At 32.7% G+C, this 68,276-nt stretch overlaps 1 protein-coding gene, 1 long non-coding RNA gene and 1 pseudogene across 6 annotated transcripts; 1 reads left to right on the top strand and 2 right to left on the bottom strand.

The window, feature by feature from the left end:
• Positions 1 to 4,115: 4,115 nt before the first annotated feature.
• LOC18042896 lies at positions 4,116 to 10,180 on the bottom strand (annotated as a pseudogene).
• Positions 10,181 to 37,379: 27,199 nt separating this feature from the next.
• LOC18042897 lies at positions 37,380 to 42,153 on the top strand. 5 transcript variants are annotated; one of them, XR_002905148.1, is made up of 9 exons: positions 37,380 to 37,632; positions 38,355 to 38,448; positions 39,328 to 39,412; positions 39,987 to 40,069; positions 40,389 to 40,448; positions 40,612 to 40,712; positions 40,821 to 40,897; positions 41,443 to 41,570; positions 41,913 to 42,153. It is a non-coding gene; the product is annotated as an uncharacterized LOC18042897 (long non-coding RNA). The 5 variants fall into 5 exon arrangements; XR_002905150.1 differs by lacking the exon at positions 40,612 to 40,712; XR_002905147.1 differs by lacking the exons at positions 40,612 to 40,712; positions 40,821 to 40,897.
• Positions 42,154 to 49,524: 7,371 nt separating this feature from the next.
• Positions 49,525 to 50,895, bottom strand: LOC18041651 (BAHD acyltransferase BIA1). Its single transcript, XM_006431873.2, has one exon. It carries the CDS (start codon positions 50,860 to 50,862, stop codon positions 49,525 to 49,527), a length of 1,338 nt encoding a protein of 445 aa, XP_006431936.1. The 5' UTR covers positions 50,863 to 50,895.
• Positions 50,896 to 68,276: the final 17,381 nt, after the last annotated feature.

Genomic DNA, 68,276 nt, shown 5'->3' on the forward strand with positions numbered 1-68,276 from the left:
TATACTCAGTTTCATCAACTTTCACTCCATTCTCATCCTTAGTCAACTTGCATCCAGGAATAATAGGATTTTTAGAAGGATTGCTCTCTCTCATTCCAAACCTGTCCAATACCTCCTTTGCATATTTTTTCTGACTAAGATAAATCCCATTTTCATTTTGAACTACCTCAACTCCAATAAAATAACGCATCTTGCCCAAGTCAGACATATCAAACTCCTTTTCCATAGATTTTTTAAATTCTTCAAACATACTCTCATTATTACCAGTAAATATGAGATCATCAACATATAAACTAATAATGAGAATATTACCTCCTTCACTTTGTTTCACAAACAAAGTATGTTCATGTGGACACCTTTCAAAGCCTTGTTTGAATAAATAAGCTTCAATTCGACTATACCATGCTCGGGGAGCCTGTTTGAGCCCGTACAATGTTTTCTTCAACTTATAAACCTTCAGTTCATCTCCTTTCTTCACATACCCTTGTGGTTGATCAACATAGACTGCTTCATTGAGTTCCCCGTGCAGAAATGCACTCTTCACATCTAATTGATACACATTCCAGCCTTTTTGAGCAGTAAGAGCAATCACCATTCGAATGGTGTCCCAACGGGCCACTGGAGCAAAAACTTCCTTGTAATCAATCCCATATTGTTGAGCATAGCCTTTAGCCACAAGTCTGGCTTTGTACTTCTCAACATCTCCATTTTCATTCAACTTTGTCTTGAAAATCCATTTGACTCCAATGGTTTTTGCCCCAACAGGTAAGGTGGTCAATTCCCAAGTGTTATTTTTCTCAATTGCTGCCATTTCTTGATCCATTGCTTTTCTCCATCGAGCACTTTTGTTTGCTTCTTCAAATGTGGTTGGATCGGCTACAGATGTAAAAAGCACAAAATTGGTTAGTTCTTCCTCTTCAGACAAACCTTCTCCACTTACAAAATCTTCCATCCAAGTGGGTTGGTTCCGTGTCCTCCCTACTTCCTGATCTTCCCCCAAAGATTGGCTTAAACTTGATGAATCATTTCAGGCAGCTTCATCACCTTCTTCTTCTTCAATTTCAAAGGTATCATCATTGCTTTCTTCTTCACTTTCTCCCCAATCTAACACATCCAGCTTTGCTGCTTTAGTACTTCTTCCCTAATCCCAGCATTTGTCTTCTTCAAATTCAACATCTCTACTAATCACAACTCAGTTTGTTGAAGGATCATAGAGACGATATGCTTTGGATTTTGCACTCATTCCTAGCATGACACATTTGATGCTTTTATAGTCAAGTTTCTTCCTCTTTGCTTCAGGTACCAAGACATGAGCAACACAGCCGAATACTCTGAAATAGTGAACTGTTGGTTTGTGATTGCTCCATGCTTCTTCCGGCGTCTTGTCTTTAACTACTAATGTTGGACTTCGATTAAGAACATGAACAGTCCAATTAATTGCTTCAGGCCAAAAACATTTTGGAACACTCTTCTCGGACAGCATGCTTTGAACCATATTCATAATGGTTCGATTTTTCCTCTCTGCCACTCCATTTTGTTAAGGGATATAGGCTGCTATTAATTGTCTGTTTATGCCATGTTCACTACAAAATGCAGTAAACTCATGCGAGGTGAATTCTCCTCCCCTATCTGTTGAAGTCCTTTAATGGAGCAACCTGTTTCTTTTTCAACAGAACTTTTAAAGATTTTAAAAGCTTCAAGTGCGTGAGATTTCTCAGATAGAAAAGAAACCCACACCTTTCTACTATAATCATCAATGAAAGTGATTAGATACCTTTTTCCACTACTTGAAGCAGGTGTGATAGGTCTACAAAGGTCAGAATGCACCAATTGTAACTTGTGTGTAGCTCTCCACAAGCTTTTCTTTGGTATTGATTTCCTGTGTTGCTTCCCTATCATGCAATCTATGCATAGCTTACTCAACATCTTCATTACAAGTAACCCCTTCACCATCTCTTTATGCTGCAAGGTTTTCAATCCTTTGAAACTGAGATGCCCATAGCGACAATGCCACAAATGTGTGTTATCCTCAGAAATAGCTTGAAAGCAGGTTGAGTTTGTAGGCAACTTGGTCACTAGGATGACAAACATTCTGTTGGTGGACATTGTAGTTTGCATGATCAACCCTTTCCTAGGATGATAAACTCCACACACCCCATCTTTAATTAATATTGTAACCCCTTTTTCTTGTAGTTGTCCGATGCTTAGGAGGTTATTTTTTAATTCTGGCACATAATACACATTTGTGATGACTTGCGTAATTCCATTGACTTGAAATTTGACATTACCTCTTCCTTTTACTGCCATCTTTGTGTCATTGCCCAACTTCACTGATTGACGAAATTGTTCATCAATATCAGTGAACCATTCCTTGCTTCCGCTCATGTGATTACTGCATCCCAAGTCAAGAAACCAAGCCTCTTTATTCTTGTCATCATTGGAGTCAGCATATGCCATCAAAAGCATTTCTTCACTTTCATCTAATTCTGTATAATTGGCACCTCCTTCCCATTGAGGACATTCATATTGAAAATGTCCTAATTTGTGACAATTGTAGCATTCCACCAAAGATTTGTTGAATGGCTGTCTACCTCTTCCTCTTCCTCTACCTTGAAAGCCTCATCTTCCCCTGCCCCTTGCTCCACTTATGTCTTCATGTGTCACCTTAAGAGCTTGCTCTTCTACTGAAGGAGTTTGCATCCTTTGCTCATGAACAAGTAAACTACTCTGAAGCTCATCGATGCTCATTGTGGTGAGGTCGTGAGATTCTTCAATAGAGCAGACTACATAGTTGAATTTTGAAGTCATTGATCTCAAAATCTTCTCGATAATAACAATTGGCTTCATATCTTCACCCTAAGCTTTCATTTTATTAACAATGGTTAATGTCCAACCAAAGTATTGATCTACAGTTTCTCCTTCCTTCATCTAAAGTATCTCAAATTCTCTGCGAAGTGCTTGCAACTGAGCTCGTTTCACCCGTGTAGTTCCTTGATACTTCTGCTTCATTGACTCCCAAATGCTCTTGGATGTCTCCTTATTGAGGATGGTTTCAATGATGGTTCTGTCAATGGCTTGAAACAGGTAATTCTTCACTTTCAGATCCTTGAGTTTTGCCTCATCAATGGCTTTGCGCTCTGCTATTGTAGGTTGAGCACCATCTGCAACTGTGGGAATCCCAATTTCTATCAAGCTCCAGTATTCCTTCGATCTCAGAAAATTCTCCATCAACATTGACCAACGGTCATAAAAACCATCAAAGCGAGGTATGGAAGGTTGAACAAAGCTATTCTCTGTTGCCATAACAAAAGAACTTCTTTCAGAATATTGTCTTGACACTCAAACTCGTGTTTTACTCTTCTGCAATATCAATCTCACTAAGAAAGCTGCAGTTCCTTAGGCTCTGATACCAGTTTTGTTGGGTATAAGAGGCTTAGCACACAACTTTGTAGAATTGCAGAATAATTCTCATATTATTCAAATGCTAAACGATTGGCTTATAGCCATACAAAAGCAAGGGAAGAAAACTGAAAAACAAACTACCCATTTTCCACTCTAACAGATCGTGAATCATGGAGAAGAAATATTTAAACTAACAGTTACTTTCCTAATAAATAGGATTTATTTAAGGCAATAAAATAACTAAATCTGATGACTCAACAAATTCAACTTAAAATTTTAATATAAATTTTGAACTATTGAAATCAAGCAATTTAATGGTGAATGAATAACCATCAGTAAAATGCTACTTTGAATTTCAATATCTTTCATTGGATTACTTGAAATTAATGATTAAAAATTTATGTCAAAATTTCAATATCTTTCTTCTTATATCTTATATGATTGGCACCCGAAGCACCCAATAACAATACAGATTTTCCAGATAAAATACTCGCAAAACCCTAATTTTTCAAAACAAGTTAAAGTAGTAAGCATTATCTGTAGAGAAGAAGCAATAAATTGGGGCTCAACAGGACCAATGCTACCAGCGTCTGGAATAAAATGGGATCTTCGTAAAGTTGATCAATACCAAGGGAGTTTTGTAGCGCCTTAGACTCCGCAAAAATAATCATAGAAATAATCTTCTCTGCCAGTTAGTGTCTCAACGGGGAAGACAATTAAACAAGATCTCCAGATGCATTTTTGGCATTAAAAAAAAATTGGGGATAGAAAAGAAAATAAATACAACATTTCAAAAAATGTCAACAAAACAAGAACCAACCAAAATCATGCCGTTGGTTTCTTGCGTGCAAATCTCCGCAAAGATGCCGGTAGTTCAACTTCCTCGAATAATTTTTGCTTTTTTTTAGACAAGGATTGTTCTTCCTTTAATTGTTGATCCAAGAAAGGTCTCCTGGCATGTGCAATCAGTTCTTGTTTCTTCTTGGCTTTCTTACTCGGTTTATTCCTACCCTTTGTTTTATTCTTCCAAACGAACCCCTTAATGGCCTCAACAGCAGCTTCCATTGCAGCTTCTCTCCCCTGCTTAGTTGGTTTCTCTTTCTTCTTTGCTTCCCTCACCGTACCAATCTTAGATGGATTCAGCATGATTGTTTCAGGTAGGAGCTTGTCAAGAAGAGAGTGCACTTCCTTCTCTCTCCTCTGTTTAGATGTTTCAAATGGGTTTGCCACCCAGGAATCGAAGTTGGGTTCACTTGATCTGGGAACAAGAATACCAGACCAACCCATGGAGTGTCCGATGCCTAACACATCTTCATATGGGCGAAATGAAACTTTTCCTATTTGGTAGCCTTTCACCATAGAATTACCCATGTACCTGCTATAGTTATGAGATCCAGAAAAATCTCCCAGAATCTGTGCAAATGATCCAGTCCCGACAGCAAGCAAACCTTTCTGACTGAAGTCTAAAGTCTTTGCATGGCCAGTTAATGTCTGAAGAACCTCATATTTCCTCAAGTCCCAAATCTTAATTTTACATTCTTTGCCAGTTGTGGCCATGAGATGACCATTAGGATGAAATGCCAACGCTGAAACAGGCCCCTGATGATATAGCATCTTGATAAGCAGAGCAGAGGTGGTGGGTTTCCACATGGTTACCGTACCACCAGAATGACCCAAAGAAACAACCCCATTGAAGGGATTCACCCACATTAGATCAGTACGACCTAGACCAGTCCAAAAATTACCCACAATCTCACCCATTGTAATATTTTGATATCAAAGCTGCCCAAGTTTGTTTATGGACGCCAAGAGAAACTGAAGTTTCAGAACTGCACCATGTTCTTGCAAGATTGAAAGAGCATAAATTATTAGTCTTGTTGGGTTGGACTACATCACCTTGGGCATTCTCAAATTTGAACGACCTACAGCTAAAAAGATCGAAATCCTACAAGTAAAGTGAACTCGCCTTTGAACAATGAAGTTCAGTGCCATCTCGGTTGTAAAAATAAGGGTACCTGTCAAAATTTAGAATTTTTAGCTGTCATTCAAACAAAGCTACAGAATTATCTGAGTCCATTACATCATTGTTCATATTGATATCTAACCATGAAAAATATAACTTTGAGACTGTCATCAAAAGATGGCAAAACATAAAAACAATAATAAAAATGAAAGCTCATTTAAAGAAGAGTAATGATACAGCCACAAACTCTTGTACAAACTTATTTTGTACAAACTGATGTGGCATGATAAGATTGGTTGCATTAAATATCACTTGGCCCACATGATTTATTTTTATTAATTTATATTTTCATTCAACCAATAAATTAATGCCACGTCAGTTTGTACAAGAGTTTGTGGCTGTATCATTACTCTTTAAAGAACTACAAAACTGCAAGGAATTACACTGTGTGTGTGTGTTGTCATCAGTAACAAAGAAATTTACTTACATGAATAAAACCAAATGTCCAAAACAGAGTATGTTGGGAATTTGAGAAAAAAAAAAAGAACTGGAGCACCTGAAATAGAGCTTCATAATGAGTTTGGGTTGAAAAATAAACTCCAAAAAAACCAAAAACAATGAAGGAATGGTAACCTAGGCCAACTCAAACAAGTTATGCCTTCACGGGGTTCAAATTTAAGCCATATAAAAGATTTGGGATGACCAGTTTCCTATTACAACCGACCATAACAAGAAAGGAATGCCAATAATTTTCCAATGTTGTACAGAAATATGCAGCATGCTGCAGAGGAATAAGGATTCCTTTAAACAAGTATTGATAATTGAAAGTCTCCAATTTTGTTGAAAAGGAGATTGTCACTGACTGGTTAAAATAAAGCTAAATCAGGAAAATAACTAATCAGTTCTGCACATGATTTGTTTTTCCCTTGAATGACCTCATGCAGAACGATCAATTAGATTGATCAAGTTCCAGCAATATCCAATATAGCCAGCAGTGAAAATTCAAGTAAGACTCAGACCAAAATAGACCTCTGGTCCCAGAGACAAAAAAATTCAATTAATTCAAAGTGTCTAATTCTTATGAAGGTACCAAAAGATATCAAGCATCAAATATAGTTAATAATGCATTCTCTATATGAACGAACACCAATACGTTTAGAGCATACGAATTTACTATTCATTGAAACATTAAAAAATAAAATAAAACAGGTATACTTTTTCTGGGCAGCAGCAAAAAACAGCTCATTGTGCAAGAAGACCACATCGCGTACTATTTCTCTAACCTGAACAAACCAACAAACAATCAGTATATCCATTTAATCTTCCCAGATAGAACCTGGAGGTACAAACAAAGAAAATTACTCCATTAGAGTACGCAAAGTAATACTGAGAAATCTAACAAACAGTAAGATAAATAAAATATCAAATTTGAGTCATTTGTCCCAGCATAACCTATTTTTTAAAATTCTAAATAACTTCTTGTTTGTCAACACATACTAGGTTTCCTAGATAAACACAAGTAACATTGCAATCAGTTTGTCAAGAGATATAAGAGGTCTCATCAAAAGAACAGCATACCTGTATTTCTTTAACTAAGTTCATATTGTTCATGTCCACAACAGCTATGTGCCCCTTGCGTCCAGCAACTGCCATATATCGACCACTTGACGGTAAAATCCAGAGTATATGGACCAAGTTCTGCACAGGTAGGACGAAAACAAAAGTTATCATTAGCAATATGACACTAGTCAGGCAATAGACAAAGAAGTAAGTTTTGTTTAAGATAGTTGCCCAACATAGCAGTATGAACATCAGTGAATGAACCATTGATCAAGCAATATCACCAAAAGACCAAATGTACTTTTAAGTCGTTCAGAGGAACCGCAGCAACAATTTTATAAGGTCGTGGGCAATGAAAATACATAGCATAACTATCTCAAATTGGAGAGACCAGAAAACCAAAGAAGAATCCAAAGATTAAGACATGGCCCAAAACAGAAAATTAAAAGGTTGTACCCAAGTGTTGTTGATCGTATTACAACCTAACAAAAAGTCCAAGATTCTACTTTACTAGACTACGGCCATAGTTGATATTGAGGTTGGGCAACTGTAGCTTTTAAGTTATAACATTACAATGTTTGTCAAATATTAACTATTGTGGATTGAAAGCTAAGTTGATTTAATCCACCACTTATATAGTGGAAAACCTATAATACCCTTATTTTTTTTCAAAATTATTATTTAAAAGTCATATTTTCTACACTATTAAACTACAGCATCTAAACAACAAATAGGGCCTATATTTTATTAAGAAAAGCATGCAATGGGAGCCAACTTTTAACTCTAAAGATAACTCTAGCAAATTTAATTAAACATTGAAGCAAAATTTCCCTTTTTATTTTCATAAAAATTCCTTCTTTTACCAATCCCTTCAAAGTTGAATAACAAAAGCCAAATTACGGATTTCACTCCTCAAACAGAAATTCTAGAGCAAGTGTATGGTTAAGAACTCTGATCCCATTCTACTCATTTTACAAAATAAAACTCTTTATTACTTTTCAATTCCTTATCCACCTTCCCTTTTCAGCCAAGATCTTTCCATAGATAACAACATATTTTCAGCAAACCTTAAAAGAGTTGCAATGATTTCAGTATTTTTCTTTCATAGTTTCTACAATTCTCCTAATTTTTTGCATTTTTAACTAATTTAAACAAAGATAATAGGTATGCAACTGCATAAGACATGCCACAATTTCACTACGGGAACAAGAAATTTGAATTTAAAATTGTCCTTAAACAGACAATGAGTCAAACAAAACCTTAACCAATGGAAATTGGTAGAAAAATAGTCAGAGAGCAGGCATCAACCTGGTAACATGATATCATATTAATTTCTGGAGCTTAGGATATCTACTTCACAAGCAATTGCTTCTACCAACCGCCCCCTTCAATATGTTATCTTTATCTAAGAAGCAAGCTCAATATGATTCTTTAACAAAAATGTATATCATAAACATACAATCCTGTAAAATTTTTCACCTTATCTTCTCAAAATAGAATTTGAGAAAATTTAATGACAGATGACAAGTTAAATAGGAAACTAAATTACCTTTTCAACTTTGGCAGCAGCTTTCGCAGATTTTCCATATAATTCTTCTCTGAGAGGAAGTTGACCCTTCAATTTTTGTCTTTTAAAATCTGCAGAAATGAAAAGCTTAGAACTGAATAAATATCATAAAAAATCAACTCTGACAAGAAATCTCAATCAACAATACCATACCTCCAAATTAGCACCCTCTCCTCTGAGATATTTCTTGACCTTTGTATCTAATTCATAGGAGATCTCCTGCAGATTAAACATATATCACGTCACTTCCTAACTTCGAAATAGAAACAATGCACATCCAATATAATAAAAATATATTGTCGAACATCAAATAATAATGAGTTTATTGAAAAGCATTAATGTGCTTTCTGGAAAAGCATTAATGTGCTTTCTGGAAAAGCATTTTGTTAACTATTTCCAAAAACAAATCCACTTCTCGAAATACTTAATTCGATTTTTAAATAAATCAATCAATCAATTAACCAACTGCTTATGTCATTCAGATTAAAGCTTCAAAGAGCGCCGAGAGAAGCAAACCTCGTGAGCGGAATGAGTTATTAAACCTTGTGAGCGGAATGACTTATTAGAAACACATCGTATTGCCTTTAATCGGAAAAAAAAAAATTGCAGGAAGTTTCCAATTTCCAAAGTTAATTAACTTAATTAGTAATCTGACTATACGCAGATCTAAGTAAAAGAAACTGCCACGTAATTGCACACTGAGAGATATCATTGACATCTCATGTTTGGTTCCACCACTCTCCTCCTATGCGTAGAAAAAATGCACCCATTATCGCTTCTTTATTGAACATCTACTAACCAACCAAAAGCACAATTAACTAATAGGTTGAACCGGGCTTAGACTTCTGGGTTACACAACTAATTCCTTTTGCTTTGCATAAAGTCCCACGAGATACAAACTCTGCTAATAATAATTTGAGAACTAAAGAGTTGAATAGATTCCCATAATCCACAGTGCATCTCACCTAGTACATTCTCAGAGATGTTCGTATTATATTGCTGGAGAAAAATCAGTTTTTTTTATTAAAAAAAAATTTAGGATCGATCTCATACAATATATAAGAATTCGTAATCTAGAAATCGTACTTTGAAACTCGTAGAAGATGAACAATCTTTGCTTTTTCCGCTGAAGTGATTTAGACTCCCAGATCACGATCCGTCACCACCACTCCTGTTAGATCACGATCCGCCACCAAATAATCTTCCAGGCTATGACTCAAGTTTGATCTACACTTGACGTTTGGGCGCCTTTATCACCACTAAAGCAATTAGTAAGTTAGAGAGAAAATTTCTTTTTCTCTGATCTGTATATTGCGGCTCTTTCTTTTTCTTTAGAGAAAATAAGTCTTTTTATATCTCCCTTTAGTGAAAACCCTAGGCTCCAAATAATAAAAACCAAAAGTCATGTTGCTTTTTCTATAAGGGCCCACCTTGCAAAATAACATAAGGCCCCTTACACACAAGCATATTAAATGTAGCCTCCCACTAAATGATATATTTAGACTTTTGACCTAAATAGCTAGTTATCTTTCTTATTAATTCAGTAGTGGTGTAGTCAATTAAATGAGCTAACCCGATAATCATATGAGTAAATACAATATTAGCTACAATAATTAGGTCTGTAATTAAACTAGCCCAATTATTTAATTCCAAATCTACTCCACTAAAATATTGGAACTGACCTCCATAATTGTATGCTATCCAGGATAGTGTTCTCGAATAATAATTTGACCCATACCACATTGATTTCTTTACTGCACAATCCTTTGTACCACATCGTTAATTAAATTGATATCTCAACTATCCAATCAATTTAATAACATCTTGTTCCTTGATACTTACTAGTTTTCTCTAATGATCATTTTCAACACACTAAATAAGTTGACACACTCTGGCTAGAGAATTCTATGATCAAGTACCGAAAACCCATCAAGAGATGTGTTGTACAAATTCTATATTGTTAATATATAATTTCAATACTTATAATTGCTCCCACCAAGATACCGGGTAATCTTGACCACAAGTGTGTGTCGTGCCCATTGATAAATCAAATGAAATAACAATTACAATCATGAAATCATAACTAACTCAAGATCAAGATTACAATAAAATCAATGCCTATGAGATTTAATAAGTCTGACAGTCATTTCAAGGTTAATTAAATCTCATATGTGATCATGTTCAATGTAGTTGTACTATATCAATAAATTCTTACATGATTAAGAAAAATCATTCAATAAATTTATTACAGTTTATACCTAAATAAAGTGCCCAACTTTATTTATCAACTGCGAATATAATTTATTTAATCATAAGATAACTTGTATTTATGTCTTCTATGAATCGACATAGTGATCACATAAATACATATAATATGATCAAATGGACTTTACTTAAAATATTAATATAATTCATATACTTGAATAAAATACCTCATTTATTTTATTAATCAGAAAAATTATTTATTACAATTAAATAAACACATATGCTTTTAAAGAGCATATTTTCCCAACACAAATAACTAAGATTAGATCAATTTAGTTCAATATATTTGGGAACAAAATAATTGACATTTGACAATTATTCCATCAGTAGAAACCATAAGATGAAAATAAAGTTGGTCAAATTGCACATAGGGACAATAAGAACACAAGCCAAACCTGTATCAAGACAAAGGCTTCATCCGATAGACCTTCCTGCAATAAACAATAGCATGTTAAAGACTAGTAAAGGCCAGCTCGGAGCGATACAAAGCAGGAGGATATGGTGCAGTAAGATTTATGTAAATCTGGAATATGAATAAAAATATAACTCAAGAAAGAACCTACCTGGGTTGCCTCCAGATGAGAGGCATTATGATTTTCTTTGATATATTCATGCAACAGTCCACGAATTTTCCAACTCTGGTCTTGAGAACCAGAGCTTTATTCTGTTGAAAAATCATGCACGTGGCATCTAAATTCAAGAAAGCATGCAAATTTTCAAAGAGCTGCCAAACAATTGAAGAAAAAATGAAAAGTTGGCAAATTTGTCAAATTTGCCAAATGGACACCATTGACAATTTGCTTAGGTTAGGTGGAATAGTAAAGGGGTTGGTGCAATAGTGCCATTGTTTTCCCTATAAATAGATGGCACTTCTTCCATTCTAAAGCATCCCAAAACATTTGTTAAACTTATTAGTTTTTAAGCTTTTGAGAGTTCTGAGAGTGTGAGCAATTGGAGAGTGTGTGTGAGAGTACTGGGTGTATTTGGGTTCTGAGAAAGTGAGATTTCTTTACTCAAATTTGTACTCAAATAATTGTTAATAATACAATTATTTTTCTCTTGCTCCCGTGGACGTAGGCATATTGCCGAACCACGTAATTCTTGTGTTCTTTATTTTTTTATAATTATTTGGTGCGCTTGATTCCGCATTCCGTGCACAACAAGTGGCATCAGAGCCGACGGTTTGTACTTGGGGGATACGGTACTGTTCACGTATACGGTATTGTTCACATACGATACTGTTCACGAATACGGTGGAGACAACCATTTGTACTTGGGAGACAGTCTATTGTAAGTAGTATGTATTTTTGCATGTCTAGGAAAGTTCTGTCAACAAAGGCAATAAGAGTCTAAGGATTCTGGTTTTTAATTGGGACCGAGTTCCCGTCCAGTCTCCTAGGAACTTTTCTGGTGCATTTATTCACGCGAAATTAACATCATAGAGGCTGTTTTTCAAGTGGAAATAGTTCGTTAAGAAAATGATAGAAGGTGAAACTTCTAGAATTAGGGAGAGAACTACCGAGACTATTTTAGGAGACACTTCAGGTGGGAGGCGAGATTTGTCAAATCGCTATTCAGCACCTGTTATAGGAGGCCAGAAGATCGATGTTGAAAAGTTTGATGGGAAAATCAACTTCGGCATGTGGAGGCGCGAAGTTGTAGATGCCCTTATTCAAATCGATCTCGATGTTGTTCTGAAAAATAAAAGACACTTGTATGATGAAGAAATTTGGGATCGTATGAACGAGAAAGCTTGTGGTCAGATCAGATCTTGTTTGACCAAGGAGGTGAAATACTTAGTGAAAGATGAGGAGTGTGCGGTGACTTTGTAGTGTACATTGGAGGAGAAGTACATGCTGAAAAGTCCTGAAAATCATCTTCATACAATGAGCCAAGTATATGGCTTTCGAATGAAGCATGGAGTGTCAATGCACGATCATGTCTCAAGATTTGAAAAGTTACTTGCTGATTTGAAGAATCTTGATGAAGATATTAAGGATGAAGTCAAGGCTATGATTATGTTACACTTACTACTAGAGGAATATAGTCATTTTGAGACTACCTTGATATATGGGAAGAGTGTGATCGTCTTCAAAGATGTTTGCACATCTTTGACTAACTTGGAGATTCGGAATAATAATAAAAATTTTGAACGAGTATCGTCTGAAGCTTTGGTGAGTAGAGATTGGGCGATGGAGAAAAATAAAAAGTGTGGTGGAAAGAATTCTCGATCCAAATCGAGAAGCAGAAATATAGCTCGAGATGAGTGTGCCTTTTGTCATGAAAAAGGCCATTAGAAGAAAGATTGTCCAAAGGCTCAAAAGAGAGATGGGAAGAAACCAGCAGCAGCAAACATGGCATGGAAAGATGAAGACTCTGATTATTCACTAAGTATTACTCCTGCAGCATACGTGGCTAGTACGAGCGAGTGGATACTTGATGCTGGAGCAACCTATCATTTGTGTCCTATTAAGGAATGGTTTACGGATTTTCATAATCTGGAATCCGGTGCAGTTGTGATGGGAAATGATCAACCTTGTCGCACAATGGGGATAGGAACAATTCAGCTCAAAATGTTTGATGGAATGGTCAGAGAACTCAAAGAGGTTAGATTTGTTCCAGCTTTAAAGAAAAATCTAATTTATGTGGGTGCTTTGGAAGCTAAAGGCTACAAGATTACTATTGAAGATGGTATAATGAAGTTTACACATGGGGCTATGGTGATTCTGCAAGGGGTTCGGCGTCACAATCTGTACTATTTGAAGGGAGGTACAACTGATGAAGTAAATATTGTTGAGGCGAATAGTGACACCACCAAGCTATGGCATGTACGATTGGGACATGTTGGAGAGAAGTCTTTGCAAACTCTGATGAGGCATGGACTCTTAAAAGGTACCAAAACCTGTAAATTAAATTTCTGTGAGCATTGTGTAATAAGTAAGAAAACAAGGGTCAAGTTTGGTACAGCTAATCACGATACTTGTGAGATCCTTGAATATGTTCATAGTGATGTATGGGGACCAACCAAGACTGCATCAATTGGTGGAAGCCATTATTTTGTTACATTTGTTGATGATTTCTCTATACATGTGTGGGTGTACACCATGCGAGCAAAGGACGAGGTTCTAGAGATTTTTGTGAAATGAAAGAAATTGGTAGAGACTTAAACTGGCAGAAAGATCAAAGTATTACGATCTGATAATGGGGGTGAATATACTTCTCATCCATTCTTGCAAGTATACCAAAACGAGGGTATTAAAAGACATTTCACGGTGAGACATACTCCGCAACAGAACGGTGTGGCTGAGCGTATGAATCGTACTTTACTGGAGAAGGTACGTTGTATATTATCTAATGCTGGTTTAGAAAAAAAGTTTTAGGCTGAAGCTGTGAGCTACGCAAGTCACTTGGTAAACCGGTTGTCTTCTGCTGCAATTGAAGGTAAAACTCCTATGGAAATGTGGTCTGGAAAGCATGCACAAGACTATGATTCCCTTCGTATATTCAAGTGTCCAGCTTATTATCATGTCAAATATGGTAAACTGTATCCTCGTGCTAAAAAAGCTATCTTTGTGGGATTCAAAGGTGGAGTAAAGGGTTTCAAGCTTTGGGATCTCGAAGATAAAAAATTTGTGTGTAGCAGAGATGTCACATTTGATGAAGCTTCAATGATGAAAGCTTCAAGTTCTCAGCAGGTGGAGGACAAGACCAAAGAGGCATTGCAGCGGGTGGAGTTTGATGCAACTCCATATGTACCAGTTAGTTCTACATCAAATAAGGGTTCAACTATGGAGGTGACGCCTAGAGTTGAAGAAGAGGTTGTTTCTTCTGATGTCCCACAAAATGAAGAAATAATTGATGATGTAGATAATGATGATTTTATAGCAACAAGGAGGCCAAAAAGAGAGATAAAGAAACCCGGATGGCTTACTAAAGATATGGTGGTAGCCTATGCACTTCCAGTTATTGATGATGACATCCCCAACACTTTCGGTGAAGCATTACGCAACAGTGAAAGTTATCGGTAGAAGTTAGCCATGGAAGAAAAGATGAAATCTCTCCATCAAAACCATACTTAGGAACTTGTAAAGTTACCAAAGGGGAAAAGGGCTATTGTCAATAAATGGGTCTACACCAAAATGCAAGGATCTCCGAATCAAACAAATTCTCGATACAAGGCAAGACTCATGGCAAAAGGTTTTGCTCAAAAGGAAGGTATTGACTACAATGAAGTTTTCTCTCCAGTAAATATACTTCGATTGTTAAGTTATGTCCTCCGGGAATTTTGAACTACGGTTGGCTTGATCCCAAATTTTGGATACGTAGGCAGTCACAGAGATGCAGCCACTTTTGGGAACGATGGTTCATTGGTAGTTGGCTCAGATTTGGACAAATTTTTGCCGAGGTGGAGAATTGTTAAAAAACCATGCACGTGGCATCCAAATTCAAGAAAGCATGCAAATTTTCAAAGAGCTACCAAACAATTGAAAAAAAAAATGAAAAGTTGGCAAATTTGTCAAATTTGCCAAATGGACACCATTGACAATTTGCTTAGGTTAGGTGGAATAGTAAAGGGGTTGGTGCAATAATGCCATTGTTTTCCCTATAAATAGATGGTACTTCTTCCATTCTAAAGCATCCCAAAACATTTGTTAAGCTTATTATTTTTTAAGATTTTGAGAGTTCTGAGAGTGTGAGCAATTAGAGAGTGTGTGTGAGAGTACTAGGTATATTTGGGTTCTGGGAAAGTGAGATTTCTTTACTCAAATAATTGTTAATAATACAATTATTTTTCTCTTGCTCACGTGGACGTAGGCATATTAACAAACCATGTAATTCTTGTGTCCTTTATTTTTCTATAATTATTTAGTATGTTTGATTCCGCATTCCGCGCACAACATATTCGCTAGCCGATAATATCAAATGCTTGAAAGGGAGGGAGCCAACCGATCTCAAAGCAAAGTATTCACAAGCAGTAGTTGATAAACTGGAAATCTGCATTAAATATTACATCCATTACATGCCAGCATTTGCTTTTAATAAAAAGAACAAATAAAATCAATAAAGATATTGTTGAAAGCCAAAGCGTGAACCAGTGGTTGCGCGGCTGTGTCTGGCTGACGAGGAGGCGATAATGAATGGCGTGAGCTCGACGGCTTGATGATCGGTGGTCGCCATCGGCAGCGGGATGAATGCGGAAAGCATGGGAACGCAAATTTGGAGCACGGGGTTTCAGTTCTCATTCGTTTTTGAGCTACTAAGCCTCTTCGCTGGTAGGCTTTTGTTTTAAAAGATGGTCCTGACCCAGAGAAGCAACAAAGAAAGTGCTGTGAGTTAAAGAGATTTTTCCAATGACGATTGTACCCTTAAATAAATAGTTAAATGTTGAAGAAAAGAACAATAATGGGCGATTAAATAATTCCCAAAAATAAGGACCAAAATAATTTTTCAAATTTATAATACACTTTAAAATAGTGGTTGGAAAAAGCGTTGGAGCTGGTACCCATTACGAGTTGGGAAATTTGCATTCCAGTGAATTTGATTGTGTTATGAATTTTTCGGATTGGGATATAATTCATTAAAAAAAATTAGAAACGAATAAAAAATTAAAAGTAGTAAGCATTTTATTAAACAAAATTGCAAATGCATATGTATTGAATACAAATAAACTTAAAACAATCACTAGAAGCATATTGAAATTAAGAGAACAATATAAGACAGCCCTGACGGCTAGGTGCGATGTAGATGGAATATCTGTTCGTGCCTGGGTGGGTTGGCACGATGGAACTATTGACAACTGTCAGTGGCTTAGCGTGGTTAGTGGTATTTGTTATCATTATTATGGTGTGTTTACTTGAGGGTTTGGGGAATGAGAATTAAGAAATGAGAATGAAACCTATGTTTACTTGACAAAATGTAATTTGAGAATGAGAATAAAATTTATGGGTCCCACACAATTTGGGAATAAGGAATGAGAATCTCATTCCCATGGGGGGTTGGGAATGAGAATGAAATTTATGTTTACTTTTGTATTTCTCTAATTTTTTTTATATTTTCCGAATTATCCTCATTCAAATCACAATTAATTTTATTATTTTAAATGTCATTATTATTATTATTATTATTACATTTTATTAGCTTTATTATTAATTATTGTTATTATTATTTTTATTAATATTATCATTATTAACATTCATTATCATTATTAATTTTATTTTTTTAATTAATATCATTTTATAATAATATTTATACATGTATCTAGTTAATGAAAATTACATTATTTAATACTATAGGTATTTTGATAAATTGATTCTCATTCCTCATTCCCATTTATTTTGCCAAGTAAACACATCAATTACATTCCAGCACATTCTCATTTCCATTTATTTTTGCTAAGTAAATATCGGAATCTCATTCTCATTCCTCATTTCCATTCCAGCTCATTCTCATTCCCAGCACATTCACATTCCATCTCATTCTCATTTCATGAAGTAAACGCACCATTATTCTTTTCATCTCGAAAGGGTTTGTTAGAATTAGAAATTAGGCTTTAGTTTTGTCTTAGTTTTAGGATCCATTATTTTTTATTTAACTTTTTTTAATTTTGAGATCTAATCCAATCTAATTTAACTCGATCTGAACATAAAACAGTAAAAATTATCTAAACAGTTCTCAATTAAAATAAGTTCAATTAAAATCTGAATTTGTATGAATTAGAATAATGGCAAGAAAACAGAGTTTGGATATGTTTTGAGTAACTTTGAATAGGTCCAAATCTGATAAGATCAGTAAAAATTATCTAAACTCAATCGAATAGATTTGAACCGTTCAGGTTCGAATCAGATATGGTTCTACGTACGTTGTGTAAAACATCAAATTTCACAACGAAAACTCTTTTCTTGTTCAAAGAAACAAAGAAAAAGGATAGTGTTGACACCATAAGTTTGGCCTAACAATAAGATCGGAATTAATTTGGGAATGGGCCCATAATTCCTCGAGATGATTACTCAAGAGGTCGGAGATTGAGATGCTTTGATCTACAAGAGGAAAAAAAAAACAGTGAGGGGTGTGTTGGAGTTACTATCAATCAAGACATTCCAATGCTTAAGTCAGAAATTGGGAGCCTCGACAATAACAATTGTAAATGTTTGAGGAAAATGTGTATGCTAACATGGAGTAATGAGTTGATTATACATGGCGAAAGAAAGTCAACCAAATTAGAGTCAGCTCATTTGAGTGGTATAGTTTACAAAGGTTAAAAGATAAGCTCCATGGGAAAAAGGACAGTTTCGATAAATATATTTCCAAGTGGTATTATCAGAACTCAAATTTTGTTGGTTGGAGCTAACAAGTAAATAGTGCACTCCATCATGAGAAAAAATAAAATATCTTCTTTTTAACTAAGAATAAGGAGACAATATGAATAAAGATTCTTTGAGCAAAGCAATAAGAGGGGACCATGTCAACTATCCTTTACTAACCCCTGATAAATAGAATACCCTTAGGAACAAGGTTGAGAGGCTGCCATGTGCCCAGCTACGGAGGCAAAAATGTAACTGAAGGTTTTCTTACATCCCAAGCTTATGGAAGTCACCATTAAAGAACAAATCATTGAATTAATAAAATAACCTCACTTAAGAGCAAAAAAGCTATTGTCAAATATTCAAGCTTCCTTGAACCTTCAGGCCACTGTTTCATTGTCCAAAACCTTACTTGAGAGGAGGATATCTCTCTCTTTTTCCTCTATGCACCTCTTGGGAGCTTCTTTCCAAATCTGATTTCTTGAAAAGTTACTTCATCTTTTTCTTCCTCTACTTCTAGGGTTTTTCCTTCCATGTGTTTATATCTTCATGGAAGATCTTGACTACCTCACCTCTCAAAAGAGTTTTTTCCTTTATTATTCTACTAGAAAACTCTCTAATTTTCATAAGACTGACATCTTCCTCATACTAGTATTCACCATAAACGACCTTTAAAGAGGTTTTGTTGATATTAAGAGTTGGCCTGCCTAAGGCCACGTTTCAAGAACTTAAGAGATGTTTCAAGCTCCAGACTAATCCAAAGGAGCATGAGGGCTGGTATTATCCATCATCATGGCCCAAAACGAAAAGGTTAGTTCAAAATCTACTGATCATAAATAAAAATTTAAAGATCGATGGCTTTGGGCCTTAGGAGATTGCAACCAATTCGTTATAGAGAAAAAGACAAACAAAGTACCAAGTGTATTTAGACAACTAGGCCTGGTTTTAGTTAGTACTTAAAACATACATAGAGGTATGAGCGTTCATAAAAAACATAAGTACATGTCATGCAGTTTTGTGAGGTGATCAACCAAAGGTATCACTGCAAATTCCAACAAATATTAGAAAAGCACTGCAATACTGCAATTCGTACATAGTAGAGAACTTTCAAGTGAATGGACTTGTGGATTTGCAAGAGGCTAAGCCAACACGATATGTGAAGAAAAAGAGAAAGGAACTGACCTGATCATATGAGCTATGCTCACATAAGATGTAAAATAAAATATGTAATTACTAACTGGGATAGTGGGATAGCAATGGCCACCACCTATAGCGGGTTTGTCATTATCGAACCTACACCATCAAAAAAATTTAAATTACCAAATTCATTTGCAATCTACTGTGGGTTTTAACAATTACCAAATACATCTAAAACCTAGAATGAATTTTGCTTGTAACCCATAGTGGCTATAATAGCAATGAATTTATTTTAAATTAGCATGTTCTGCCCATAACCTGCAATGGCAGCATAAGCAATAGATTTATTTTAAATCATAACACATCTAGAATTATAGTGCCATATTACTATTGCATACAAAATATACTATTACATTCAAGAATAATATACTTTTACTATTACATTATTACTATTGCATTAAAAAAATTAGATTTATCTAAACATTTCTATAAAAATATACTTTTACTATTTGCATACAAATATGCAATTAACTCTGCAGTAAAAGTTATGCTTATACTTGAGCTTTTGATTAGATTAGTAGTAGCCAAGTTTAGGTTGATTTTTAACCCAAACCAACTAATTTAAGACAAACCAATTTCAACTAATATAGTTGTCTTTTTATTGATATCTCCACAAGTGTATTTAAAAAAAATATATGCATATGTTCTATGAAAATTGAAAAGAACGACATGAATCAATCTAGCGATAGCAATTATTTATCTTTATAATTAAATATTTTTATAATTAAGAAGATTATGTCAGGTTTTAAACAACAAAGGGCCACTGATAACTTAGTTTATGTATTTTTATAAATAAATATTTTTAGTGAAATTTTAATAATTAAAATTTATAAAAAATAATTAAAATAAAATTATGGATTGGCAGAAACCCATGAATATCCGCTGAATTTTTTATTAATACCAAACTCACCCACAACTCGCACCGAATTTAAATTTGTAATAGCAATCTCATCTGCAGCCCACAAAATTACCAGTAACAAATGGTTTTTTAGTTGGTAGGTTCACACAGATTTAGGGATTTGTGGGTACCATTGTCATCCCTATCATTGACCCCATGCTGTCAACAAGAACCGTATAATCAAGTATTTGGGGAAAACTAAAGAAAAGGACCCACAAGGAGATGGATCCAAAAGATGGAGGTTCAAAGCAAACATCCAATATAGTTGGGGCATAAACACGAAGACAACCCCTCGCAGCATGCCCGACAATAATGGTACCAATTTTAGCATCAACTGTGCATAATGGAGATTCAGCAATCATTGTTAAACAAAATCTGACCGAGACAAAGAAAAAAGAAATTGCTTTGAGCACACCCGACATGTGGTGTATTTTACTAAAGCATACGTGTACAGAGAAAGAGCTCGTATGAAATCCTTTAATGGAGTGTGATCAAGAGGTAATACATAAAATTTAAAATGTATTAAAGATTCAAAGTATATGAAAATATTATAATAGAAGTATAATAAATCTAACCTTTTCTTATGGCCAGGCAAATTATCGTAGATGTAGGCTTAGGCAATACCATGACCATCTGATCAAACAAGGAATAAAGGGAATTGCTATCCTAAATAAATTGAAGAGCAACATTGCAGAGATGAAAGCAAAGACCGAGAAAAAATTTAAAGCAAATGAGAGCCAAAAAAAAATAAAAAATAAATAAATAAATAAACTAAGGCAACGACAGAAAAAGCTAGAGGAAAAGGCTCTTCGTTGGGTAGAATTAATCACAAAATTGAAGAGAACGAACAGTTAATTCGAAAAAGAAAAGCAGATCGAATGTGACGAAGGTACTTTGCTGGTGGAGGAAAAACACCCTGGCATAGATTTAAAGAGCATCAAGGAAGAGATCGGAGTCTCCAAGACTAAAATACAAAAGCAGCTAAGGCAAGTGACCAGAGAAAGAATGAAGAGAATAGATGCGGAAACAATGGTTCTCCAGAATGAGGATGCCCCATCAACCTAAATTGATATTAAGGAAAAGCAATCAGCATGTAATAGCTATATAATTTTGAATTAATAGTGATGTATGATTTGAACTACCAGCAAGTTATTTGTGAAACTTGTGGCATTGCATATATTTCATATCTTATTTCACATTGATTAAATGTATTGTATGGAAAATATATTTTATAGGCCAGAATTAAAATTTTAAAAATTATGCCGCGAAAGCACTACAAGAAATAAGATTATGTAGCGAAAGGGCTACAAGAAATAAGAATTAAAATAAGAACAAAATTAAGAACTGGATCATAAATAATGCTCGAAGTTTAATTTCGTTAGGGATAATACTTGTGAGGCATTGCAGCATTATATTTCTTATAATTCTTCCAGACGTTTTTGCCATCAGGTCCCTCAAGTTGATAAGTCCCAGAGGAAAACCATTTTCAGCACATTGCAAGGTCCTTCCCACTTAACCATGAGGCTTCCCTTCTCAGTAATGTAACCTCGTTAGAAGATTCAAAACCAATGGAAACTAATTTAGCCATATGCATGGCTCTTGCCAAAGGAATTCCAATGCCGAGATTGTGTCAATCCATATCCAATGAAAACAGCATCATCAAGGCAGACAAACCCCTCAATCAAAGTAAATCTCCATCATCTAGAATCAAGGAAATCTCTAATGGCTAGTTAATTGAAATTCCTGACTGTATGAAATTTATTTTTTCATTTTTTATCTCTTTGTATTTTTGTGTAAATATCGTACATACTCTTGTATATAGTACAATAAGTGAAATACAACTTTTATTTAGAATAACATTGTTTCTTTCATGGTATCTGAGCCTTATGGCCTCAACAGCTCCATCCTCGCGAAAAGAAACCAAACTTACTCTCCAAACCTTTCATCAATGCTCAAGCTTAATATCATCAAGTTTTCATCTAAGAATTATCTCTTGTGGAGGTCTCAAGTGCTGCTGATGATCCAAAGCGTCAGCTTAGAACATCACATAACTAATTCTGAGCTTCGACCAAAGACTATCAAAGAAAGAGAAAAAGAAACTGCCAATCCCGAGTTTACAACATGGCTTAACAATGACGTATTTGCTGAAAACATGGCTGAGGGAGATGATGATGGAAGATACGCTAGCCTTAGTTGTTGGATGAGAAGCTGCAAATGAAGTTTGGTTCACCATTAAAGAGCAAATGCTTCCCGTCACAACAAAAAAGAAAAAAAGAAAAAAAAAAGAAACTTGACTGAAAGACAACCTTTATTGACTGAAGAAAGAGTCTTCACGGCTAGAAGAATTTCTCCGAAAACTCAAAAGGGATTTGCGACAACTTAGCAACTATTGGAAACCATTTGCAAATGAGGACAAAGTTTTACGATTGCCCCATTCACTTAGTCCAAAGTATGCCAACTTCAAGACAGCCATGCTCACGAAGCCTCCGTATCCAAGACTGAAACAATTCCTCCTTGCCCTAAATAACCATGAACACTCATGGCCTAAAAGAAAAGAATACATCAGACATAAACGAAGCCTTTTTTGGGCAACGGGCAAAAGAAGAAATCAGCATGGCGGTAGGTTCAATGGTCGTGGCAAAAGACAAAATCAAGGAGGAAGAAACATATCACACTTACTGATGTGCTAGTAATTTATATATTATTTATATATTTTCTTTAAATTAATTTTAGGTTAAATTATATTTATTATGTTAATTTTATCTTAATTTTTATATTTTAGGTGCATTTTGGGAATAAAGAGGAATTAAATCAGAATATTCAAGTAAGGAGAGCTTAAAAAAGAAATTAATTGGAGATTTAAGAAAAGTAATGGGAGTTAAAATGAAAAACAAATCGAAGTAGCCAAAGCCTAATTGAAGTTCACGTGAAGATGAGAAGACTTAGCATTGGAAATATGTTAATTAATAAGGTAAATCAAATGAAGAACGAATTAAAAGAAGAAAGCATTCTTGTGATAGGCTTTGGCCAAATCTTTATTAGCTTATTAATTGAATAAGTCACGTGCATGCATGAAAGAATAAGGCGGCTTGACTTTTGTTTTTAATTATTTCCATATAAGGATTTAAAGGCCACAATTGAAGCAATATAAAAGGGCCAAGCGGAAGCAACGGAGGACGGAATTAAGAGAGGAGGGCAGCCGCACGAAATTGGAGCCAAGAAGAAAAAAAAAAATAGAACAGCAGCCGAAAGTCTTAAGCCAAAACCGAGAGCAGCAGGAGCAATTTGGAGGAGGAAGAAGACGCTAAGCTTAATTCTTGAGTTTTTCTTTCCCTTGTCTCTATTATCTTACTTGAATGTTCCTAATTAAATTTATGAATTCTCTTTATATTTTCATGAACTAATTTATTTTGATAGGGCTATGATGTAGCCTAACTATGAAGATTTAATTCCATAAATTTATGTTATTTTTAATTTTTTATTCCATGGTTGAGTGTTTATTATTGTGCTTAATGCTTTTAAATATCTTGCCAATATTTGAATGATTTGAGGATACATAATGAGACCGAGAGGAGATTTATGTGTTTTTACTTTGTGTAATGGATGTCATGAATTGAACGAAAGACAGAGATGTACCAATATGATTCGTATAGTTTTATCTAAGAATTTTTATAAAACTTAATGACTCTTTGCATATTTAAATTCACATAGAGATATAGTGGGTTAATATGTGAAGGTATTTTTGATATTACTCGAGAGAGGATATTGAATAGACTAAGGAAATTCACTGTCAACATGGGTAGTAAACTTTAATAGTATAGATGGAGGATTAAATTGGATTGGTTATGGTGAAATTGGATGTTCTAGTGTTTTAATCTCTTTGTTTTTTGTTACTGCATGCATCTTTATTTAATTTTTAGTTATTTTATTTTAATTTAAATTCGCTTATTCAATTGTTTGAATAAATTAGGGTTAGAATAATTTTGGTAGCTAATAGGATATACAATCTCTGTGGGACGATACTCTACTGTTCATTATATTACTTGTGCTGACTAGTACACTTGCTAATTTACGCATCAAGTTTTTGGCGCCGTTGCCGGGGATTGTTTGGATTAGTATCGATACCAAATAACCTTAGTTTAATTTGAATTTTATTTTTATTGTTATATTTTAATTTTCATTTTCTTGTCTAATTTTATGAGACGTTCAAGAAGTTTTGATTTATTGCCTTTTGATCCAAAGATTGAACGTACTTGTAGAAGGCTTTATAGAGAAAGGAGAGAAGCTTTACAGGAGCAACAACTAATTATGGCTAACGAACCATTACACGAAAATGAGGATGCGAGACCTTTAAGAGACTATGTTGTTCCTACAGTTAATGGTGCTCACTCAAGCATTGCACGCCCTGCTGTTCAAGCCAATAATTTTGAAATCAAGCCAGCCATAATCCAGATGATTCAGATGTCAGTACAATTTGCTGGGATGCCAAATGATGATCCAAATGCTCATATTGCAAATTTCTTGGAAATTTGTGACACATTTAAGCAAAATGGTGTTTCAGACAATACTATCAGGCTAAGGCTTTTCCCGTTCTCACTAAGGGATAAAGCAAAAGAGTGGTTGAACTCACTCCCTACTGGAACAATCAGTACATAGGATGGTTTAGCACAGAAGTTTTAACAAAGTACTTTTCTCCAAGAAAAACAGCCAAGTTGAGGAATAACATCACAACCTTTGCTCATTCACCTATTTCTTTTTTACAGGAACATAATGAAGTGACTTTGTTGATAAGTGGATTTCAAAATTAGTTAAAGCTAAAATTGCTAAAATTCCCAATGCAGCAATTGAAGGTCCACAAGAGCTGCATGCAAATCAAAATACTGTTATGGGTCCTTAAAAGTCACATTTAAATCAAAATATCGTTATTCCTTATGCGCATCCGAATGTCCATAAGAATCCTTTCGAAGCATGGAATTATCCATCAAAATAATGGCGTGATTAATAGAAAGCCTTTGACCGACCACAAGAGTCCTATTTCAAGCGAAATAAATGAATCAAATCGGCCTGGTGATAGTAGTGCGGTAATCAATGAAGAAATTAACTCACAAGACAATGATGCTATTGAAGACACTGACACTGACAAATCCACTTCGTTCGAGACGCAGAGACATGATTTTGATGTACAGGGTAGCAAAGATAAACTACCAGACATCTCAGACAAATTGTTTATTGACTTAATCATTCCCGAATTACGGCAAGCCGAACCAACAGCGACATCAAATATTCATCCAATGTTGACACGACTCAAGCTGAAACATACCCCTCACCTAGCCTTAGGTGCAGATCAAGAGATATACTGAGCAGCTTTAGAAAATACTATTTGAGTTTATGCGGTAAACAGAGAAATCAAAGCTCTAAATCAGAATAATACTCGGACTTTTGTTCCACGTCCTACAGATACCAATGCTATAGGTTCCAAATGAGTCTATACAATCAAGTACAAGGACTATGGCACAATTGATTGATTTAAGGCTGGACTTGTTGCCAAAGGTATAATCAAGTTCTGGTTTTGACTTTGAAGAAACTTTTAGCCCTATAATAAAGCCAACAACTACAAGACTTGTCTTATCTTTTGGTGTAAGCTCCAAATGGCTCATTTAAAAATTTGATGTCAATAATGCATTTTTGCATCAACAACTCAAAGTGGTAGATAAAGGGCAGCTTCGAAGTTTCGAAAATTATTTATTGCCATCTCACATTTGTAAACTCCACAACTGTCTATATGGTCTTAATTAAGCCCCTATGTCCTGGTTTTTTTTTTTTTTAAATTTCCTATGTCCTGGTTTAAATGCCTCTCCCATGCTTTTTTAGGCTAGATTTCATAACAGCGAAGCAGACACTTCACTTTTTAGTTATAATCATAATAATGTTCTTCTTCTAATACTTATATATGTTGACGATGAAATTATCACATGCGATAGTGAGGACGAGAAACAAACTAAAATCAACCAACTTAGCAGCCAATTTGTGCTAAAATGCCTTCGTATTCTTAGCTATTTTTTAGGAATAGAAGTCAAAAATTTTAATCATGGATTTTCCTATCTCATGCAAAATATACAAGGGAGTTATTGCATTCAGTTTGGTTCGATTCAGAGAAAAAAAAACCAAATAGTTCACAAAATAAAGAATTGATTGGTTTTTTTTTGGGTTGGTTCAAAATCGAACCACACGGAGAACCGACTAGTTCACTGTTTAAAAATTTTAGCTAGTATAAAGAAAAATTATTAAAATTCTTAAACCAAACCAAGCCAAACTGGAACAAACCAAAATAATTTAACTCCGTTTGATTCGGTTGTTCAATTAGGTTCGTATATTTATAAACCAATGGATTTTGATTCGATTTGGTTCAAGGGTGAAACCGAATCGAACCGAAGCTGTTAACGCCCACCCCTTGGCTAAACTGTACACCTATTACAACACCTACAACGGTGAAAACAACATTAGCTTTGGACAATCAAGAACCTATGATTGCTACATAATATCAAGGCCTAGTAGGCAGATTGCAGTACCTTACCAATACGAGACCTAGTATATCACATTCAATCAATCGCATTTGCCAACACTTCCAAATTTGACAAAGGCGGATGTTGATGCCAAAATCTGGTCGAGCTTATGATAGTAACTAGGTTACCTTGTCAACACTTGAATTTGTTTTGATAGGGAATCGGGGAACTGTTAACTTATGGTAGGCGATCATAAGATCTATTCCTGGCATGTCATCATGCGACCAGGCAAATACATCTGCATATGCTTGTAAACAGTATACCAGCTTTTTCTTTAACCCCTCTTCCAACTTCGACCCAATCTTGACAATTTTTTATGGATCTTCTTGCTTTATGCTTACTATGTCGATCTCTTCAACCGACTCTTACTTGCCCTTTTTGGCGTCTCCTTGAGCGTCCAATGAGGTGATTTTCATTGTTTCCTTTGCTTCTACTACATAGCAGCCCCAAACAATCCTTTGATCCCCCTTTACAGCAATTATGACACCATTCACCTGATATTTATGAGCCGGGAGAGGCTATATGCACTCTAAAAATTACTTTGAACATTCTATTACTATGTGCACTCATCTATTAATTTTAAAAAAGTGAATTATATTTTGTACACTCTTTAAAATACCAAAAACGTCCTCACTTAATTCTTTTTTAAATTAATCATCTTAATTACTCTACACACATGAAAATGCTATATACACTCAAACAAAATAAATCAATTAAACAATATATCATTTGGCCAAATCAAGGACTCTGTTTGCTCTTGCTTCAAAAATTCGAAATTTAAAATCATGAAGAGAAGTGAAGATGAAATTTTTAATCGTAATAGTTGATTAACCACACTCAGCAATCATGGGCAAAACACGTGGTATGGGAGCTGGCCGCAAACTGAAGTCAAACCGTCAAACTCAAAGGTGGGCTAATAAATCATACAAGTGTCACCTCGGCGACAAATGGAATAAACCATTTGTTGGTTCTTCCCATGGAAAAAATATTTTAAAAATATTTTAAAGTAAATTGTAAAAGAATACAGACGCAGACATAAGATATTTTAAAACAAATTGTAAATACTATGCCCGTTCATCATAACAAATTGTAGAGTAATTTAAAGCAATGATCGCTGCCTGTTCATCAAAAGAATACAGATGCCACATACACATGAGAACACACTCCTCAATTAGAAATTAAAAATCTATTCTATGTAGTTTCAAGACCCACAAATGAGACACATGCTAGCCATTATGTTATGCTTCAAAATTGAAATTCAATACTTGAATTCAGGACCCTTCAAACGAGAGACATGCTAGCCATAATGTTGTACTTCAAAACTAAATTTCAATACTTGAGTACAAAGACACATGCTAGCCATAACATTATGCTTAAAACTGAATTTCAATACTTGAACATCCTGTTATCTTCAACTCCACCAAATTTAGAGGGCAATCAATTCAACTACCTAACCATCTGGAAGGGAAAAAACAAGAAAGATTATTTGTGTTGTAAATTAGAAAATTAGGATCACACATGCCTCATTAAAGTTAAAATCTTCACATATTGAGTTTCCTTTGTAACTATTTATTCGAGATATTTGAAAGAAAAAAATTAAGATTTAAAATAGTAAGGAAATTAAACATTAATTGCAGTGCCTTAAATGAGCATTCAAAGTAATAATATTATATATACTCATAATAAAGTGTCCTTAATAGTATTTTATATTATGGGTATTTTTGTAATGAAAATATTTATAAAAATATGAGTGTTTAGAGAAATTTTTAGAGTGCGTATAGCCCCACCCTTAAGAGCCATGTAATAATTGGATATTACTGCTTTACTAATTCTCAAGAAAGGTCTGCCCAAGATTATTTGATATGAGCTGTCTTCATCAACTACCACGAAATCTAATATCATGGTCTTCTAGAATGAAATGGAGTTTATTGTTACAGGCAATTTGAACACACCAAGAGGAGTCAACTTTCCCCCATCAAACCCCTTCAATGTGCTAGTATTCTTCAGTTTTAAATTCGTAATTCCCATTTCATCCAAGATCGATTTAAATAAGATGTCTACTAAGCTCTCAGTATCCACAAGTATCTGGTCGAACGTTTTGCTCGCACTGGACGAGCACCATCAATGAAACTATCCAAATAATGATTCCTTACTAAGTCCTCAACCTAGTTCTTGAGGTCTCGACAACACATTGTTACATGACCATAGGTGTTATGAAATTCATAGAATTTGCTCATGTCTCGCTTATTGGCCGCTTTTGCTATTGGGGATGGGGGATATAACAAGCCATGGTCTTTAATCGTGTGATATAGTTCTTCCAAAGGGATTGTCAAAAGAGTATATTGTTTGTACGTCGGGCTTTGGTCGATTATCTACATAGCCTTGTCCCTAGGGAACCCTCTATGCATGTGGCTAGGTGGTGGGGTGATGGTTGTCAAAGTCAGCAAAAATAAATACATACTCTAAATAAATTGTGTATAATGATTGAGAAGGGTCATGTCCACAGAGATCGGTAATTATTTAAATCCTTTTAAAACGTAAAACATAAAATGGGGGTTTTGTTGACAATAATAAAAATCAAATTAAAATAACAAGAATGCAAATTAAAGTTGTAATTCAAATTGGAGAAAGCTCTGGTTGAAGGAATTAACTCAGCTTGATTTAACTACTGATCATTGATTCAAATATAAATTATTACTACTTATGAATAGACCGGTTATAGCTACTGAGACCCTCTAATAGCCAATCTCTCCTTAACTAGTCGATAACCAAGGTACGACCGTTGGTTATTTCCCTAATCAATAGACAACCCTGGATACGATCATATGATTTAATCAATTGACAGCCTGAAAAACCAGAGAGACCCAAATCCTAATCAACAAACGCATACGATGGTTCATTTAAATTAGATTGTTTATTCTCATAACATAACTCACTGCTATGTTATTTGTCACAAACATTAAAATCTTCATACGATGAATCCTTTAATTGACAATAGATTAAATTGATAATTAAATAGTGGCCAGTTATCTAATTAACAAACATAATTATGAAAATAATTCAGAGAATAAACAAATACCCAAAAAGTAATAAAACAATTAAAGCATAAGAAAGATCTCACAGTAGTGATGAATCAAAGCTTCATTAACCTTCAACCAGAAAAATAGGTTTAGTTCTTCATAGAGAGAAGAGAAAAGTTTAGATCCAGGGTTTCTTTCTTTTTCCAATCTCCCCTTTTTCACAATAGATTCCTCCCTTAAATACTCTCTCTCTCTTCTCCTCTAGAGTTCTTTTTAAAATGAAATTCTAATATCTGAAATATTAAATTCGTAATTACAAAAATAACCAAAAATACAAAACACGTTAAACTAAAAACTGCAGGTCCGTAGTTGATAGCACGCGCCCACGCCTTATCAACAAAGTTCTTCTGACGCTCATAATTTCTCCAAGAGAACAATCATCCTTAAACATCATCTTGTAGCTCAATTTTATCACCAATCAATAGAATTGCACCTACAAAAGTAAAACACAAGTAAATCACTATTATTAAGTGCAAAACATCGATATTAAGGGAAGTAAACAATGCAAAACTAGTGTATAAATTGCACTCTAATATGGGGAGTCTGGTTTGTTGAATATGGTATCTAGTAGGTAACAGGCTATCGGAGCATTATACCGAGGGTGCTTATGCGGTTGGTTGGGTTCCCCTAAGTGATTGCTACCGGAAGAGCGAAGAGTTGGCCGTGCTAGAATTGAGTTGGCCTCGGACGAGGCTGGTAAGGGAGTGCTTAACCACTTACTCCTCCACTTAAGGATGGTTTGTTGCTTTGGTTAATAGGCCTGCCCACTTTTTGGACTTTTTTCTTCAAATTCCCGAGCTGTTCAACCCTTAATCTCACTGCCTTTTGTTCCTCGATTTCAATGTCTCTTTTTGCCTGCTCGTATGCTGCAGAGTATGATTGTATGGCTAGATTTCTTAAGTTATACTAGAGCCACTCTATCTTTACCCCTTCTTTAAGCCCTTTCAAAGCCTGTGGATGGTTAAAGGACCTAAGGTCAAGAACAATATAATGATACTTGTTCAAGAACTTCTTGAGGGTATCATTTTCTCTCTGTTTGATTCCTAAAAACTTTATCATATCGTCTTCTGGAGCTACTGCCTTGTGAAATTGTTCTGGAAATTCTCGGCACATCTACTCAAAGCTTCTAATACTACCTCGAGGTAATTTTCGGTACCACCCGTGCACACGCCCTTCCAAAGTTATTGGAAATACTCTACACCTCTAGGCCTGTGTTAAACCTTGTACCCCCGTCATATCATTAAAACACTCAATATAAACTAAAGGATCACTCTTCTCAAAATACTTGAGGTCAGGGAACCAGAAATCTCGTGGAATTATTGTGCTCATGATTTCTTTTGAAATAAGTGATTTACTATCTAGCATAATTCTCCAACTTAGTGTCTTCCATCGCCCTTGCAGCTCTTCATTCACCTGAGCTAATCTGGGCACCTCACCCTCCAGCTCCATAACACGTTCTGGGTTTCGTGTTGCGACTTAATCACGTTCTCACCCTATATCATTTAGGTGTTGTCTCAATTCTCTTTCTCGAGCACTTGTTCCTCCTCTGTGTTTAATTGGCCCTGATTCTCTCTTAGCTAATCTTTCACTCGAATACTCTGATCATTACAGAGCCGAACCCCTTCGTAACGGCTCTGTTCACCTTGGGTAACTCCATTACTAGGGCCAGAGACATTGGGGTTTTCCACCTGGGATTTCTCCCATGTGCCCTTCTCTTAATTCTTGAAGGACAGCAGTGAAGGCCTCCATCTGTTTCTCCATTTGCTCCACTTGCTCGTACATCAACCTCTCTCTTTCTTCATTTGCCGTCTCTCGAGAAACAACAGGATCAATTACTCTAGAATCAGTTCCACGGGCTCTATTTCCTCTTGGATTTGTTTTGCTTGTCGTGTTGTCAATTTATTTGGCTGGTAGCAGCTTTTGGTAAGCTCCCCACTGTTGATGTTGAAATTTGGTCGAGCTTATGACAGCGACTAGGTTCCCTCGTCAACACTTGAAAATTTTTTTTTATGAGGAACTGTTAACTGCTATTCTGATGGGATTGGAATTGTCACCTTGCTTCGTTATTCCCTGCGACAATAGAGAACTGTCATGGGGCGTCAGATATTTTTTGGAAAAAACCCTCCGACGCTCAAGTCAGTAATCGATTTTCTTGTAAGGAACTAATGTCACTTCTCTTGTGATCTTAATTACTTTTTTTTTTTTTTTATCTTTTTCTGGTTTAGAATAGATCCTTTTTTCTTTTTTCTTTTTCTACAAAACTTTTCTCTCCTCCCAAAAAAGTCCCCTTTTTGGATTTTTCAAGATTCTTATAGGCACCCGAGATTATCGTGCCATCTTCAATGCACGCTGTTACTGAATTGAATGCACTGCTTGAATCATGAGTTAATGTACCATTTACTATGTAGTTATTGAGCTACAATTATAACGCCTGGGCATGCATAGGTGTTATGGCCGGATTTTCGGGAGGAGCTCAACAATCTGAAGTTAACCAAGGTAACCAAGGTCTCGGGAACAAACGACCTGATTCTGGTCTCCTCTTAGAATCCCTGGTCGTCCTCGCACACGTGACCAATCATATTCCTTACATCACTTTTACAATATTAATATCAGTAGCAGTACTCCTATACCCCAAACAGTAGATATGCAAGTAGTGAAGCGGATCCTTCGTTACCTCAAAGGCAACCTTCATTTTGGCTTACGTCTTTTCTCACAAAGCTCCCGTAGTCTTTATGGACACTCAGATTCAAATCGGCTGGCTGCCATAACACCTTCGAATTGTGCTTATACCTTGACACTAATTGTATCTTTTGGAGCTCGCAGAAGCAAACAACAATTGCTCGCTCAATTGTAGAAGTCGAATATTAATCAATGGCTATTGCCACAATTGAATTGAGATGGCTACATTCGCTTGTGAGAGACATTGTTGTCCAATGCAATAACATTCCAATCCTATATTGTAATAATAATAGTGCCTTACACATGATAGGAAATCCTATTTTTCATGCTCGCAGCAAGCTCTTTGAGTTTGGTGTCCATTTTATTTAGGAAAAAAGCGAGTCAAGGTATCATTCCACAATATACATTCCATCTTAAATGCAAATTACTGATGTCTTAATGAAGCCATTAGGACATGCTTTGTTTCGCACATTTCGATTCAAACTGGGAGTCCATTATATGAATTTGCCTAGTTTGAGAGGGGATGACAGAATCTCTTTACAAGATTCAAAGATATTAGGTACTAATTTCGCCATATGCATGGCTGTTGCCAAAGGAATCCGATGTCAAAATTTTGTCAATTTGAGATTGAAGTATCTGAGGCTACATTAATCGGGAATACATGACAGAATGAATGGTTTTATCTATAAACTTCACCTTCAACAAGCGTAGATTTTTCAATAATCTTTTTTTGTGTTTTTGTTCTTTTCTATCTCGAATCCAGTGAAAACGACATCATCAAGCCAGAAAAATCCGTCAATCAAAGCAAATCCTCATCATATAGAATCAAGGAAATCTCTAATGGCTAGTTAATTAATTGAAATTATTGATATGTAATTTATTAATCTTTTTTTTTTATCTATTTGTATTTTTGTATAAATATCGTACATACTCTTATATACAGTAAAGCAAGTGAAATAAAAATTTTGTTTACGATATCCATGTTTCTTTTACTCAAGTCTTTCTTATACTGAGAGTGATTCTTTATAGCACAAGGTCTCCTTCAAAAAATGTGCAGGCCATAACTATTTTGAACTGCTCATTACCGCTCGAATCTAACCTTTTCCTGCTTTTCTTCTACGAGTTCAAGACTTGCACATAAGAGCTGATGAATTTCGTCCTTAGGGTAATGTTGTGTTCGATGGTAGGAAGTCCATTCTCCACACATGATTGCCTCATGACCAAAAGCTAAAGGAAAGGGAGTTTTGGTTGTAGCTGTCTTGATAGTTATACAATATGCCCAAGCCCCTTTTTTAGCTCATCGTCCCGAGCCCCTTTTTGGCTCCTAGATGGGCTTTGAAGTGTCTTCTTGATTGCTTTATTGGCTATTTCAACTTGTCGATTAGCTTTTGGATGTGCAGAAGATGCAAATTGTAAATCATTATAGAACTCATTACAAAGTGCTTTAAAGTTATCAATATTAAACTATGTACTGTTACTAGTGATAATGACCTGAGGTATAATATAACGAGACGTTGCGTTTTCCAAACTTAGTCATATGTTTTCAGTGATCGTTGCTAAAGGCCCAGCCTTGACCCACTTCATGAAATAATCGATGGCAACATTTGCATACTTTGCCTAAAAACGATTTGTTGGCATTGCTCCAATAAAATCAAACCCCATTGAGATAAACGCCAGAGACTAACCAAGTGGTTGTAAGGGAATATCAGTAAGTATCTTACAGCTACGACAAGAATAAACGAGTTGCGTAGAATCTTGATGTGTAGGGTATCACTAATAACTTGTCATAAGGATTTAAAGGCCAGTGCTCGTGCATCCTTTCATGAGTCTCTGAAATCACAAAATTACCATCCTTAGGCGTGAAAAATCAAAGGCAAGGTGACATATCCCATCAATGAGACAAGGGACATGCAGTGAGGGGTGCCAGAGTTGTTAACAACAAAGAACTGTCGATGCTTAAGTTAAAAAATCTGAAGCCTCGATTACAATAAATGTAAATAAAAAGTGTAAAGAGAATGGTGAGGAGTTCCGCTGTTCTTAACACTCACCAAACCAGAATAGCCTCACATTGTGAGCAGGAGCCCGTAAGTAGAGATGATATCAATAGTTTTGAGTGGACAATAATATGAGGGTAAGGAGAAGTACTCCTCGGAGTCGAGCTTCACAATTGTTATCCTATTAGATTTTGTTCTAACATGTAGTAGGTTGACCCGATTTGGACGTTTGCTCACTTATCAGGTCGGGTTTAATTGGGAAACAACAGATAGTAATGGGCATGTATTCCATAAACAAAAAATAAAGCTCATCGGAATTGAATGGGACTCTGAACCCGATTCGATTTGAATTCAAATTGGATCGAGTTGAGATTCATAATTCGAATTGGATAGTGATTTTTTTTTTTTAATTTTCGATCAAAAGTGAGTGGAGGATAAATAAATTCCCTATATCCAGAGTCTTAAAAAAATCAAATAATTTAAATTCACAGCCATAAAAAAAATAAAGAAGATGAGTAATTACTCCAGCACAACTCTAATATCTTGGGCTTAATGTAGTGTTTTGTTCTTACATTATGCATGGACAGTTAATGTAGTGTTTTGTTCTTACATTATGCATGGACAGATAATGGAAAGGGTGAAAATTGATTTCGATATTACACTGTAAGCTACTTATTCACCGTAATATACAATAAATTTTATTTCAAACTTTAAATCTTCATTCAGGATAATTCAATATTCCTAAAAATTACCCAAACATCTCCGTTGTATATTCTTTTTTCAATAAAATATATTAAATTATTCTTTTACTTTGCATATGTTGTATATTATTAAATTTATTTGAATTTAAGTTTCGTATACAAAAATATTATTTTCTTTTTAAAAGTTAAATTCATTAATGGCTGGGTAACTTTTTAAAATATAAATACTAGCTAGATAATTGGTTTAAACCTTATGAACTATAGATTAATGTTCTTAATTTTAGTACTGGATAAATTTGTTATTCATGGTGCTGTTTGGTTTATGGTTTTGAACTATTTTTTTTACTTTAAAACTAATCTCTTTTTATATTATTCTTTTCTTATCTTTCTATATGATTTTGTTGGGTTACATTTAGATATTCAAAATCGTTCCATTACATTTAAAGAGCAGCATTGGTATTTTATAATAAATCAAGATGTTGTATTTACAGAATATAAATAAGCTAACATATTGACTAATATTGGAAATGGAAATGTAATAAAATAAAATATTGTAATGATAAAATAATATAGTGTTATAGCCTGATACTTTTTACAATTTTTTTATTTCGTATTTCATCCTTTTTAATTTCACAATTTACTGAAGTATTGAAACATCAAAAACTCATATTTTTAATGCATATTCAATTTATTTATTCTATATTAATTGTATAATATACAACAAAAAAATATTGTTTAAACATGTCAATTTTTCATGTGTTTAAAAAATTTTATTTGAGATTACATTGTCACCGTTATACCATCAGTTATTTTTATTCTCAAACTAGACCAATAGATCAACGTTCAAAAAATTTATAACAATATCAACTTAGATGTATAAATATTTTAAAACTTTTGACTTTTATAATTTTACAATAAACAATGGGGATTGTAGTGTTAATAACCAACAAAACATGTACCTATTGGTTAAGTTAGAGGAGGACAAAGTTGGGGTATCTTGCAACTGTTGCACATCTAAGTTTATATTGTTTTAAATTTTTAAACTTTGATAATTTTATGTTGTTACTAATATTTAACAGTCAAAAGATGTAAATTTAGTAATTTTCAAATGACTAATGTGATTGATAGCTTTGGTGAATGTTAAATAAGGATATTTGACACATCCATACTTGGTATTTTTTAACTGCCAAATATACTTATACTTATTTCATAGTTTTCCTAGTTTTTAACTGTCCAATATACTTACCTTATTTGATAGTTTTTAACTATGAATTATTCCATTGTTTCTTCTAGTGACACTTTTGTATAGTGAAATTATGGCTGCCTTCCCAGTGGCACAATTCATCCTATTCTTCTTCAATCATTTGCGCTTTGCATAGTTTTGGTGTGACTAAGGCTCCTTGGGAAAAGTCTTCATATTTGGACACTGTGTCACAAAAACTCCTTCCAAGAATGGGAATTCAAGACTGTCATTCTCCAAACAAAAGCTTCTAAGACTTGGTAAATCATCAAGTTCCAAAAGTTCCAATAATGAACAAGTTATTTGAATCTCTTGCAAAAAGTGCAATTGAGATTTTTTGCTCTACAAGCTCCAGTTTATATTGTTCATGGGTCACATGTTGCATTGGCCCATATGATACTACGATTGTGGCTTTATGCCCAAAAGTCCTACTCTCATTGCTCTGGTTACTCAATCATCCCATCACGTGCGAGTGGGAGATGTTAGATTTAACGCCCATGATGTGATGAATTAATTTAACGTAAATGATAAACTTAGAGTTTTTCTAGGATTCTTGTAAGATAAAATTAGTATTTTATCTTAATCTAATCACACACTACAAGAAATCTAGCAATAGATGACAATCACTTTATGAAAAAAAATCATTTTATCATATAACTATGATAGAGACGTGACAGAATTTTGGTCTATCAAACTATTAATGATGTAATTGTGATAGAATATTTATCTATCAATAATTTATGATATGCATGTGATAGAAATAAACTCAATCACAAACATTGTGATAGAAATTTAATATTGACCGTGTTTGACTAAATTCAAAAGTAATATTTTATTTTTTTATAATCTAAAACGCAACATTTAGATTATTAAAATGATTTTAAAAAATAAATAAAACGAAACGCTGCGTTTAAGAGAGTGTGTAAACTAAAACAAAAATTTTCTAAGTCCTTCAATACTATATACTTATCAACATCGTCATTCTCACTTGCAGACAACACTCAACCCTAGCCTAAATACTCATCGTCACTATCAATCAATCAACCACTACGTACACTACCTAAACTCTAGATGGCGGACCGTTCCCCACCTGTGTTCAAACTCCCAGCGTTGAAGCCATTGTTTGAACTGCTAACTAAATCCTAGAAACCAAGATTTGTCCCTACTGTATCTAGTCTCTCGCTGTGGAAGATTTTAGTCCTTTCAGCAAAGTATCTTCAAGGTAAATGCTTAGTTTCTGTATTTGATTCTAGGATGCATGCTTCAGGGGAAAAATTTGTTTGTTTGTGAGAAGAGCTTGATTCTATCTACCCTAGAAATTGATGGGGTCTTCCTCGTGAGCTTTGATTTTCATTATATTGCCATTTTCGGTTAGTAATTGGTCATCACAGTTATGAAATTGTTTGATTTTCTTTGCCATATAGCCTATTGTTTGAATTTGGAGAAGATGTTATATTGTTAATTTTGGTTAAGTGGTGTGTCTTCACTGATTTGGGAAGTGTTGTTGGGACGTTATGTGGGCAAGCATATAGTGCAAGCAAATATGAAATGCTAGGGATATATAATTAAAGGAAGACTAGAACTGAGAGGTTGTGTTAGTTTGTTTCTTTTGTGTGTGTTAATTTGTTTATTCACCTTCTGCAATCAATCTCTATGCATTTAAAGTTAGTTTTTTTTTTTTTTTTTTGGTGTGTATGTTAGTTAGTTTGTTTGCTTTAGGGTCCTTTCTCAGAAAAGCAGCAAAGTAAAGGAGGAATGGAGCTGAGAGGGCTTTATATATATATCCACATCCATCCATTATTGTTTCTTTTCTGATCTTAGTTACACAAGGTTCTGTAATTTGCTTTTCTTATAGGATGATTATCTATGGTTAGCGAAAGACTGTATATTTTGTAATATTACATTCTACACTGCATGAACAATTAATTATTTGTTCTCTTGTAGAAAAAAATCCAACTGGGACAATGTTTTGTTGGCTTATGAGCCAGTTTGGGCCATTGGTATTGGGAAGGTTGCAAACCATGCTCAGGTTCAGGAAGTAAGTTTGGGTTTATGTCTTATTTAATTTAATGTTTTAATGACAATGATCTTCATGCTTGTAAGAATAATATGACTACCCTTATTGGCTTGCTATCAGGGGTGGAGCTAGCATAAGGCTAGAGGGTACCATGGCCCCTGTAGAATTTTGAAAAATTTTAGGGTTTCTAAAGAAAATGTGAAAAATTAGTGTAAAATATCTATATCGGCCCCGTAGAATTAGAATTTTACATATGTAATAACGTAAAAATTACAATTTTAAATTTGGCCCCTGTAGAATTTTTTCCCTAGCTCCGCCCCTGCTTGCTATCAATATAAATATTGTTTGATTGATTATAAGCCTTTTTTTTTACCGAAATTGGTTAGGAGCTTGCTTAGTTTTTTTGTCAACACATTTCTATATGTTTTCACCATGTGCATTTTAGCCTAGGCAGGGCATTTTAGAATTTGTCTATAGCTCTAGTAGTTTTGAAACAAGTAATAATACAATAGAGTTGTTTCTGATAGTTATCATCATTTTTTCACCTTGTAGATTCATACATATAGCAAAGAATTATATTTGTTCCTCAATCCATCTTCAGACTCCCATGCTTGTGGATACTCTCATTTATACATCTACCTAAATACTCACACAAACCCACAGATAATTTTGCTTGTGTCATTACCTTTTCAGATGGGGACATGCACAAAAATATTTTTGTACTTTGTGTTTATCTATTGAATACAAGTAAATAGATGTTTTCAGTCTATTTTAGTTATTACTTTATCTCTTTTTGCCAGCAAAACTTGTTGACATAATTGCTCTTTGTTGTGCTTTTAAAGTTGATATTTTGTCAATTTTTTGGTAATCATTTTTCGCAAACCATGTTTTAAATATAAGTGACAGGTCCATACTAAACTGAGGAAATGGCTTAAAGATAATGTCAATGCTGGAGTTACAGCATCAACTAGAATCATCTTGGGAGGTATCCTTTCACTACTTTGTTAGTTATTAATTGTGACCACTGTTTAAAATTAATTTTGAGTATCCTATAATCGTTATTAATATGTATAGAGCCAAGATGGGCTTATTGAAGCTTATGGTTGGTCTTCTTAGACCTTTTTCTTGTTCATACAAAGTAGTAAAGAGCACTTTACAACTAAACATACAATATTATTACTTCAACCTGTTTACTGAACTTACTTTGGCCTTTTCTATTTGATATCAACGAGATTTATTCTTATGGTTATGCTTATGAGAGAAGCATTCTTTTGCTCTATTATGTGCTTAATATTTTTCCTTCTGCAACAATAATTTTAGTTGGATTGGTTCTTAAACAATTCCAAATATTTACAAAAATGGAAGTTGCTTAAAGACATAATATACAATGCAAACTGTTGAAAATGAATCCAAGAACAGAATTCTCTACCACTTATATTTTATCCAGCTTAATTAATTAGAGGAGTAATGAATAATAATGTTGTGAACCAGGCCTGTTTTTGTATTCCTCGTTTATAAGTACTAACAGATTCACTTTTCTTTTTCCCTTTACTAAATAGGTTCTGTAAATGGAGCAAATTGTAAAGAATTGGCAGCACAATTGGATAATGATGGATTTTTGGGTGGTGGAGCTTCTCTAAAGGTGTGTTTTACTTTTGCTACCAAAGGCAAATAAAGAAGTTATTGTCTTTTGACTTGGCTGATTGACTTTTTTGTCATATTTGAATTAGCCAAATTTCATCGATATTATTAAGTTTGCCACAACAAAGAAGAATTGAAGTTAAAACTAGGCTCCATGGCTTGCTGATGCCTGCAATTTTCTCTGTTATGCTTCCTTGAGAACTAGAGTTATAATTTTGTTCATTATATATCAGTTCTCATTTAGTTTTCTCTTTTTCCAATTATATATCAAAGGTAATATATGTATGTTGTTCATCCATTATTGTTTCTTTTTTGTCTAGGTTTTGTGTTACCCCATCCTGGACAAATACCGGACATTTCTCGTCCCAGTGGAGTAGAAGGTGTGTGCAAGCTCTTAAAAAATGCCCGTAAAGGACAATTATTATTTGTGCCATGCAATCCCAGTCTAGAAATTTCAAAATGTAATAAAGTGTTCTTATCATTATTTATTCATTTTAGCTTTTCATAGTTGTTGCTTTGTTTCTTTGGCTTTTTCTATTTTAGCTTCCATTGGTTTGTGTTTAATGGTGGTGAAAAAAAAGTGTTTTATTTGGATCCTAAGGGGTACATGCTCCTGATCCTGATTTAGAACGGCTGATTAAATTGTATGTATTCCTTTTCATTTCACAATCCTCATATTCTCGCTTTCTTTAATATATTTTAGATACGAAAATATTGTAGTTTATCATATAACGCTATAACATTGTTCTCAGATTGAGATAGATGAAGTTTGTTTGGAGTGGGTTGGCCATTGTTCTAAAATCATTAGCGCAGCAAAAAAAGAGAAATGGTTAGTATAAATCTGAAACTTAATTAGTTATATTCACATGTGCCTAAGCCTTAGCCATATTTAAGTTTTTTGTTTCTAGATATATACTTAATTTGTGCAGGACAAGATGTTACCAAAATTAATGAACTTGGATCTAGATATATGCCAAAGAAATCACAAAATAGGAATCATATATAAAGCCACAGCAAGGAAATTTGATATATCATATGGATATATGGTCTGTGTGTGCGTCTAGCAGTAAATTTGTATACTACCTATTTAAAGCTTCCTCTTTATTTTCATACTTGCAAGAAAGTTAATTGCCTTTTGTATGTACCCTTTTGGTTCCATATTTTATTGCAATAAGGAATTAATTTAAGTTGCATCAGAAATTTGGAGTTTTATGTTAATAGATAACTCTTTATAATGATAGTGTTGTCTATATTCATTGGTGCTGCACATGCAGATTGAGTTTGAATTTGTCATGATTTTGTTGCATCTATAACTTAGGAGTTTTACTGTAGTAGTTAATTCTTTATAATGATGGTGTTGGGCATATTCAATAGGTGTTGCGCATGCGGGTTGAGAGAAACTGCTAAACTTGGGAGTTTATTCATACAGCGCTATGACACTGTTCTCAGCTGAGGATTGTAAAGAAAGATGGAATTATGGCTCTAAGATGAGATTTGTGAAGGTAAACTAATTATCTTAACTAAACTTTTGTGTATCTACCACTTTAAGCCTAAAATAGAACATATTTATAATTTTTTTTTTGTTTATTTTTTGTGGGTACCATTTTGGTTCCATGTTTTATTTCAGCAAGGAATTAAGTTGCATCTGAAACCTGTAGTTTTAGTTTAATAGATAAATCTTTATATTGATATGTTGGCTGTTATCATTGGTGCTGCCCATGCAAATTGAGTTTGAATTTGTAATGATTCTGTTGTATCTAAAACCTAATGGTTTTATTGTAGTAGTTAATTAATTCTTTTATAACAATAATGCTAGCTATATTCATTTGATGGTGCACATGCAGGTTGACGGAATTGAAGCTGCTAGACTTGAGAGTTTGATTGGGTATTTGTTGAAAATGGCAGTTCATGTACTGAAAGTTTACTGAAATTATGGGTTAAGTTCAACACTACAGCCACTTGATGCCTTCTTAGCTTGTAAAACTTGATACATTTGTTCTTAGTTGCTGGATTTTGTCTGGTGAATTGATCTTGTTTGATATAATTGTTGGATAAAACTGTTTTTGGATGGCATTATTAATATAATTTATTTTTCGACTTAATATAATATATAATTTAATTTTTGGTTCATATGAATTTATGCCTGAATTTCATATATAGGAATGCATAAATTTTGTTGCAGTAATTCATAATTACGTTCAGCATAAATTTAGAATGACAGAAAAAATTAATCATAAAATAAGTCATAAAGAAATTAATGACATAAAATATCAATCACAAATTCTGTCACAAATGTAATATTTTACCCACCAAATTTTGAAAATTAAAAAAAATTACATTTCTCGCCAAAAATTTAAATAATTTATTCATTTTTTCCTGACTGACATATGACATTTAAACGGTATCATAAATTAATGACATTTTTTTTTCTATCATAAAAGTGTGACAGGTACATAGATGATAGATAATTTCACTGTCATCCACCCCCCTTTATGATAGATTTTTGCAGTCATCTATTGTCAGTTTTCTTGTAGTGCCATAAGATGTAGCTTATCAAATAACTCTAGAAAGTTGATTTGAATTAAACTACACTTATTGTACTATATAAACACTTCATGGGTAAGTGATAGCACGTACAATAATAGTCATAAGAATCAAAGCAACATCAAAAGAGAGTGAGAGAAAAGGAAAAAGTCAGTGGATTCTTGCTTTGTGAATTGAGGGGATTTTCTAAATACATAATTGTCCTCTGATCATCAGTGACATAAACTCATGACAAATCCATTCTGAAATACAAGTATGCAACCCAAGAGGGGGGGTGAATTGGGATTCTAAAAATTATTCAATTTATTAAAGAAAATCTTAACGCAATTATAAATTAAATTCAAAGCAATAACAATTAAGATGATCACAATATAAAAAGATAAGGGAAGAGGGATTCAAACACGAGATTTTTACATGGTTCGGCCAACCTCGCCTACGTCCACGCCTCCAAGCTTTCCTGGCTTGAGGATTCCACTAAGCAAGCCTCCAAGGCTTCAAATGCTTACACTTGACTTCCAAGGTGTCAATGGACCTTTACAACAAGAGATTATCCCCAATCTCTTAACTCAAGTGTATCCCAACACTTACAATCACTCAAAGTAAAAGATTACAAATTGTTTTGCCTCTCACAATATATAAGATTACACAATGATGCTTAATATGTGAATAGATGAAGCAAGAATGTGTTCTAAGCTCTATGAAGATTGTATTCTCGAATATTAGCTCAAATGGTCGTGTTGTGATCAACCTTCTTTGAATTTGAATGAGCTTATTTATACTTGGAGCTGAAAATCTAGCCGTTACAAACTGTCGAACAGAAAACGGTTCGCCGTTAACCATTAACGGTTAACCGTTTAGGCTGGTCAAAGTTACCGTTGGGCCAATTTTCAAATAAACGGTTTGCCGTTTAGGATTAACCTTTCGCCGTTAACTTCCAGAGACCTGCAAGATAAACATTGGTTATCCGTTTACACTAAACGGTTAAGGACTTGCGTGAAGTGGCTTCTCTGGATATTATCGGTTGACCGTTTACAATAAACGGTTCACCGTTTGTCTCCAGTAACCTGCAAAACAATTTAGCCTTATCAGTTTTGGTTAATCAGTGATTCTGGACGTTATCGATTACAGTTTTAAAATAAACGGTTCACCGTTAGGTTCCAGTAGCCTTCCCATCTTTGGTGTTTTCTGTTATTCATAAACGGCTAGAGCTTAGGCAATATGTTGCTCTCTGGTGATAATCGGTTAACCGTTTAAGAGAAAACGGTTTACCGTTAATTTCCAGTAACCTTCCCATTTTTTGTGTTTTCCGTTTTTCATAAACGGTTAGAGGTTTAGGAAATATGTTGCTCTCTGCCTTTAATCGGTTAACTGTTTAAAATAAACGGTTCACCGTTTATAACCAGAATTGTAATTTTAAACAAGTTTTTTTGCAGATTAAAAAGGGCTTTTGTTTATTAAGAAATAGCTCCAATATTTTTGTCAAAAACCATATAAAATTTGTTATCATCAAAATCAATATTATTAACATATTCATGTTAACACATTCATGAAGGAGATTTGCTCATAAAGGTTCCTAGCAATTAATTCTTGTTCGTTGCGATCTGCTCGTGCTAGTTCCTGACAATCCGCTTTTGAAGATTAGAGGGAGCTTATTTCCGCATCAACTAATAAGGTATGGATTTGGTTGAACAAAATAAATTGCATAATTTATTTAGAAAATCATCATTGGTATCAGAGCATGTGTAGTTTATGTTCTGATCTTGGGTGCATTCTGTATGCTAATATGCCATGTTTTCTGTGAAAATTTGATAAAATCACACATTAATGGTATATGATAATATACATAATGTTAAAGTATGAAATTCAAAATATAATCACGTGAACATACAAGGAGTATATCTGGAACTTTGTTTGACATAATATGCTCTTGAAAAATGAATAAATTGAAACCCTAAGTTATAAACCCGCATGCTTATTTTGCTTATAACTTTTTGTATGTTCATTCGTTCTCTGGAAAATTGATATCATTGGAAAGATCTTTTAATTATATTTGCAACGGTATATCAAATGCTTGATTTGGACTTGTAAATTGAGAAAAAGAAACGTTTAAAATTCTAGTTCGAAATCTAGAATTTTTGTTCAAATTAAAGAAGATGAACAATGTTACATGTGTTGTCCCAATATCGGGCATGGCGTGTGAAATTCACCCCTTCAATAAAACAAAAATTCAAGACCAGATTTGAATTCAGGACACGAAAAAAGGTGGAAAGTTAGAAATGTAAGGTTAGAAAATGGCCAGAATCTGGGATGTGTATCACACGCGCCGACGAGGAGAGTTAAAAAAAGGCTTGACTCTAAATCGGTCCAGGCTGCGCGAATCGAACCAGACCGCGCGAACCAAACCCCATGAACTGAACTCGGCTAGACTATGAGTTAGCGCAAGTCACATGCCAAGTGTGCCGCGTTGACCTACCCGCGACAGTGGCGCGTGTAATGTACGCACCGCCTTCCCGACCTCTGATTGCGGCGCTATTTGCGGCAGCTGGACCAGAATTAATTTCCTATTTTTCTATTTTAAAATTAAATTTTTGTCTCTGTTTTAATTTTAATTTATTTTTTATTTTTTGCATGCTTGAATTTATGAATAAAAATAGTTTTATTGCCATTAAATTCACATAATATGCATCTTACATGTAAGAATGTTATATTCCAGTGGGAGGAAATATAAAATACTTAAAATATTATGCGGATTATTAAAGTCTCGCGTGGTAATGTAAATTTATGCATGTCTAGGAAAATTCTATCAAAAAGACAATAAGAGTCTAAGAAAACAAGGTACTTAAGTGGAACCATCCTATCCCTACCTCTTTCTTGAGAATTTTCCTGATGATTATTCATGTCCCTTAAAACTAAAATAAGCATTCTATTATTGAAATACTAAAAAGATTAAATAATAATTAAGATTTTTGCGCTAAAGGACTAAATGATGATAATTTAATTATTCCCGACCTCTGGCTTTTCCTTTCTCTTTCTTTCAAATGGTGAAAATAATAATAGAGCATGACAGCTCACTACTTTCATTTGTTAAAAAGTGCTGCCTGAATTCCTTCCTTTGCTAGCTGGAACTATTGGCTTGAAGTAATGAGTTCTTGTTAAAAGCACAAATTTTACTTTATTTGATGATTATAAAGCATCGGTCAGTTGTGAATACTCATCCAAGGCAGGACCGGCCTCAGAATTTGGTGAAATAGAAGAGCTTCTAATGAGATTGTATAATCAAGTCAATGTATACTGAATTTTACATGTGGATAAATTGAAGAGTTAGAATGAAATGTTACAACCCCTAGGACGTGTTTGGTAGCCCACATTACATGAGATAAAAATACTGTTTTGTATTACATTTATGCAGATCCATGTTTGGCAATAAAAATAACTGCAACATTACTACATTAATGGGCTAGGCTAATGCGGCAAGTGCCGAATTAGCTTGCTTCTTCTTCTTTTTCCCCCTTTTCTTTGTTATAATAATAATAAATAAATTTAACTTTTTAATTTCATTTAATATTATATAATATTTTTATTTTTACATTATAATTATTAACATAAATAAGTAATTATGATTATTAATATAAATTAATAAGTATATAATTTATTATTCAATAATATTATATTATATTTTTTATTTTTACATTATAATTTATTAACAAATTTACAATTTAATATAACTATAATAAATATTTAAATATGAATAAATTTGAATAATATTACTTTAAAATTAATAATAATATTAATATTAATATAATATAAATTAATAGAATAGAATATATAATTTAAATTAATCACAAAAAATTAATACAGTATAGTGTAGCACCAATTATACAATATTGTTATAACACAGTGTTAATACAATACAATTAGTACAATACAGTTTGCCAAATGCACCTGTAGGAAAAAGGACACCTACACCCCAATATTTAGAGAAATAGTTATAAAGACCCCTAAATTTTCAATAAGAGACATCAAGACCCCCTTTTAACCATAATACATTTTAAAAACTCAAAAAATTGACTTGAAAATTTATAATAGATAGAAATATACATATTTTATTATATTAAAATTAGTTTTAACAAATAGAAGCATAAAATCAAAAGAAATTAATTAAAGTTAAAATTATTTTGAATATTATGTAAAAAAATCATTTTAATATTATTAAAAGGGAGATATTTTATTAATAGTAAAATCTATTTAATCCATAAATACAAATATATTATCAAAATAAATATAGAAATTTAAAATTTTAATATTATTTTAAATGTTAAAAATAGTTTAATACTATTAGTCTACTGGATAGATTATATTATTTATATTAATTAAAAAATTTTAAAGTTAATGTTCTAATTACTATATTCAATAGGTATTATAGTAAAAAAAAAAAAGCAAGTCTTAGTGTCCTAATTTCTTCAAACCTTATGAGTGTTGGTGTCTTTTTTTCTAAACCTTACGAAAGGTTGTTTACACTAATAGAACAAAATTTTTCTCGAATGTTCGTAAGAAACAACAGTACAATAACTCTATCGTAATCTTGTAAACAAAAGTACAATAACTCTTAATGTTGTCTGCTAACACCAATTATTTATGTATATTTCTTTTTTTAAAAGCTCAAACAATGCGCCCCTTATTTTTCTTTAATTGGACAAAAGAAAAAAAAATGATTACGGAGCCACTACTTTCCAAATGACCCTATCAACAGCTAGTGACTCTGACTATAAGGCAAAATATGTGCTCAAAAGTCATAACGTTAAAGTTGGAGGAGCCCATTTGACAATAGGGAAAATAATAAATAATTAATTTTCCGTGATGCATGATTTTTCCAAATCTTATTTTGTTTTTCATTTTTTTTTTACTTTAAGAGTTAATTTTAGATTCCGACTCGTGATTTGAATTCAAATCACCTCTTTATTTTTAAAAACCTTAATCTACCTTCACTTTTTGTAAAGAAAATTAAAAAAAAAATCAACATACCCATTTTTAATCTTTTAAATGAGAGGTAACTTGAGATTTTCAAAAATAAATGGGTGATTCGAAATTAACCAATTCAAGAGAGGATAAATTTTAGACTACTTCCCTCTTGAATTGACTATCTTCAAATCACCCCCTTATTTTTTAAAATCTCAAGTTATCCTATTTTTTGTGTAAAAGATAAGGAAAAGATGGAGGTAGTTGATGATCTTTTTTTTGGGTCTTCTTAACAAAAATAGAATAAATTGAGATTTTAAAAAATAAAGAGTGATTTGAGAATGGTCAATTCGCAGGAGAGCGTTACAAAAATTATGAAAAATAATAATTATTTTTTTTACTAGTAAAATAGCAATTAGGAAATAACATCTGGGTGCAATAATTATTATTAACATTTTACTGCTACATAATCATAAAATCTTACATTTTATTATTTTTCTATGTTGATCTTTAATATACCAGTTATGCCCTTCTTTGAAATTTATAAAAGAGTTTATCAAGAAAAAGGATTTAACAAATAAATTTATCCATTTGAATAGCTGAACTCTTACACATCTATAAAATATCAGGAACGCCCTTGACAAAAAGACTATTTTCTCAATTTCCATGATAAAACATTTTAATGGTTGGAAGCATAAACAGGCATTAACTATAATATTACCATATTAGGCAATTAGTATTCTATATTCAAGGGTAAAATTCATTTTATCTGTTCAGAGTTCTATTTGTATTTTACAAGTCAAAATATGTATAATGAATCTTGCAATTTTTTTTTCCCAAAGCAAGGGCATAATTGATATTTTAAATGACAACTAAAGGTCAATTACTATTTTTGTCAAAATAGTAGTAAAATTTAAGAAATTTATAAATCTTCATAAAATTTACGTTAAAATTTTGGATATAAATTTTATGTTGAAATAACCCTCCATATCTATATAGAAAATAATTCTCAGGCGCAGATTTTTAAAGTCAGATTTCGTGTAGATTTGCTATTACACTATACAGTATTCTGGTTTTTTTTTTTCAACTAACACTATTAAACCAGTGGTGTAATAGTGAATCCACATATATATATATGAGGAAATTTTAATTAGTTAATTTCTTGAAATTTTCTTATCTGAAATTATTAAAAATGATTTGAATGTTTTATAATTATATTTTAAAGTATGGTGGCACAATTTGAGAAATGAGAATATCACCACTCATTTTTTAATATACTTTTTATTTAATTAGAAACTATTGTTCTTATCTTTACAACGTATATTGTTAATATTTATGGAGAATATCCATTTTGAGAATCACTAAATATTGTTAATATTTAGCGTATATTATTGTTATATATCACTATTGTTCTTATCTTTACAGCGTATATTGTTAATATAGTCTTTCAAATCATTATCTCTAGGCTGTTTCATTACTCCTCGTATAACAATAAATATTTAAATATTAATACATGAATATAAAAAAATAAATCAATAATATCGATTAAATAATAATTTTTGACAATTTTAGGACTAGTGTGCTAAATTAGTAATTCGATAAATTTAGACAATCATATGTTATAAAAATTGTTATTTTTATATTGGACTCGACTCAGATACTATATAAATTAATAGTTAATTTACTTGCAACAAAATTAATACGGTATGTACGTATATAGGCGGCTTTTGTGAAATATAGTTTTACTGTCTTCTTTTCTTGAAATGGTTGTAGACTTGATCTCATGTCCAATTTCACTAGCGTTTTAAATAAATTTGTGCAAGGTAGGCTCAATAGTACAAAGAATTAACGTTTGAGGCATGCACAAATGTCTAATTTCTTATTTTAATTAATAAATAATTACATAAATATAAGACTCCAATATAGTTGAAGTGGCTAGGTAAGTGGACGGGCATCTTATAGTTTCTTCGTGTTCGTATATTCAAGTACTGATGGATTTCTAGTAGCAAATGCAAGCAGTTCTTCGTCACCTTCAAAAAAGGCCATGTCTTCGGGGCTCAGAGTCACCCATACTTCTATTCCCTTAGCATCGTTTGCGGCCATTATAATAATCAAGTTTGACACCCAATAATTTGGCATAGTCATGTGCACTGGCTTTCCCCATCCAAAATCTGCAACTTCATAATATGGAAAGTTAACAAGGCTGCTGAAAGTGTAGAAATCGATCTCATCTTTTTCAAACTTGTCTTTAATTGACTCCGGAATATCGAATATACTCTTGTTTTTTAGCAAGGTTTTGAGACCGTTTCGTCTAAATTCTGCCTTTGCTTTTCTTAATGAACAAACCAAGTCTTGTAGTGTTTCAGTTTCCTTTTCACTCGCCTGCGCCGTCAGATACGCGACGGAGTTGCCCACAGAGTTGTCAGGCAAGGGCGGCTCGGCCACGGCACGCACGTCTATCGCCTGTACTGACAAAGAAGGTCTTGAATACCCGAGGTTTGATCTTGACGCCGCCCTTGCACACTTCCAAATCAGGGCAGTCAATGCCTCGACGCGTGTTGGTCTAGGCACGGTTGGACTTGCAACTTTAGCCTTGAGTTCGTCAATTTTCTTTGCATCAAATACAAACCTGTTGGCTTTGACCGGTGAAATATGTGAGGGTGCGGCCACGAAGGATTCGCTTGCTGGAAAAATCGTTGAAGTAACAAATCTAGGAGTCACTTCCTTATTATTGCTGCTGCCCGATAACTGATTATCTGCACGAGCTGTTGTGGCCCAGCTGTCAACGAATATGCGTAACGAGGCTCCATCAATGAGCTTGTGACAAGTGCAAACTGTGATTGCCAGTCCCCCGCATTTGAAAAAGGTAGCTTGTACGCGCAGCATTGGACACCCATTGCTTGCTGCTGGAGATTCTACGTAGTTAAACGGGTGAAAATCCCGTAATAAATTCTGATCAGGCTTTTGTAGGTATTCAAACAAAAAGCCGTTCGCAAGAGCTTCAACATATTCAGCCCCTTCGTCGTTACTTTCAATAGAGAAATCGTCTTTGACCCTCCCAGCAAGTGGGTAGAATTTTGTGAGAGTTTTTGATAGGGATAACTTGAGACATTGCGAAATCTGGTCAGCTTTCACATTACCGTCTGCTTTGTACAGAAAAATGGTGCTCACATAGACCGGAAAAGTGATCTGGTCCATGAGGGAAAGTTTAAAATTTCTCAGGTGTTCAGGAGTTGGGTTAGCTGGTTTGATGCTTTCTCTGGCCCGTACTAGTACTTCTAGTGCCCTTTCCATTTTAGGCTTTGCTACTTTTGCAACCGTTTGTAGACTTCTTGTTAGTAGTACCTGTCCAATATTAAAATATCAAAAGTTAAATACATTATACACATAGAACTGTAACTAAGAAAATTTCTATCACTAGTTTTGATTACTTTTCAGTGCCTGCCTTGTTGCTCCAGATCTCGGTTGCTCTTATTAGATGGCAGCTCCTCGGTAACTAGCTAAGACCCTTATATAGTAAAATTTGGTTGCCAAATTTGACTCCATTAGTTCGATTCCGTGGTTTGTCAATGCATCAACAGTTCAATGAGAACTTGCTCGCGTTAACCACGTGCATTGCTTTTTGAATTTTATGAATACGAATCCTCACGATCGAAATTGACATTGATCAATACATTAATTAAACGCACTTGAATATATATGGAATTGAAAGATAAATGCTAGGTAACTTAATATATAAATCTCAATTTGAATCTCAACTAATGTTGTTAGGGTTAACAAAACCTGGGTTTGAGCCTAGGTATGGTAATGTCCAGACCCAGCCCAAATATATTTTTTAGACACCCATCGAGCTAGATTTTTTAATTTGGGTTATTATATCAGATTTTATACCTTTTAATGTTATATATTTACAATATTTATTTTTTTTTTAATTTTACAATTTTTAAATTTATTTCTATTAATTTGGACATGAAAATATGAATTTTAAATATTTAAAAATTTACATAAATATAATAGATTGGTCAAATAAATTTAATTATTTAAACTAATATATATTTTATAATATTTTTTTCAATAAAAATAGATTTTATTGGAAGCAAATGGATTTTACATGTTAAACAAAAGGTGGATGACACAATTGAAAGATACAAGGCACGTTTGGTAGCGAAAGGATATTCCCAACAAGAGGGTATAGACTATAAGGAAACTTTTTCCCCAGTGGTAAGGTTTGCCTATATAAGATTGATTCTAGCCATCGTTGCACATGTTGACCTTAAAGTGCATCAAATGGATGTTAAAACAATATTTTTCAATGGAGAGCTAGAGGATGAAATTTATATGAAACAACCAGAGGGTTATATAACCAATAACCAAGAGTGCAAAGTTTGCAAGCTCAAAAAGTTAATACATGGGTTAAAACAATCCTCCAGACAATGGTATCTTAGGTTTCATGAATCTATGATGACTTATGGATTCTCGATGACCGAGGAAGGTCACTGTGTATACGTTAAAAGGTTAAAAGGTAACTTTGTCATCTTATCGTTATATGTGGACGATATATTGTTGGCTAGAAATAATATAGAGTTTGTTCAAACCATTAAGGAATGGTTATTTTTAAACTTTGAAATGAAAGATATGGGTGAAGCATCTTATATCCTGAGAGTTAAAATCCATATGGATCATTCTAGAAAACTTCTAGCTCTGTCACAAGAGTCTTATATTAGAAGAATTCTTGAAAAATTTTAAAATGGATAAGTGTAAACCTATGGATACTCCCATCTCTAAAGGACAAACTCTTAGCCTTGAAATGTGTCCAAAGACTTTAAAGGAATGAAATGAAATGGCACGAGTTCCGTACTCCAATGTTGTTGGAAGTTTCATGTACGCTATGATGTGTACACAACCATATATTTGTTATGATATGGGGTCGGTAAGCAGATACCAATCAAATCCTAGGCGCAAGCATTGGAATGTTGTCAAAAGAATTTTAGCATATTTGAAAGGCACTGCTGACTATTCTTTATGTTATCAAAGAGGTGATTTATGCTTAATTGGATACACAGACGCCGATTGGGGAGGCGATCTTGATGAGCGCAAATCAACCTCAGGATACGTATTTCTACTTAGTCACGGTGCGATCTCATGGAGTAGCAAGAAGCAAACATGCACAACTTTGTCGACTATGGAAGCAAAATATGTAGCATGTTCGATCACAGTACAAAAGGCTATTTGGCTTAGGCGCTTTTTAAATAATCTCAGGATCGTTACTGATCCTCCTCGGCCAATAATCATATATTGTGATAGCCAAGCAGCCATATTCTTTACCAAAGATGCAAAATACCACAGCAAGTCTAAACACATAGAGACAAAGTATAATTTTGTGAGAGATATTGTGGCGAAAAAGGAAGTATTGATGCAACATATATCTACACACTCTATGGTTGCAGATCCATTCACTAAAGCCATGAGACAAGATGTTTTTATTGCACATACGCGATCATTAAGATTGCGCAGATTATAAAAGTTGTACTTAATAAATTCTTTATGCAATAAAATTATTTTGATTTAGTCTCATAAGATACTAATTGACATGATTACACATATATGATTATTGAAAGATATGTTCTCAGGTTATGACTGACTTTCTTACACAAGCAGTCACTTCAATTATTAATGAAAGCAAGCTGGGATGAGACACAAGATTAAGAGAAAGTATTGGATACGTTCTCATGGAGCTTTTATCTTGAAAATGTCGCCTTAACTAGGTCAAGATGAAGAACCTAATTAAGCCAGATATGAGTTCATTAGGTACTTTATGAAGGCAAGCTTATTGAGACTCAAATTGAGTGCTCGAATAAGCGATTGATTTAGGATATGTATAGTGGATAGCTAGATATGCTCTTACACAAAGAGAATTCACTGTAATGCATGATTCATCCATGCATGCTTTTGTGACAAAAACAAAAAAGAGTGAATAAATCCATGATTCCTTATTGTGTAAGTTCCTTCAAGGTATAAGAAAGACCTCAACAATTTCCTTAGTTACCATCGACTATATCTTAAAGGAAACGATTAGTGATAGCTACTTTAGCATATTTTTTCCTTGACTATAATGTTATTCGATCTATGAAACATGTCTAAGAAATCAACCAGCCTAAAACTGAAAGATATGAGTAGAGTGGGAAGATTTATTCTCCTTACATCTAACTTATGCATTCATCGGTTGACCAGTTATATAATCTACCTAGGGATGAATACAATTGCGAATACATAGAGTGCACAACGTCAAATATAATTTTTCTTGAGGGATTAAATATGTTTGTACCGATGTAAAGGATAATGAAATCTAGGAAATATAATGAGCAAGTTATTTGAATCTCTTGCAAAAAGTGCAATTGAGATTTTTGGTCCACAAGCTCCAGTTTATATTGTTCATGGGTCACATGTTGCATTTGCTCGTATGATACTGCGATTGTGGCTTTATGCCCAAAAACTCTACTCTCGTTGATGTTAGATTTAATGCCCATGATGGGATAGATTAATCTAACGTAAGTGATAAGATAAACTTAGAGTTTGTCTAGGATTCTTATAAGATAAAATTAATATTTTATCTTAATCCTAATCACATAAGATGTAGCTTATCAAATAACTCTAGGAAGTTGATTTGAATTAAACTACACTTATTGTACTGTATAAACACTACATGGGTGAGTGATAACACTTACAATAATAGTCATAAGAATCAAACCAACATCAAAAGAGAGTGAGAGAAAAGGGAAAAAAGCAGTGGGTTCTTGCTTCGTGAATTGAGAGGATTTTCCAAATACCTGATTGTCCTCCGATCATCAGTGACATAAAATCGTGACGATCTGTTCGTGAAGGTTCCTAGCAATCAATTCATGTTCGTTGCGATCTACTCATACTAGTTCCTGACAATCCGCTTTTGAAAATTGGAGGGAGTTTATTTTTATTCTTGGAGGCTCGTGACGATTCGTTTCCACATCAATCAATAAGGTATGGATTTAGTTGAACAAAATAAATTGCATGATTTATTTAGAAAATCATCATTTTGAAGCCACAATAGATTTTTGGCCATGGGGACTGAGAATAGATGTTTTAATTTATGATAGAAAACTACTTTAATGATTCTTTCGTTGCTGAAAGATTGATTTTCTGTGAGTTGGCTGCAACATATCTTCTCCAAATTGATCAAATCACGAATAGACAATGACTCCAGCAAGGGAAAGACTTTGCAATGAACCCGTTCAATTGAACCGCCAACAAATGTATGCTATCATTCAAGGCAAATTTTTGTGGTGTATACTGTCGTTCAAGGCAAATTTCATGCCTAAATCAGAAGCGAGTTTGTCTTGAATTTTCTGAGAATTTGGGTCCTGTGTTACCTCAGCCATAACGGCCTTATCGAACGAATTATCTTCCATCACTTGCTTTGCAACTTGCTTGACTAGCGTGGTATTACCCATGCCGCCCATTCCGTAGACCCCAATTATGTTGAGCTTATCATCCTTCACTGCCTCCAGAACATCTTGAAATAATTTCATTCTTGAATCAAAGGCCTCGTTCTGCACTCTCTGGAGCAGGACGGTAGGAAACATTAGAGAAGTTGCCTTGTACCACGAGATTAGCGGCAGCTTCTGCGGCCTTTGTGGGGGGGAAAAAAATGGATCCAAATAAATTAAAGTGAAACGACAAACAATTAATTTTGGTCTTGAACGGACAATTAAACAGAGAATTTATTTATTTATTTTTTTTTAGGTCAAGAATCAGAATTTTGGCTATTAACCGAAAGTTTTCACGGGCATGAATGAAGAGCAACAATTGTTTTTAGAAATTATTTCAGAAGAGCGATGCAAATTGACAAACGATAATAATAAGAACACAGAAGTTAACAGTGAACAATAACTTAAAGCTCAAGAAAACTAAATGACAAGATTAAGACAAACAAGAGATATTTTTTCTTGGACATTCAGAAAAAACTACTATGAAGATCAAGGATTAGAGATATGCTATGAAGAGAAATTATTAAAGGATTTACAACAAGTTCACCTCTTCAATTATCTGGGATGATGAGCTCTTTATTCGCCTTGAATGTATAAGAACAATTTTAATAGCAAAAGATCACTGTTAACTGCAGAGCAATGTGTGAGTAAAGAGTTGATGAGAGTAATAACAAATGAATCGCAAAAGAAAAAGACTTAATCATGCATCCCTTTTCATATCACGTACTTGATTACTGTTGTCCTGTTGATGCACGTATTTTTTTTTTTTTCATGAATAATTGCCAGATCAGGAAAGAATTATTCTGTTTGATTGAAAGATTGTTGATTCCAATTAAGATAAGCTTTATAAGATGCCTAATGAAAGATAAAGCAGAAGCTTGGATAAATGAAAGAGAACCAAAACTTTTATAAAAGCAGATACCGATAAAAAGCCGAAAAGGCATTTTACAAAGAAGATCATCAAAGTAAGATAGATGATGACTTGATTTTTACGTTTTTTTTTTATTTTCACCTATTCTGTTCACAAATGATGGCTTAGTTGTTAGTAGTTCCACATGGACATTATATACAAATTGTTGTTATGTTTAATAGAGAAATGAAAAGCTGTTCATCGTACAAAATTGCATGATCAAATCTTGGATTTTTATTATTATAAAATAAATAAATTTCATTAATAGATAATGCGCACGTTAATGTTAGGAATTTGATCAGATGATCATATAATTTACTAAACTCTTTAAAAAGTGCAAAGTTTAAAAATAATAAATAAATAAAGAGTACGCGTAAAGAATGTTATTTGCAATACCCAAACTGAAAAATAGGGGAATGAAAACAGAGGAACCTCTCATTTTTCTTTTCTCTTTCTTTCAAATGGTGAAAATAATAATAGAGCATGACAGCTAACTACTTTCATTTGTAAAAAGTGCTGCCTGAATTCCTTCCTTTGCTAATTGGAACTATTGGCTTGAAGTAATGAGTTCTTGTTCAAAGCACAAATTTTACTTTATTTGATGATTATGAAGCATCGGTCAGTTGTGAATACTCATCCAAGGCAGGACCGCCCTCAGAATTTGGTGAAATAGAAGAGCTTCTAATGAGATTTTATAATCAAATCAATGTCTACTGAATTTTACATGTGGATAAATTGAAGAGTTAGAATGAAATGTTACAACTCTTAGGGCGTGTCGCCCACATTACATGGGATAAAAATATTGTTTTGTATTACATTTATGCAGACTCATGTTTGGCAGTAAAAATAACTACAACAGTATTGTATTAATGGACCGGGCTAATGCGGCAAGTGCCGAATTAGCTCGCTTCTTCTTCTTCTTTTTTCCCCTCTTTTTCTTTGTTATAATAATAATAAATAAATTTAACTTTTTAATTTCATTTAATATTATATGATATTTTTATTTTTATTTTTACATTATGATTATTAACATAAATAAATAATTATGATTATTAATATAAATTAATAAATATATAATTTATTATTCAATAATATTATAATATATTTTTTATTTTTACATTATAATTTATTAATAAATTTATAATTTAATATAACTATAATAAATATTTAAATATGAATAAATTTGAACAACATTAATTTAAAATTATAAAACATTAATATAATATAAATTAATATAATAGAATATATAATTTAAATTAATTACACAAAAATTAATACAGTATAATATAATACAGTGTGCCAAATGGGTAGGAAAAATGACACCTACACCGCAACATTTAGAGAAATAGTCATAAAGAACCCTAAATTTTCAATAAGAGACATCAAGATCCCCTTTTGGCCATAATACATTTTAAAAACCCAAAAATTTATGATAGATAGAAATATCGCATTTTTACAATCTATTAGACATATTTTATTATATTAAAATAATTTTTAACAAATAGCAGCATAATATCAAAAAGAATTTAATTAAAGTTAAAATTAGTTTGAATATTATGTAAAAAACAATTTTACCATTATTAACATGGAGATATTTTATTAGTCGTAAAATCTATTTAACCCATAAATACAAATATATTATCAAAATAGATATAGCAATTTAAAATTCTAATATTATTTTAAATGTTAAAAATAATTTAATATTATTAGTCCACTGGACAGATTATATTATTTATATTATATTTATATTAATTAAAAAAATTTAAAGTCAATGATCTAATTACTATATTCAATGGATATTATAGTAAAAGAAAGCGAGTCTTGGTATTCCAATTTTCTCAAATCTTAAGGGTGTTGGTGTCTTTTTTCCTAAACCTTACGAAAGGTTGTTTACACCAATAGAACAAAATTTTTCTCGGATGTTCGTAAGAAACAACAGTACAAAAACTCTATCATAATCTTGTAAACAAAGGTACAATAACTCTTAACGTAATCTTGTCTGCTAACACCTATTATTTATGTATATTTCTCTTTAAAAAAGCTCAAACAATGCTCACTTTATTTTTCTTTAATTAGACAAAAGAAAAAAATGATTACGGAACCACTGCTTTCCAAATGACCCTATCAACAACTAGTGACTCTGACTATAGGCAAAATATGTGCTCAAAAGTCATAGCGTTAAAGTTGGAGAAGCCCATTTGACAATAATAAATAATTAATTTTCCGTGTGCATGATTTTTCCAAATCTTGTTTTGTTTTTCATTTTTTTGACTTTAACGGTTAATTTTAGATTACTGACTCGTGATTTGAATTCAAATCACGAGCTTATTTTTAAAAACTTCAATTTACCTTTACGTTTCGTTAGGAAAATTATTTTAAAAAAAATCCATCAATGTACCCTTTTTTTAATCTTTTGAATGAGGGAAAGCCAGAGATTTTAAAAATTAAATAGGCAATTTGAAATTAATCAATTTAAGAGGGGGTAAATTTTAGACTACTTCCCTCTTGAATTGACTCTCTTCAAATTACCCCCTTATTTTTTAAAATCTGAAGTTATCCTATTTTTTGTGTGAAGGATAAGGGAAAAAATGGAGATAGGTTAATATTTTTTTTTTTGACATTCTTAACAAAAATAAAATAAATTGAGATTTTCAAAAATAAAGAGTGATTTGATGATGGTAAATTCACGAGGGGAATAATATTCTTTTATGAAAAGAAATTCTATTTTTATTTTTATTATTAACAAACTTACAATAAATGTACATAAGAATTAAAAAAAAATAAGGATGTAAGTTTGTGAGTAATGAGTTCATTTCTTTCCACATTTGTTTATATCTATTGATTTTATTGCACTCTAGTCTCTAGTTAAATGTCCAAATATTTCTGGCCAAAAAAAAAGGGGTCGGCTGAAATAGACATGACGTTTTCATACGCTAAAGTTGGAATAATATGAATAAATCTATTAATTATCCGATAATGACAAGTTTTTTTTTTTTTCTAGTAACATAGTAATTAGGAAATAACATCTGCGCCCAATAAGTATTATTAACATTTTACTACTAAATAATCATAAAATCTTACATTTTATTATTTTTCTATGTTGAGCTTTAATATACCAGTTATGCCCTTCTTTGAAATTTATAAAAGAGTTTATCAAGAAAGAGGATTTAATAAATAAATTCATCAATTTTAATAGCGGCAAGTGCTAAGTTACATTCAATGTAACTTACACAATTCATCTCAACCACATAAAATTATGGGACCTGCAATTTATGTGGTTGAGATGAGTTGTGTATGTTACATTAAATGTAATTTAGAGGCTCCCTTTAATAGCTGAACTCTTACACACATCTATAAAATATCAGTAACGCCCTTGACAAAAAGACTATTTTCTCGATTCCCATAATAAAACATCTTCATGGTTGGCAGCATAAACTGCTATTAACTATAATATTAGGCAATTAGTATTCTATATTCAAGGGTAAAATTCGTTTTATCTGTTCAGAGTTTTATTTGTATTTTACAAGTCAAAATATGTATAATGAATCTTACAATTTTTTTTTCCAAAGCGAGGGCATAATTGATATTTTAAATGACAACTAAAAGGTCAATTACTATCTTTGACAGAAAAGTAGTAAAATTTATAAATTTATAAATCTTTAGTAGTAAATTTTACGTTAAAATGTCAAGTACAACACTGATTCATGTGGTTTCGAATCCAACCATTGATCGATCTCATCTTCAGTCATGTTAGCACTTTGTCGGGCTGTTACTAATGTAGAGATAAATATTAACCCTGCATTACTATAAATGGCTGCATGACAAAAAATTATCAAAAAATAATTAAGCGCACAAAAATCATCTTTTGCAACTCGATCATACACAAGTTTGCGCAAAAATTCGTACATATCTTGAGAATTCTTTATAGAGTAAAGAGTTAACCATAAACTCTTATACAAATTTATTTGATATAAATTAATGTGACATGATTAGATTAATTAGAATAAATAACTCTTCATCCACTTAATTTGTATTTATTATTTTTTATTTTCATCTAACTAATAAATTTATGTCATATCATTTTATATAAAATTAAATTTATATAAAAATTTATAGTTGCATCGTCACCCTAATATAAGATTATGGAAAAGTAAGCACTGAAATCATCCGTTGACCGGCCCGACCACATACAAATTCGTACTGAAATTCGTACATATCTTGTGAATATTTATAATTTTGTACCACAGTTAGTAGGGTAGAAAGATGCTACAATTATTGACTCGTGGGGATAAGACAGTTCATAAATAATTGCAGGGCATATCAAGCGAAGGTGAAGCTTTTAAAAAACACTCGCTTCTTTAAAAGGATTGTGGGAGATTTAATATTTCTCCTGAGTGATATAGAAATTAGGCATATGCATGGTTGTTACTTAATGTCGCGCTCTAAAATATTTGTACACTCGTCTATTAGAAAAATTCTCTTTGCTTCTATCATTTTTGAAAAAAAAAAAATTGTGTTACCTTATAATTTATATTTAAAGTAAAATTCAAGTGGATGATTGGTGGTTGATAAATAAAATTTATAATAATTAATCCTAATTCTGTACAGTATGTAGGTACATTAAAAGAATTTCAAAACAAATTACAAAAACAGACCTTTTCTGGAAATTGTTTTCGGAGCCGAAAATCAAGACTGTGCAAAACAATAAGTCGTTGGCTTCTCGGCAGGAGTTCTTGAATCCACCATTACTAAACTATCTTGTTTCCCATTATATCTTTATTACGCCACCCAATATAAACATTTAAAATTCATAAACAATATTTCGGTAATATCATAATTTATATCTATCTATCTATATCTATATATATATATAAAGTTGGGACTTGAGAAGGTGATGTGGTATTACCATTTCTCATCTTTGTATATTCTCTATTATCTAATAAATAGAGAAATTTTCTTTTACATTTAGCTTTTCATCTTCTCACAATTAATTTGATTTTTATTACACAATAACAATTATGTAAAGGTTTTAATGAGGCATATTCTTTGTAATGAACATCCAAGGGGGAGTGTTATGAATTTATTAAAATAAATGTAGATGTTCATAACATATATCTTTTAATCTCCCCACTATCTCTCATTAGCAACCTTTAGCTTCCCTATAACTCCCACTATCTTTCAAGAAATTATGATCCATAATTTTTCATTAATTTCATGGAGTGATTATGTAACTATAAAAGGAGAGCTCATCTTTTTGTTTTGTACATACACAATTGGAATGAATAAAATCACTCTATAATATATTCTCTGATTTTATTCTTTATCTTGTGTTGCTTCTTTATTTGTATTGCTGGCTAATAGTTTTTTTTGTTTTTTATAAGGCTGCCTCATCTTAAAAAAAAATCAATTTATATTTTTTATCAGTTTCATCAAGTGTAAAGTAAGAAAAAAAGATAATACTAAATTCTTTTTTCAAAGCCGCGTGAAACGCGGTTCTATTTTCTAGTCAATATATAAATTGTAATTTTGCTACATGTACAACATCTATAACTTACATCAATTTAAAATTTATTTTTTATATGACTTAGTTATTGTCTGTCAAATAAATGGGAGTAATGAAAAATTATTTTTAGGTCCACTATTAGTTAGCAGCGCCAGACTGTGATATTATAGAGTTTCATATAAGGATGAATAATTTAAATGCTTTGCGACTCCTAGAATTTGGTGAAATAGAACAGCTTGTAATGAGATGAATAAGCAAATCAATAAATACTGATTTGTACATGTAGATAAATTGAAGAGTTAGAATGAAATGTTACAATCCTTCGGAAAAAGGACACCTGCACCTCCAACATTTAGAGAAATACTCAAAAGACCCCTAAGTTCTCAATACGAAACATGAAGACCTTTATTTTGACCATAATACCTTTTAATTTTATAAACCTAAAAAATTAACTCCAAAATTTTATAATAGATAGAAATATAGCATTTTTACAATCTATTAGATATGTTTTATTATATTAAACTAATTTTTAATAAATAGAAGCATAATATCAAAAGAAATTAATTAAAGTTAAAATTATTTTTAATATTATGTAAAAAAATAATTTTAGTATTATTAATGGGGAGATATTTTTATTAATCGTCAAATCTATTTAACCCATTAATACAAATACATTATCAAAATAAATATAGCAACTTAAAATTTTAATATTATTTTAAGTGTTAAAAATAATTTAATATTATTAGTCCACTGGATAGATTATATTATATTTATATTATTTACAAAAATTTTAAAGTCAATATTCTAATTACCATATTCAAAGATTATTATAGTAAAAAAAAAAAGTTTTGACGTCTCAATTTTCTCAAACCTGAGGAATGTTGGTGTCCTTTACCCTAAACCTTATGAAAGATTGTTTGCACCAATAGAACAAAATTTTTCTCGGATGTTCGTAAGAAACAAAAGTACAATAACTCTAAGATAATCTTGTCTGCTAACATCAATTATTTATGTATATTTCTCTTTAAAAAAGCTCAAACAATGCTCCATTTATTTTTCTTTAATTAGACAAAAGAAAAAAAATGATGCATGATTTTTCCAAATCTTGATTAGTTACTCCAGCTAATCGGTCATATAAAGGAGTCGGCCACTATATGCTCAAAAGTCATAACGTTGAAGTTGGAGAAGCTGATTTGACAATAATAAATAATTAATTTTCCGTGATGCATGATTTTTCCAAATCTTGTTTTGTTTTTCAGTTTTTGACTTTAAGGGTTAATTTTAGATTAAGACTCGTGATTTGAATTCAAATCACCTCCTTATTTTTAAAAACCTTAATTTACCTTCACTTTTTGTAACAAAAATTTTTAAAAAAATCATCAACCTATCTTTTTTTTTAATCTTTTGAATGAGAGATAACTTGGGATTTTTAAAAATAAATAGGCAGTTTGAAATTAACCAATTCAAAAGAGGGTAAATTTCAGATACTTCCCTCTTGAATTAACTATCTTCAAATCACTCCCTTATTTTTTAAAGGGTAAAAGCTTGTTTAGTCCCTATATTATGAGGTTAGTGTCCATTTAGTCCATATATTTTTAAGAATACCTCAAAACACCCCTGCTGTTAACTATTGACGCTTGTCCCATTTTTTTATTTTTTTAGCTTATTTTTACAATATTACACTCTTACAGTAATGCTTCTTTTTTGGATATTAATAAAAAAATTAGATTATCAAATTAAACCCAAAAATAAAATATAAACAAAAAGATATATATTAATTTTTGTGGAAGCTCATTTGTGTCTAAAAAAATTAAATTATCAATTTTTTAGAAAAATTAATATTTTAACTCTTCAGCAAAGTGTTCCACATAAATTAATATATATTTTTTCCTTTTTGGTGTTAAAATGGTAATTTTTTTTAATAATATCTAAAAAATAAGTCAAAAGTAACAAAAGGTAATGGAAATGGTGTCAATAATTTAACGGTAGGGATGCTTTGAGGTATGTTTAAAAATATGAGGATTAAACAGACACTAACCTTAAAATGTAGAGACTAAACAAGCTTTTACCCTTTTTTTAAAACCTCAAGTTATCTTATTTTTTGTGTAAAGGATAAGGAAAAGATGGAGGTAGGTTGATGAACCTTTTTTTTTTTTTTGGTGTCTTCTTAACAAAAATGGAATAAAAATTAGATTTTAAAAAATAAAGAGTGATTTTTAAAAATAAAGAATTGTTTGACCTCTTAGTCGTGCATTTTGGAGGTTTATGCATACGTGAGCAGGATATGCAAGGATTAAAGAAGGGATTGAGAATCAATTGGTTGTAGAATAGTTTGTATAGTAAGAGGATTGCAACATATGCTAAGGTGTACGATTAGGCAAAATGGATGTAAAAAACTAAAGATGCAGAAGAAAAATAGAGAATGGAAAAATAGAGGATATGTCCGATGTGAAAAGGAGAACTAAGAAGAGGATGAGATAACCTTAGTTACAGATCGAGAAGGAACTCAAATAATAGACGTTATTATGACAAAGACTTGTTTAATTACAGATGACCAGAGAGGCCATGACGAAACAAAATGTTGAAAGAAGTTTGATAGAAGAAACAAAGGTTTTTGGATAATGATAAGCTTTATTGAAAAGTCTGAATGAATAAAACTAGAGTTTTGAACCCCTTTTATAACAAGTCCAAATATCGCGAATTTACTAAAATAAGAAAATCCAAAATCTAATATGATAATTAAATTCTCCTAACCAAAATAAGAAAAGGAGAACAAATGGCATTAAAGTCTGAGTTCTAGAAAAAAATAAAAATCCTAGAAGAATCAAGAAAAACAAGAAAGAATCTTAAAACTAAAAAATGACCAGGAAAGAAATAGAATTTTTGGTTCGACCATGGGGCAAAATGGCTTATACAGAGTTTTGTTCATCTTATTACAAGCTTCAAAACGATATATTATATACTGAAAACAAACATATGTAGCCCAAGTTATGGCCTCCGGAAGGTATACTATTCACTACACACAACACCCTACATCAAGCCAATTCGTGATTGGGAAAAAAAAATCTTGAAGAGAGGAAGTCTCACCAATAGGCAAGGCCAAGAAAGAGCAAATGACTATAGGAAAAGCAAATAGGAGAATTGAGTAAGAATAATAAGATGTGTCACCTCTAGTTTGGAGAGGATCGAGATGATATATAGGGTAAACTTAATAGAGCAGAGTGGGAGATTTACACCTCTAAACAAGAGTAGAGCAAAAATATTTATTGTGACTACAGATAAGGGCTATTGATCCCACCAAAGCCAATTGTGAGACATCTGTGTCCGGGTATGGAACCACAGATTGCATAGACTTCAAAAAAGAGATTGAATGGCTTATATAAAACCAATATCTAAAGCAAATGTGAACACAAAAGAAGATATGGGACTAGAGGAGACAACAGAGACAATGTGGTAATGGTGATTATGGAGTGGCAGACCTAGCAAGGGACATGAATTGTTCGAGGTGGAATTATAGTTGATACTCCCTGAAAAGTTATGATGTGAATTTTAATGTTCTGATACCAAAGAAACAATGAGTTCAAAGAGAACTCATCAAAGCCCTCAAATTATTATTTTTTTTTTAAGATGAAAAGATCTGAAAGCCACTATCATGGGTTCCTACTATCCAATTTGGTTTAGACACATAAAAGAATATTGGCTTCCCATATACACAGAGGTGGTTATCTGATTCTGTTCGAATTGGTTGGAGTCCATATAAAGTTTTAGTGCACATGGTTATTTTCCCAACTGACTTTTTGAAACATATGATATGAAGTTTGAGGACATACAACCGGATGACTCAACTTATCCAAGTTGACATGAAAAACGGAGAGTACCTGGCGGTCCATGAAAAGAAAGAAGAATCGCTTGTCCATACAGGTTTCTAAAAATTGAAGAAGCTGGCAGCTTCATCGGGGTGGTGAGCCACTTGCTTTCTGTCCCAAAATTATGTTTATTTATAATAAGGTGGTTAGCCAGCTTAATTGTAACGGTTAGTAGTTTGCTAGAGTTGGCAATGGGACATGATTTGATAATCTTGATCAAAGGTGCTTGAGGCATTTGATTGATGTAGGAAGTTAATTTCGGTTAATTTAGGAATTTTAAGATTCTAGAATTTTATTTTGGGACTTTTTATTTTCATTAGAGTCAATTATCGTATTTTATTATTTTAGGGCTTTCTATTTTCATTAGAGTCAATTAAGGTATGAGATTTAGTTAACTTAGGGAAGTATCTTTTATTTCCATTATAATTGTGATTTAGTTTCCCTTTTTAAGTTAATTTGGAGAAGTGGGTTTCCTTATTATAAATAGAGAAGTTTTGTAATTATTTTCATAATTTAGATTTAATCTCGCTTTACACGTTATTAAAAATCTCATTGAGTCATCTGGTTTAGAACGATATCTAATCATGCTTTGATTAGAGTGTCACCTAATCGCATTGGCTTGGTTCAGTATTAAAGCGAAATCTAATTTTTCTACCCCCATCAATTTCTACTTCCGCTACTCCTCACTCCATCACTGATAAGTTCATCAGAACAAATGAAAAAGGCCCTTAGAATTAAAGCCGTTGGATTAACGAGTCTGTATCAAAGAGATTTGGTCTTATACTTTCATCTTATACTTTATAATTACATTTGAAAAAGAAAAACTCTAATTGCAACTAATTTTTCATTTTTTTCATTTAAAAGTGATCAAATTTATCTTTCTTTATTGTGAGGTCTGAAAGATTGGATTCAAATTGTATTCTTTGCACGATTAGATTAATTGCACTTAACTAGAATAAGATTAACAAATATATGCTCTCAAATGATACAATACTGAAAAATATAAATGGTTACAAAATAGATTCATTATTATTTTGGAGGTTTGAGTAAGTTGAAAAATATAAACGGTTACAAAATATATTCATTATTATTTTGGAGGTTTGAGTAAGTTGAAGCATCTCGACTTAAGTGGTAATTAACAAACTCAACCTCAATTGTAGTGTCTTATCTTCTCCATCTTCATTAAGAGAATTATATGGGATTCAAAGGATTTTTTTATGTTCAAGGTAATTAAGCCTGATGTCATGGGATGAGTGTTTTGCGCAATGAACTTGTGCGGTACTTAGACAACCTTTGCCGAATGTTGCTAAGTAAGCCTTGAGCTTTTCGACTAGCTAAGCCTAGAGGTTTTCGAAGAGCTAGAGAGAAGAGAGCAATAAAGCCAAATGAGAGAAATTGTATTACTCGCAAAGAGATTACAAGAGAACTTACAAGCGTGTTTGAGTTGCTTGCTCAAAGCTTGATGCTCAAATGCTAAATGCCATGCCCTATTTATAGGGGAGGCTTACCGAGCTCAAAAGCTCTACCACTTTCCTAGAATTCTAGATATTTACATGTGCTAGAAATGTGTAGAGAATCCTAAATATATACAAGCTTGAGTGTGCTAGAGTTACTTAGAAATTTCTAGAATCGGGCCAAGCTAGCACTCTTAGCCTTGTCTTGGGCTCTCTAACTCGAATTTGTGGGCAATTGGGCTAGTAAATTGGGTGGTCCGCAACACTAAACCTGCTTCTCATTTTATCTACTACCTAAATTTATAGATCTTCAACAATATTTAATTATATTGATTAGTTCAGAGGAATCAAATTCTAACAGGGTTTATTAAGCAACCTTTCATTTACTCTATCAATTAATTAATTCATACCTCTAGTACTTTTATTTTTTAAGTTATAGCCTAATTGCAACCTAAATTTTATTAAATTAAATATGTAAGTAGAAACATAATATTGATAGCCTAAATTTTATAATAACTAGAAACATAATACTAAAATAAATATATAAAATTTAAATTATTCTCAATATTGTAAAATAATTTTTTATTATTAATAATACATGAGATAAAATCTATTTAACCCAAAGATTTATCTAAAATTTGTACAATAAATTTAAATATATTATTAAAATAAATATAATAATTTAAATGTTAAGACTTATTTTATATATAATTTTATTAATATTAATAGTGTATTAGATAAATTAAACTATTTAAATCATATTTTTATTTATTAAAAACTTTAAAAGTCAAACTTTTAGTTACTATTTACCACAAGTATTATAGTTAAAAGAGGTCTTGGTGTCTCCTGACACGACTTAAAATGTGTTTGATTTTCTCCCAGGTATAAGAGTGCCTAGTTATAATTTATCTCGGTGAGTCCGAGGTCGATCCACAGAGAAATGATTTAATTTGTTTACTTAAGTTTATCCAAATAAAAATAAAATTTATAAATATGTAATTTATTTAAGAAAAATTATAAAATTGAATTAGTTAGGGTTATGGATCTACTCTTAGTAATAAATACAATTTAACAAATTCTTTTTATTTTTATTTTATTTCTCAAAAGATTAATTGTATAAATTAAAATTATTTTTCCATTTATTTTATTGTGCATTAAGAATTTAATGTGCCAAAACTTAATTTGTCTACACTAAATCAAAATTCTATTTTTCCATATTTTATACTAAGATATTAAGAATTCATTGTGCCAAATTCCTATTTTTGTCTACAATAAATCAAAATTTCAAAATATAAATATGAATAAAATTAAATAGAAAATAATTTAATTTATAAAATTAAAAATAGAATTTGATTAAACCATATTTTTACTAAGAGTTTCACCTTCCCCTAACTACTAATATTTAGCTAAACATATTTAAAATAAAAGGAATTTCTTAAAAACAAAAAAGACATA

The sequence above is a fragment of the Citrus clementina genome, unplaced genomic scaffold (genome assembly GCF_000493195.1).
Source record: "Citrus clementina cultivar Clemenules unplaced genomic scaffold, Citrus_clementina_v1.0 scaffold_5, whole genome shotgun sequence".
NCBI lineage: Eukaryota > Viridiplantae > Streptophyta > Magnoliopsida > Sapindales > Rutaceae > Citrus > Citrus x clementina.

Bases quoted from the DNA above. Each gene is read 5' to 3' on its own strand.
- LOC18041651 (XM_006431873.2), bottom strand. From the start codon at position 50,862: ATGGAAAGGGCACTAGAAGTACTAGTACGGGCCAGAGAAAGCATCAAA.